We start from the raw sequence: 61,696 nt of genomic DNA on the forward strand, positions 1-61,696 counted from the left end.
TCACCGGCAACAAGACCTTTCATCACTTGTTCTTCGCTTGCTGCTATCTGCATGGGGCATCAGCAAAATGAGATGTAAATGGATCTGTTGATAAACAGGTTAAATGTCAACACAAAGGGTGATGTGTTGTTTGTTAGGAATAAGGGCATTGCCTACGGTAGAACTGCTTGAAGGGGTGACTGATGAAAGGTAAGCATAGCTCATATCACCGTTATTTACTGTATCGGAACTGGGTTTTTGACTATCCCGCCCTCGTTCAGCAGAACCCTCTGCCTATCCTCTAATTGTTTTCAATCCTCACTCCAAACTTGCATATTACTTTTTGGCATTTTATTACTCCTCTTATAATACTGCATTGCAAGAGGAAGTGTGTCTAGGAAGTTGAGCACAGGACTGGGAGCAGGGAACTCCCTCCAGAGCTCTGAAGCTGGGCTGTAGCTCAACGTATCCATATTGTAGATGGGTAAAATAATAACTACTTCCTTGATGTATTCAGAGGCTGTTTTGAGTTTTAAAGGTGCTTCAGGTGGAAGGCATTATACACTGTGTAACTCTAAGTAATTATTAGATATAATACTCTCTTTGTTTGTCCTGACTTGTTTGCTTTCAGAGGAGGCTGTTTAAACACACCGGCATTTGTATTGTTTTCATTCTATTCTGAATTGTCATCCAGAGTCTTGCGCTAGGTGACATTTAATAAATCCAGTTACCCTCTTGTTTGTTATTCTACTGGAAAGCATCTTGATATTGTGAGAGGGGCTACATAAATAAGCAAACAAAACCAACTAACTTTACGGACATGCAGGATAATATATGTGGCAGCAGCCAGAGTAGATGATCACTACTTGCCTCCGATGTGTTGTAAGGCACCTTAGTGCGATGGGTCTGCTAAGCAACCCCCTCCCACTGCACACACCCCCTTCCCTTGGCAAATAAGGGGAAGGGTCCTGAACCAGGAAGTGGCACTGGCCAGGCTTTGTTGGGAAGCAGTGGTCTCATGGCGAACTGGGAGAAGCTGAATGCATGGACAAACTCTGGGAACTGTACACAGAGCCACATGTGGAACATGCTATGACTGCCAGACGGTACCGCTGGGTGCAGGTCTGGGTGGGGCTTATGGGGGAGCAGCAGCTGAAAGCAAGGGCAGAGGCACTCCAATGAGGTACAATAACTGAACCTGGCCTGAAAACTTACAAGCTCCTATTTGCTTGTAGAGAGACCGGACTGGAGAGGACAACCCAGGCATGCTTAGGCTGAAGAGCACCAACTCTTGGTTGGACTCTCAGGCTGAAGAGCCCCGACTCTTGGTTGGACTGCCCGAGGGACCCAAGCAAGAACCACTATTACTCTCTGAGCTGTAACTCTTCAAACCCATGTACTTAGGGTATTTGCAACTTTTGGCCATGTCTCTATGTACTGTGCTGCAGTGGTGCAGCTGTGCTGATTCGGCTGTGCTGCGGTAGCGCTTCTGGTGAAGACGCTCTATGCCCAGGGGGATAATGAAACCACCTTAGTGAGTGGCTGAGCTCTCCTGCCGACATATTGCTGGGCAAACAAGTGCTTATATCGCTGTAACTTATGTCACTTGGGGAGAGGGGGTTTCATAACCCGAAGTGACCTATGTTATGCCTACACAGGCTGTAGTAACAACGAGAGTTCTGTAGCACTTTAGGCTGTAATGTAGACATAGCATTTGTCTTTCCTGCCAGCACTAGTAAAATACCCTTGCACTTAGCCATGTGGTTATTGGGACCCACCAGGGCTAGCTGAAGCACCCATGGTGCTTGTCCCAAACTTGTGGAACACCTGGCACGCTACTTGCACCGCCTAGGGGTTTAGAGTACTGAACAACCTCAATCATTACTTTAGAAAGGTGCTATATAAATTACAACTTATAAAACAAACTGTTAAGCATGATTATTGTTTGCTCCAAGTGTAGGACACCATCAGGGTAGAAATCTGGCACGTGATCTCTTCTTTATTATTATTATTTATTTGTTTTATGATAGCTTCTAGAGGTCCCAGTAAGGACCACTGGGGCAGGGGTGAGAGGGGTGGGAATGCTGTACAAACCCATTGTTAGAAACAATGAGAAAGAACTTAGCCCTGTTCCAGTCAGGTGTCTGTGAAGAAAGATCAGAACACTGGTGTTTATGTACAATAAACTATCCCTGATTTGAACTGAGAAACTATCCCATAAAAGGGTGCAGCTCTTGGCATGAGCCAAAGGGAAAAATAACTTCTAACAAGAACTGAGCTTTAAAACCACAGGGTTTTCCATTGTAAGACGCTGGATTTATGTCACTTCTTCTCTTGGCTTTTTCCCAAACATGACCGCCAAAGGAAACAAAAACAATGACTTCAACTGAAAATCTTTGTAGGTAATGACAGTATCAAAAATCCCCATGCAGAGCAGCAGGGAAACATCTCCACTAAAGCAGAATGTCAATGAAATCCTTAACCATTTAACTTGTGAGAGGAAGTGTAGTTTGTAAAGAAATGTCAAAACAGTTTGAGACATTCAAAATAGCAATTTTCATGCATATAAGACAAAGCCGTGTACAGTAATATCAATGGAAGTTCTGACACTGCCTGCCATGGGAGCAGAATTAGGTCCCACCCAGGTTAGTGGTCTTCTCAAACACTCTTTAAAGTTAGATTTCAAAAACCTTCTCACCATTTAAGACATTCCAACTTGAGACAGGAAAACCAGGAGAAAGGTGAGGGGGTTCATGAAACCTACAAAATGTTCAAAAATGGTATTGACATTTTGTGAAATGTTGTGATATACAGGAAGGTTTTTTTTCAAGGGAAATGAACTGGAATGTAATATCACTGAAAAGAGGCTCACAGATTAAAGGATGAGGCACTGATGTGGTTAATGAATTTCCAGAGTTATAATAGTTAATATTAAACAAAATAAAACTAGAATTGCTTTGGAAGGGATATGGGCCACAGGGCATAATCCAACATCTAACTGCTGGGGGTTAGGGGGAAATTCTTTCTGAGGTAAGTTGTCCCATAATTGCCTACTGCAGGATTTCTTCCTCTGAAGCAGCTGGTGCTGGCCTCTGTCAGAGAGAGGACATTGGATTAGATTAGGGTCTGATTCAGCATGGTAATTCCTCCATTCATATCAGAAGAAATGATAATCATTTTTAAAAAATCCCAGAGTCAATGAGAGGTGGGTCCTGCTTGGTAGAGACGTGGCTGATCCCTCTGAGATACTGACTGGCTTTCTCTTCAAGGACTATTTCTGCTTCCAGTGCCACAGTCTTTATTAGTTCCTGCCTTATTCCCTTCCTTTTTTCCCCATGTTATTTTCAGGGCCTCTCTATCCTGAGCTATAATTAAAGGGCTTCATTTTCCTCCTGCTAATGCTCTGCCTGTTTCTCCCATATCTTTCCTTGGGGCCTCTTTATCTCTTCCAGATCCTGTCCTCCCTTTGTTGTAACCCCTACTGGCACTTCTCACTTATGGCCTGATCCTCTGCTGTTTACAGTAGCAGGAGTTTTGCCATCAGTATCAGTGGGAATAAGATAGGGCACATATAACTTCAGCATCTTGAGCTCTCTCTCTCTTACCGTGTCTTGACCCTAGGCCTCAGGCTCCCCTTCTCTCTATCCTTCTTTCCTCCATGCTTCTCTCTTTGCTCTAAGTTCTGATGTCCCCTTCTCTGCCTGTCTGTCTTCTGACCCAGAAACCACTTGGTGCCAACTGGCAGAGTGCATAGTGTTACAGGCGTCCCCTGGGTCCACGAAAAGAGATCATGTAAGTACCATCCTGAAAGCTGTTACACTGGTCATCATAATCAAGGTGAAATGTATGTGCAGATAATGTGTAAGGAGTAATGCACATGTACAGAACATTATGTTCTTAATGCCTTGTAATAAAAGGCAGGTCACTCAGTGGTAGTGTGCATTGAGACAGACTTCTCCAGACAGGAAGCAGAAGACACTTATCTCCCTGGTTGACTGTATATTTATATATATTACAATTGAAGTCTAACTGCATATTGAGTCAAATGCTACTGAATAGATTGTGAATGCTGCAAGAAAAAACAAAAAGAGCAGGGATTATCCTGTTTATGAGTAAAGACAATGAACTTTGGGGGGGCACACGTGGGGGTACAGAGGTACACCTGGCATCCTTCAATCTAGGAAGACAAGCTGCCAGCAGACTTGAATTTATGAAAGGAGGATTTCAGCAATCCTGGTTGAAAACAGTGGGAAAAGGATTTAGGATAAGCTATCCCGTAGGAGACAGGGGAATGTCTTGTGTTATGTTTCAGATCTAGAAAGTGTGTTATGATTTCATCTCACGTGTAACCATTTGTTTGCAATATTCTTACTTACTATGATTTGAATCTCTGTTCTTTGATAATAAACTCATTCTTAATTTCACTATAAATATATCTAAGTGCTGTGTGTGAAGTGGAATGGTGATCCTGAGTTAAGTCTTGTAAGCTTATATGTGCTATTCCTTTGGGAGTAGAGAGAGCCAGAAACTACAGTAAGTGAGAGGCTGGGCATGCCAGAGGGATGCTCAGAGGACTCAAGGGTTGGTGTATGGCTATTGCCAACCCATATAGGCAGAGCAAGGCCTGCAGAGATCTGGAAGGCAGTGCTTGTATTGCCAGAGATTGGTGGAGTCAGGGCACTGATCCTCAGCAGGCACAGACAAGACTTCCTTATGCTAAGGGCAGGTGGTAGCAAGGTGCCTTTCAACTCTAGATAGCCCTAGGAAGCATCCAACCTCTTTTCTCTGACTATTCCTTCTGTTCTTGCCCTGAGTTTCTCCATCTTCTGTCAGAACTAAGGCCCAGATCTTCAGAAGTAATTAGGCTCCTAACTTCCACTGATTTCAGTAGTAATTAGGAGCCTAAATACCTTTTGAAGATCTGGGCCCAAGTAACCTCTGGTGTAGGAATCTCTTTTCACATCACTCCCATTTTTCCTGCCCTCCATTTCTGCTCCTATTTTCTGTCTTGTCTTGGGCCCATATCAGCACATATAGCCACTGGCTAAATGCTACCACAACTAGAGCATGCTAATGCTAATCTATATGCCTGACATTAACCATTTCATCCACAAAATCGTAACACACACTTCTTTCTCCATCCCCACCTCTATCTAGTTGGCGGAATAGTGGCTAGTCACTCAAACCCTCTCAGTAGTAACAATAGTAGTTATTTATACCACAGTAGTGCCCAAAGACCCATCTGAGGATCAGGGCACCATTGTGCTGATTGTTGTACAAACACAGAAAAGAGAAAATCCCAACCCTGAAGGATTCATAATCTAAAGATATAAACAGACAAAGGGCAGGGGATGTGGATACAGCAAAGTATTTTAGTGCAGCAAATGTTAGAGGAAGAGTATTAAGTCCTTGGAATATTCCTTTTCCAATTGGGAACTTTGGGAAAATTGCCATAGTCAAATGAGTGTAAAAACCATTTCCCTTTCTGTGCCAGTTGGTATTTCCATAACACCTCATCTAAGGAACTCCAATTCTTTAATGAACATTAATTAATTAAAGCCTCACAGTGCCCTCATGAGGCTAATAAGGATTATATCCATTTTACAGATGGGAAACTTTGCTAGCTCAAGACTCTGGAATGAACTCCCACAGGAACTAGGAACCATCACAAACCTTGAAACCTTCCACACTGTGTGTAAGGTGCCGTCAATTTTGCCTTCTCTAACGTAAACATCTAGCGCCATGTCTGTGTATGGGTGTGTGTGTGTGTGTGCGCACATATATATATATATTTGTTTACAAATTCACAACAAAACACTTCAGTGTACATACTTTTCCCCGAGAAAAGAGGCGAAAGAACAAATGTGACAGATGTTAGTCACGTTGCTTAAAGACTACAGGAAGGCATTCAGTTACTACAGTGATGAATTCAATTTAAGCAGAAAAGAATAGAAAAGAAGAAAAGCTGAGTTACTTGCCAAAGATCACCCATTGAATCCAAATCAAAGATGGGAAATGAACCCATGGGTTTTCACTCCAATCCCCTGGTCTAACACTAGTCCAATATAAAAAATGAAATTCTGGACTTTAAATTCAACAGTGTAGTTGGTTAGAAAGACAGAACTCAAATTGTAAGTGTCTTTCCTTTCCCTTTTACAGTGGTCACCAGTTTAAAAAAATCAAAATCTATCACAATATTGTCCTATGTTTAGAATGGGAAATAACTGTGTTATTTAGTTACTACTCTTTGGTCAGCAGTGGCTATATGCTAGGTTATTTAATGGTGACCACTGTACCTCAAAGCGACATATACTCAATAGGAAAGTTATAATCCTGTGTCAATGAATGTTATTTGCACTATGTATTCTGCTGTAACATATGTATGAATAATGCCCTCAAATTTGGAGTCATTTATGACAGTTCAAGGTGTTCCAAGTTTCCTTAACATTAAAAAGTAATTAAAAAAATAGCTGCTGTGTAACTAGGAACTTCTGGGAAGAGGTTTGTTCTGGTGGAAACTCAGTTTCCCAATACCACCTGGGCTGATGTAAGGAAAATGTCTATCCTCTAACACAGTTCCATATTGTAAAAGACTGCCTATTCTGGAAGGTATGGATTATCTAATGTTGGCCTGTCTCTGAGGAACTACATGCATTCCTTGCTGAAATGTATTGCAAATTTCATCCATTTTCTTATCTGTGCTTTCCAAAAAGGGAAAGAAACAAGAGAGACATGTTGCACTTTCATATATTCTTCAAGAATTTCTAATTGAGAAACAATATGTGAAATAAAGGTGATCACATCTAGCTGCATAATGCTCTACGTTTTAGTCCTGACACAATAATTGCCTATTGATTACCTACCTATTTTAAACAGTCTACTTTTACACCTGGAAATTCCTACATCTAATCTTCATTTTGAGGAGGTTTTTGTTTTAATTTTAAAACATGCTTTATAAAAATAGCAGAGCTTATATCCCAGTGGTCGTTTATGTGGAACATTCTGTGCATATTTAAGGATCACAACTTTGAATTAAGCCTCTTATTCAACATTGACTGGGTTGTTTATAGGCTGCATATGTCACTAAGATCTCATAAACAGTGTATTAAGTCTTGAAAATGTGATATATTTATCAACCACAGTACAATGAGGTGCTCTCCAGGGACTAGACAAGGAGTGAGCAACACGAGGCTAGGTTGCAGGTGAAGTTACACCATCTGTTTTCAGCGCAAGACACAGAAGAGAGATATGAGAGGAGCTGAAAGGAGGCATTCATAAAAAGCTGATTCATCACTACTCTACTCACACCCAAACATGGAAAACAATAATGTTTTTATTAAAGTGCCATCAATCCAAAACGGCATTTGAGTTGAGCAAAGAGTGCATATGACTTGCAATTAAATGTGGTTGGTTGACTTAATTTCCTCTTTCATTATATTTTGAAACTGTACTTCTTGTTGTTTGTAGTAGGTAGAGAGAAAAGAGGTTTAGATTCAGGACAATGTCAGAGAGACTCCATGACTTATACTTTTATAACTTGTTTAAAATAAGGCAGCATTTCTGTACAGCACCCAGCACCCTTCACACTCAAAAATAATGAGAACATAATAAGGACAAAATTTGAAAGGCCATTCTTGAACATTTGCATCAAAATAAAGACGTGATGCATTCATCCTTCTCTGCACTGGAGACTCTTCCTTCAAGTCTAATAAGATAATCATCTGTCTGTTTCTCTTACAAGCAGCCACAGAAGATCTTCCTTGTACTGGCACCTGTTAGTAAAGTGGGAGCTGGGAAAATAGTCTATAATAACTTCATATAGAAGAAACCCTTCACAAGCAATTCATGGCACATTCATTATTCAGTAGATATACTCTGGCTTCCTGGATGTACTTGAAAAGGGCTGGTAAAGGAAGGGCACACAGGATACTGTCGCCAGTCCTTAAAACAGAGGCTAAAATACTTCCAGAGTTTCATTTCTGGCAGGATTGTAGCTGACATTTTAATAATACATTCTAAGGCCCTGATTCAACAATTCACTTAAGCATGTTGTTAGCAAAACTTAAACATTCACTTAAGTGCTTTACTAAATCAAGGCCTAAGTTGTAAGGTGAAAAGGGTCCAAGAAAGCTACCCCATTACAGCCCTTCCTTTTGGGTTTCTAATAGCTGCAGAAAGGGACTTCTCCTGCAGAAAAGACTGTGCCACTCTATTTTTTTAATATTTATAAATACGAATCAGCAACCCACACTGGCCTTCTACCTAATCACAAGACAGTATATGTATCCTATACACAGCATGTAGAGAGAGGAGAAAAATAAAGGAGGGTAGAGAATAAAATGTAGGGAGAAGGGCAAAAGAGAACGAGAGATAAGGAGGTGAAGAAAACAATAACACAACTCAGGAAAAGATTCACCATGGTCTATTAAAAGGAAAAGGCAGAAGGGAAAGAAGGTAGAACAGAAGCAAGGGAGATGTAGTATACAGAGTTTGTTGAATGATATTCAGTGAATCTCTTACATGATGAAGTTCACCAGTTTTCATCATATAGTATTATTCAGTCAATATGGGTGACATTCATCAAATAAGATATTTTCTCTTGTTTAACCAACCACAGTAAGCTACACTTTAAAAAAATATGTGACTGGAATAACATGTTGACTGGCAACATGTTATAACTACAATACCCAATAAACAGGGCACAGATGTGTTTTATTCCTTTCAATTGCAGGAAGCTTAGTATGATGTGGGAGTTGCTGTATGGTTTTTAACTGCTAAGCATAATTAATTTTAAGCAGCTAAATTCCTACGTAGCACACTGAAAACATACCCCGCCATGTCATGTTTCAACCCTAGAGAATTTTTATAACCTTGATATAAATCCTTGAAAAATGGAATTTGTAATAAAAATGCTGAAACTCAAGAATACCACAAGGCGGTAAGTAAAGAATGTTTCCAAATGGTACTCCTTTGTATATTCTGTGTTCCCCTTTGCCATTCATCTCTTAGCCAGGCTACTTTAACAGACTATGGGGTATTATGGGATAACAAAAACTTATTGATGGTGGTAATGCCAGCATATAAAGCAGATGTAAAATATTTTACTTATTTATCCCCTTCCACTACAAATCTTCTTGAAGCAGGTCTGGTAATTTACCAGCAGCAGGTACAATTTTATTGCCCACAATTAGATTTGGTTCACTGGTATTTCAATACCAGCAACATACAGTATTGCAGCACAAAAGACAATTCAGAAAGGGTACGTTAGCATCTCAAATGACATCCAGATGAGCTCCGGCCTCTGTAATCTTCTGTGAAGTGAAGGCTCATTACAAATATTCTATGGCAGCAAAACACCCCCCATCCCAGCGTTTTGTTGTGGTGATGGTAGTGACTCCACTGTGTTCTTCTGAACAGTTGCACAGAGTGTACTGGCTTAGCTGAATGCTTTTCTTATAGTTGTATCTCAGACATATTTCTACTGTACATTTCACTACTGCAGAAGCTGTAAAACTGAGGTAACTTCATAAACTTTGACTTCATTAGTACAGTAATCTGAATGCTGCATCTGGATAATTATTATCATTAAAAAGTTTTTAAACCCTTTGCACCTTTTTGCTTCTTTTTCAAGAACTGTTCTGAGTAGGTTTGTAAACTCCTAAGGAACCTGTCAAAAATGTAAAAATATTTTCATCCAAGGACCTCCTAGAACTAGTTTGTAACAAGCCTATGTTAATGAAGCTGCATAACCTCATTATGAGTTCGGTAAGTATTTTTATGGATAAAATGAGCAGCAAAGGTTAATGCCCATATTTTCAAAAGTAGCCTCTAATTTTGGGTGTCTCAGGTCTTGGGTGCCCAGCTTCAGACACCAAACACTGAAGCACAAAAAATGTGAGAGGCCATTCTTGAACACTTCCCCCTAAGTAACTTTCCCAGGGTCACATGGAAAGGGAGTGATAGCCCTGGGAATACAATCCAAGAGTCATGCTCTGACCAGTAGACAATTTTTCTCCCCTGCCATTAGTGAAAGTCACAGTGCTTTTAGCTAACATACACCCGCCACTTTGTTCCACAGCCTGCATGAAAACAAGGGCCAATTATCACAGTGCAGTCATGTAATTTCAAAGCTTTTTGGGTCATGCTCAAGCTGTTTGTGTGGCATCTGGAAGGCAAATTCTGTTGGGCTAGTTTGGAACATACACAAAGATTGTCTAAATAATCTGCCTCCGTGTCTGGCCATTACGTTATTTAATCCTCTTTGATTTTAAGCTCTTTGGGGCAAAGACCTTGCCTACCTCTGAATCTGTTCAGCTCCTAGTACACTAGATCCTGATCAAGGTTTCTAGGCATGACTATACAAATATATACTGAATAATAATTTGGGGCTAACCCCCCATCCTTTCTCAAGAGCACCAGGTGGGCTAGAGCCCACAGCACTTCCCAGGGAATGCCACGTAAGAAGGCCTCTGACTTTTTGGGGAGACTCCAAAGCAGTAATGACTGGCAGGAGTTATAGGGGCCAGCTCCTCTACCGCCTCAGGAACCCCAATCATGTCATGTGTGATGCAGAAATCCAGCCTGGAGATTATGAATGTGGATCGCCAGGGCCACGTCCTTATCTAATAGCCTGGGGCAGAGCAGGGGTTGTGGACATTTTGCTCCTCCAGGTATCCTGTACCATGGCAGCATGAATGGGCAGAAGCCAAGATTGAATCAAGCCTCTTTACTCTACAGATCTGCTTTGTGTTTCTTTAGAGAAAACCTGGTTTTCCTGCTGTTAGCTATTCTATGTGTTTATGCTGTGTATAGCACCAGGGTGTCCAATGTGAACTGGAGTTCATCGTAAAACAATAATTGTCAGAAAGCACCAATTGCAGATTCCTCCAGATGGTGGAGGTGAAGCAACAGCAGATCTTTCTTTTCAGAGTTAGCAGTAAGAAAAAAACCTATATATTAAGCAAACTTGATATGGACGTCACTGAGTAAAACTACACTGGGAACCCCACAATGCAATGCAATTTTTCTGACGATCCAACTGCACTTTAAGGAGGGAAGAATGTTCTCTCAGGACTGCTCAGAAGATCTGGGTGCTGATGTTCTTCTCCCTACTTGCCTCAACTCCCCAAAGTAAAGGCATCAAACTGCCAAGTTTAAATATTCTGTTGCTTGTGTGAAATCAATATCTAATCAAAGCCCAACAATGTGAAATGTGTTTCTTGTTTTTGCAATAAATTTTGTGTTTCTTGTTGCTGGTCCAAGTTCACTGCATTTTGTTTTCAAAGCAAACCTCTTGTTTTCATTCCACCAGAGAGCTGCCATAAAGCCAATCATTATTACTATAGGGCAATTTTTTTTTAATCTAACCACTTACAGCAAATGGTTTTCTTCACGTAGAAAGTCATTGTGTACCTGCATTACAAGGATAAGTCCTGAACACAAAAACCACTTAATGATTATTAATTAAATGAAGTGAGACAGAACACTAAAGGAGGGACTCAGAGATTAACTTTCAGAGGAAGTTTCTCTGATGACTAATAGTGACTACAAATGAGATGGGATATTACAATACAATTCTATTGCTGACAAAAATATTAACAGTAAATGACGACAGAGCTTTCATCTGGGACTAAAACAACATCTGGAGAGCATTAAGATTCTAAAATTTCCCTTTAAGTACTGATTGCCAAAGTTGAAACCAGCCACCCAGAAACTATGGCACTCAGAGTAACTCAATATTTTTTTTCATTAAAAATTACTTAAAGAGATTTACATCTTTCCTTAGTTGACATTGCATTGTTCCCATTGCAAGGTTTCGAGCTCTGATAATAGGTACATTATGAAAGGGGATGAAAAAAACACTGTGCATATGTTAGTCCTAGAGAGCAATCCTAGTTCCAGGAGTCCCCTTAATACTATCAGACACAAGCTTTCTGTGAAATCAGTGCATTTTTTCCATATATCTGTAGTTTATTATCACCATATGTGATGTTGATGTATTACATATTTAGAGAAGCAAGACAAGCCCCAGATATCAATAGGGATAAACAGAAGGAAACTGGGACACAAGAACTTTGAGACAATAATTCAAAGAAAACTGAAAAGCACTTTTTAAAAATAAGGCTCTATCACTTTTATTTTAGGTTTGCTCAACAAATTACAAGCTCAGTGTGTTTTGGGGAGAAGAGAACTAATACTTTGCTCATGTGTTAGCCCTTCAAATGGTCTAATTCCCAAAGATTCCCAAAGAGTGGTTTGAGCTGGCTAGTTATATGGTGCTAGCTACTCCTCCTTGTTTCCAGATGCTAAATTACATTAACCGAAGTTGAAAGTACATTATTTTTGGTGTTATTTCACTATGTCAGACCTTGCTATAGTTGCCCCAGGAATATTCTGCAGTCACTGGTGGGAGAGAGGTAACCCACAGAACTATGAATAAGGGGGAGATGTCCACAAAATAATCTGTCTGTTAAGACATGGCTCACATGATGAAAAGGTTTGAGAACTCTGATCTTAGTGATACACATTCAAAATCAGTACCAACATCTGCATCGTTTAATCCTGCAGCCAACTCTTGCTCACCTTCGTAATGCAAGGGGCCCAGTTGGATTCAATGGAGCTAGTCCTGTAAGTCAAGGAGGATTTAACCTTTGGTTAAATTTAATTTAACCTTTGGTGTACAAAGCTGATCTTCAAAATGTTCAGGTTTTCCTTAATGATTTGGCTGCCCATCTGTAATTTTGTCAGATTAGGGTTGGATTTTCAAAAGAGCTCAGGGCAAACCAACTAAGAAGTCCACTGAGATCCTTATGGCCAGATTTTCCAAAGAGTTCGTGTGTGTGTTTGTGAGTATATTTAAATGGGAGTTTGTGCTCTTTAAAAAATCTGGCTATAGTGTTTGTACAGATAAATCTGCTCTAAATGTCAGAGCTAATTCTTCTACATCAGGAAAACCTAACTATAAGTCCTCACCCTCCAGCATATCCTGGAAAAAATAACTGTACATAAAAATGGCTGCTCTGCAAGATGGACGATTTGGACATTTTCCCTAGATGTGCTGCTTTGCGTACCAGTTGCCAGCTCCCCATCCGCTGCTCCCTAGCCCCATATCTAGGCCAGGTAGTAAGTGGGTGGCATGTGTGTAGAGATTTTCTCTGCAGATGAGACAAAGTGGGTGTGCCAGAGTAGGCTGTTAACATCCTGAAATTTTCCTTCCTATCAGTTAGTAACTCATTATTGCTAAAGGCAATAAAGGAAACCTGCCAAATATAACAGCTAAAACCAACACCCTTGAAAACCATAATATTTAGGGGGAAAAAATCTCTGCTGCAGAGCCAGCTAACATAAGCTGCCAAATCTGCAGCCACAAGGGATCTTGGGTCACAGGGAGGTCCTCCGCAAGGAGAGGGCTGGTTCGTGTTTGAAGCTCCAAGAAGTCCCCGGTCTCCTTGTGCCTGCAGTTCTGGCACTCCTGAAGAGGCATCAGTTTGATGACCTTTTGCAGCTGCTGATGTTTGGGTATAAGATCCTGCCCGGGATCACAGACCCGCCTTCTCCATACAAATTACTCACCCTCTGAAAATAGAAAGGCAATGGGTGTGACTTTTATGCAAACTGACATCCTCTATCCAAGCTACCTGCCTCTGTAATAACATATTGTGTCTGCCACCCTTCTACGGGGAACCGCTATCCTAGACTGCTATAATACTACAGTCTACAGAGAAATCTGAGATTGTAGGCCAGGAATTTCCAAAGTGCCTAGGGATTTTGGGTGCCCAGCTTGCAATTCTTTTGAAAAGGTTTGGATTTCAGACAGTGCTGAACACCTGCTCTCTAAAATCAAGCCCATTTCTGATGTCCCAGTTGAGTACCCAAAAGCTGAGATATCCCAAAATCACTAGTCATTTATGAATTTCTTGTTGTGTTGGGACGTCCATCCCACACGGGACTGACAGGGGTTAAGGTGGCCAAGTAGGCCAATTAACTCCACAGGCTCCACCTGGAGGAGAAGCCAGGGAGCAAGGAACTAATTGAAAGCAGGCTCAGTTGGGTAGGAACAGGCAGGGCCTATAAAGCCAGGTAGCTGGCCACAGCAGGGGGTTGCTACTGGGAAAGGGCAGTGACTCCCCGGGAAGAGGGAGAAGTGTTCAGAGGCATGCAGGCTGCAGTTGGTCCCTGGGACAAGGGAGGAAGGTTTGGAGTTGGTATGCCCAGAGAAAGGAGGTGAACAAGAAGTATAGAAAGCACTCCAGGGAAGGAAGAGTGAGGGCAGAGAAGAAAAATCCCAGAACTGCTTGGTTGAGGGTCCCTGGATTGGAACCTGGAGTAGCATGTGGGCCTATCAGCCACCGAGGGCATGGCATGGCATGGCATAGACCAGCAGGGCAGCGACTAGGAGGACTACCTGACACTGCCAGTGCGGAGAAAGACTTTGTTACCTCAGAAGGGGGAAATGCTAAGTGAACTAGCTGGAGGGCTGAGTCAAGAGGGAGAGGCTGCAGGTCCTGTGCCAGAGAGGCACTGCAGAGCAGAGAGAGGTGGAGCGACAGTGTGCAAACTGCAGAAAGGGGAGCCAACCTCAAGAGCTAATCCCCACAGTGACCAGGAGGAGGTGCCGGTGCAGTGGTGAGTGGAGTGTCATGTGTCACTTGACCATACGTTTTGTCTGAGTCCTGCAATGTTTGCTATCCCTTCATCTGCAATGTGCTTGCCATACGTAATCTCTTAAGCTACTTGGCTACTTCTCCTGTTGGTAGTGGGGTGGCGTTCCTGTAACTAGAAGCTCTGGCTCTCTTGAGCAAGAGTTAGCTCAATGCCTTTGGACAACTCCTTTGATTCATATAGGGCTCTACAAAAACCTTTTGCAGAATATACAGGTAGCTCTTAAGAGTTCCCATTAACTTCTCAGTAACCCAAGTCCTCTCTAAGTAATAAGTCCAGATATTATCACTAGATTCTTCAGAGCCACTGCAAAAGTAATCTTTTCTGCCCTACCTATGTGCTGGCAATCTTTATTCTACACCCTCCCTCATTTCCCTTCTATTCCCATGTTCATTTTTATCTGCCTGCCAGACTTGAGCTCCAGCTGGTTGTTAGAATATTTCCTCATATGGCTGTGCTTAAAAAGCAAAGAGCTTGTATTTGTTGGTGCCGATTTGTGGCATGTGAGGCTGTATGAAGGAAAACAAATGTTTGAGATGTTTGTGAAGGTGCTGTCATGAGACAAAGCAGGAAGCTGGGGCCCAATATTAATACGTTCACTTGTACTTGGATATACAGGAATCTGTTCAATCTCTCTGTAATGACTTTCCTTCGTGAAGTTTCCATCCCATTCTCACTTTCTGGATTTGTCTCTTGGGTTATGCTGCTCTTTGGATGAACAGGATTGTAGCAGGAAAGGGGCTTTCTTCTTAAAACTACAGTATTATTTCCAATCATCTCCTTCATTTAAAGCAAATATTACTCAATCTATGCAATGTGGCACCTAGTTAATAGAACTGGCACGTGGTGCAAACCCCTTCCCTCCCTTGGGACCCTCACAGGACCCTGTGCACAGCAGAGCCAGGGAGATTGTGCTGTGTGGGAACAGAAAAGGGTTTGGGAACCCCATTCAGAATATTGTATCCTCTGTGTAATACAAAGGAAAGGTCGGAGGGAGGGGCTCACCTCAAAGAGTTTGGAGGATTAGCAGATGTATGGCCAGTAAATCTGTGGCTACCTAAATCCCATGCTGGGACTGATGTCTGGAAAGGATGGAGATGGGTATCACAGATGCCAATACAGCCTTTAGGGTTGTAATAGCTGCCATAATGTTGTGCTTAACATAACAGAAAGGAGCTAACCCTATGTTTACGAGGTGCCCTGAGAATCTATATACCCAGACTTGGTGCAAGGGTTAGGTTTTCTTCCTTCTCCATGGATAAAATTCTTCCTGTGTGGAGGCCAAGGTAACACCTACTTAAACCCTACAGATTTAAATAGGAGCGGGGCAAAAAATTTTTGCTGAAACTTTTATTCAGTGAAAAATGCAGCTTCAGCAATGCTGAAATATTTTGTGACTTTACATTGTTTTTGCCAAATTAGTTAATCTTGAAAACAATCTGAAAAAGTCAGAACACTTCATTTAGGCATTTTCTAAATGAAAGGACTCTATTTTTCAGTTTGAAACACCTTTTTCGTTTCCAAATGTCCTTTGATTGTATTTTTAAAATTCAAAAACATTAAAATCACTAAAATTCACAACACATTTCATTTTAAAAAGTTTCATTTGACGTGAAATGAATTTTCATTGACTTTTGAATTGCCAAAAATTTCCAAAACCAGATTGGTTTTGATTAAACCCCAAACCCTAATTTTCTGACTTTGAAATTGCCAGGTAACCGAAAAATCCATTAATCTCTCAGATCTCACTGAAATGCTGCATGGAACTTGTGCTGGCTCTACCTGAATACAAATATTCACCCCTTATGACAAAAGAGATGAATGCACCATTTGCTCTGTTCAGAACAAAGCTGCATACATTAAAGGCCTCAGTCTTGGCTTCCAATCTTTCTTTACAAAAAATAATATTATTTGTATATATGAGAGCAGCCCAACACACACATCATGTCACACTGTGCAGCACTGAACTTCCTAGGGACAGCGATTGCCAGACAGGCTCTTTTTTTCCCTTTATCTGGGCTTTTATTAACACATTGCTAGATCCTTCTGTCTGAGTGCACCTGCTGCACGATGAATGACATGCCACCCTGGGGAAATTACAGGGATAGTACAGGCAGAGGAATAAGGAGCAATGAATTAGCCAGTGTAAGTGTAGATGCTTCATATTGCTAGCTACTTATCCAGCTCTGTTTGAATGCATAAATTGAAACCTGTTCCTGAAAACAAGGGATATTTGTTATAGTTACAGAAGTCAACACTAAGTTATATTAAGCTACAAGGCATAACAGTAACACAGTATTTCATTTAAAGCGCCTTAGCAAACTTCAACCAGCCAGTCCCAGCTGGGCTGAGCACTTTTTTCTTTTTCTTTTTTTTTTTCCCCCTCTAACACTGGCTGTGAACACCTTTTAAAAATCAAAGAACTAGAAGAAAAAGGAATCACTTTAATTAACGATATTGGGGGCAAAACTTATTTAAAATCCCCAAATGTAAGGCCTCTTTCTGTGCATACACAACCTACAGTTGCACAACCAAATATTTCTGTAAGTACAAGACAGCTGAACACTTGGTCCTCAGGAATACATTTTCAAAGGTGAGCATAATGTGTGCTTCCAGATAAGGACATTTGTTTGCATAAACTGGGTAACTATCCATCTAATAGTTACCCAGTTTCATAGCCAGTTACCTACTTTGTACTTGCAAATGCAGATTTTTGTGTATATATTTGCATGGGATCAGCCATTGTGCTCATCTTTGAAAATTTGGCTTTCAAAAAAAAAAGCAAATCTATTCGATTCCAAAATTCTAGGGAGCAGTACAACTGGTATTTATTGCCTTTCACTTCTTTACTTCCTCTGCAACCACTCAGATAATTTTCCCCCTTGAAATATGACAAACAAAGGAAAATAACTTGAAGAAGGATCACTTTTTGCACTTGGAAGTGAGGCCCTAAGAGGTGAAGTGACCTGCCCAAGGTCATTCAAAGTCCTTGGCAGAGCTGGGAAATTAACCCAGATCACCTGAGTCCCATTCCAAATGCACTAATCACAAGTTTATTGAAAATATTGGATACTTTAAGGTTCATGCTGTGATGAGCACAAAGACTGAAGCTGTACCTGGTTCTTGTTCAGGGGAACCCAGTAACAGAAGCTCCTTGTGCTTTTCCATCCACTTTGTGCCCCTATACAGGGGACAAACACCTCCTGATCCTTAATGACTCAACATCCACATAGCGTTTATCTGTTTGCTATCATGATTTCACTTTGACTTACTGTTCTTGCCTTGACTTTACACTGGTGTAAATGAGACCAGAATCTGACCTAGTGATTACTGGGCATGCGCATACTGTGTATACATTTTTCCTAATTTTTGAACATTACTATTAACATTACACACCTAAGAACTTTGGTTAAATATTCATTCATTCATTAGGATTTTTATTGTTCATCAGCACATCTAACCTTAGGTGCTCAGCTATGACAGAGATGAGCACCAGGACAAAATCCTAAAATACATCTGTTGTTTGAGATTATTTCTATGCAAATTGATTTGAAAGCAGGGATTTGTCACCTCTGTAAATAAATTCTATTATAGAGTGTGTGTGTTTTTATTGGACATGCAATTCTATTTATCAGGGCAGGTAGATCTTTTTCAGAAATGTGGAAGGGGTCTTCAGCTGTGAGTCTCCTGTTTAAATCAGTTGCACAATAAACCCACGCAATTTTGAAATATAGCACTGAATTGACTACAAGAAACTTTACTGTGTTTGCCAAATGGTGGCCAGACACGCACATGATAGCCTGCTAGCAGGGTGCTCCTGCCCTGTGTGTGAACTACATGCTACCAAAGAGGAGTTAAACAATACTCTTGTTGCAGATAGCATTTTATGGTATGGCTACACTAGAATATTTCTCTTGTGTTAATTAGCTACCCAATAAACTCAAGGTAGCTAACATGTTTATGAAGGCTAGTTTGGACACTCCCTAGATTGTTCCAGGGTATTTGTGGTTTACAGCCTAGGGTAACTGTCTGTAGGATTAGTCCTAGGATAAACCACAAGCATTTGTATCATGGACCAAATATTTGAGGAGTGTCCAGACAGGCCTTTGCAAATACTGTCATTATTAATCATGTTTATTACAAGATCAGGGTCCCATTGTGCCAGGCACTGAATTAATACCGAATAGCAGACAGTCCCTGACTCAAAGAATTTACAATCATTGGATAGGTCTATGCTGCAGTTAGACACCCATGGCTGACTGGCGCAGAACCTCAAGGGCCTCAGGCTAAGTGGCCGTTTAGTTGCTGTGTAGACATTCAGGCTTGGGCTGCAGCCCAAGATCTGGGACCCTCCCACCTCACAGGATCCTGGAGCCCGGACTCCAGCCAGAGCCCAAATGTCTCCAGCACAATTAAACAGCCCCGTGAGCCCAAGTCAGCTGTGAGTTTTTAATTGCAATATAGACATGCTCTAAATAGCCAAGACAAACTTAAGGTGGAGAAATGGGATGTGATGACACACAAGCAAAGTGAATAATGAGGGGTGGGAAATGTAATGTTAGTGCCCTGATTTTTGGGGAAGGGTTTAGTGAGGAGAAGATTAACTAAAGATAAGACCAGAGAAGGGAGAGGGGACACTAAAGGCAAGGGGAGGAGGGAGGAGAAGCAGAGGTGGAGTGCGGTTGAGGTGCAGAGACTGAGGGAATACGTAGGTTGGAACAAACAGCCAATTACCAGAGGGGAAAGACTTCTAGAGTTTTCACTCTGCATAAATACTGACCTTATCAGCACCTGTGAATCCCTGCTTCAACTGCTTCTGCAGCTGGCTTCAAGGAGACGGCGTTATGCATGGTCCACCCTGTCAATCTCCTGGACACTCTGTGGGCATTCGGCTTTGGGCCCCAGTTTGTGGTCTTTCTCCAAACGCCTCCATACAGTATTTGGTCAAGCTCAACTAGATCCTGGATGAACGTGTCCACTCCAGGCGAGGGGTGCATCAAGGGGCTGTCTGCTGTCAGGCTAGCTATGCACTCTGGCTATCGAGCCCTTCCTCCTCTGTAGGAGGTTGATGGGGTTGGTGCCCCACAAGCCTCAGTTGTGGGTGGTCCTGTCAGTGTACCCTGATGTCGTGCTCCTTGTGGTCCAGGACCCAGGCCACCTGGCATGTGTGGAGGCCTACCAAGCTATCTGCTCAATGGCCTCCTCCACCTGGATCAAATGCCTCTGGCCTGATGTTCAGGGATGGGTGGCAGGCAAGCTCCATCCCCGCATCAGGCCATTCAGTGGAGTCTGCTGCTCTATCTGGGCGTGTACCTTTCTTCCACCCATCCTTCTGTGCCGGAGGGCTGGCAAGATTTGGGGGGCTGAGTGGCTGAGCGGCTGCGAAGGTGGACAGACTGCTCCAGTGCCTTTCCCTGTGAGGGAGCACGCTGGTGCTCAATCAGTGCTTCTCTCCATGCTCTGGCACTGGCTCAGCATCCTGAGCCTGGCCCTGGGTAACCTGCCCCATCTCCAAAGGTTAGCTCTAGAGTTACTGCACTGGGTCTCTGCAGGGGTTCTGAATCTTCCCCTAGAGGAGGGAGGCTGGGGCCTGCTCTGTCTTCACAATCAGGTCCATGTCTTCCACCTCAAGGCCCTGCAGAGACTCTGTTCTGGTGCAGGTAGTCTGGCATGGGTCATCTTGGTGCACACCTTCCTCTGCCGCCTCCAGGGGCTCCAGTAAGACTAGCAGCTCTTTTATCTCCATGTGAGGGATCTTCCATGAGATTCCTCTGCGCTGCTGGTCTTCTAACTGGACCTCCTCCAGACCTGGAAGCTGGTTTTGGTGACCAGATGTGTGGCAGCCACTGAGCAGGCAGATCTCCTCCATGGAGCCCCTGCTATGCAACCCCTAGCTTGGTGTGCAGGTGGCAGAGTCCCATCAGTGCACCACAGGTTAGTTGTGGCAGGAACCATCAGAATTGGAGACCTCCTGGACTAAGACCAGGAGGTGACTGGGTGGATTCCCCAGTGCTTGGCTGCCGCATGAGGCAACACACAGTACTCCAGGAGGTGAGGGCAGTCTTATTGCCCACCTCTCAGGCCTTCCTTGAGTGGGTCCTGCAGGAGGGTGCTTCCCACCTGGCCCTCACTTCTGGCCATCTGTACCTTTTCATCAGGCCCCCCTGTGCTGCAGGCCCTCCTGGCCTTCCTTTCTGCACACCCCAAGCCAGCTGCATAACTTGTAGCTGCTTCATTTTAGAACTGCACTGACATCAACTGTACACACTTGTGCTCCACACATTCTATTTCCTCTCTGGCACCAAGTGGAGGGATTTTTTACCACCTCTGGCGGGTGGGGAACCTGGTGGACCAATCAGTACTCCACCTTGGTCCCATGGCCTGCTGAGGATATTAGTTGGTGGCTCCTTCACAGAGCCAGGAGCATAGGCATGTACTGGTGCACTTCACCCCCATTCCCAACACCTGCCCCTTCTGTGGCATGAGGGAGATCCTGGCACTCATCTATCTTGAGTGCGCCAGGTTGAAGTCCCTTTTCTGGCTCCCCCAGAACCTTCCCTGAGGTTCTGGCTGCACTTCTCCCCTCACCTTCAAATATATGCATCTCATTCGTGGGCCCATGGAGTCGCAAGACCCCCTCGTTGACTTCCTCCTGCCACTGGCCACGGTGGTCAGTTATAAAACCAGAAGGAGGATGCTGGATGGGGAGGTGCTCTGCAACTGAGACCTATTTCCATTCCTCCATTCAATCACGTATCCAGGCAGAGTTCCTCTGGGTTGCGTCCACTGGCTCCCTTTGACACCTTTGAGGAGCAGTGGGCTGCCCAGGGTTCTCTGCTTGGTGTCCCCTTCTGGTTCCCTAATGTGGAACCTATAACCTCACTCCTGTCCCGCATTATTATGTGAGGGATCAGTAGCTCCTCCCCTTAGGCTGGGGAGGGGCCTTGCAGCCGCCCACTTCCTAGAACTTAATAGATTCTCAGGCTGGCTTCAGTCTGACTGTCCCTGCCCTGCCCTTCATTCCACAATACTACATGACTGGCCGGGGGACAGCCATGTGGGTCCAAGTGCCCACAGAGAGATGGTTGCTCTGCATAGCTCCAGGTCCAGAGGGGAGCATGTGGGTCCAGCTGTGCCTCACTTTAACCCCTCCTATCCAGGGCAACACTCCATGGGTAAGCTTGAACTCCACTAGCTTGTGTTAATTGGCAACCATTTAACTCAGGTAGCAACTCTTGTGTAGACAAGCCTTAGGTGAATGAAGGAGAAGCCCCTACTTTGACAAAAGGGCCCTGCTAAGCTTTTTTTCTAGCTGGACATTGCTCCTACACAGTGGGCAAGGACAGTCTTGTATCTAGAACACAGGATTGTGAGTCAGAAGTTATGGGTTTTATTCCTGGATTTGTCTCAAACTTCCTGTATGACCTTGGACAAATCACTTATTTAACTGCTCTGTATCCTGTCTCCCCTCTGTAAAATGGGGATCAGAATATTGACCTACCTCATCTGTGTGCTGAGGCTTAATGAACTATAGCTCATGGATAGCACTTCCCACCTCAGTGAATTTCTAAGTACAAGCCTTCCAAGGGGAGCAGTGGGGGCAAAAAACCTAGCTGGCTTCGAAACTGGGCTTGATAAATTTATGGAGGGGATAGTATGATGGGACAACCTAGTTTGGCAATTGACTGATCTTTGATCCCTGGTGGTAGATATGCCAATGGTCTGTGAAGGGATGTTAGATGGAGTCGGTTCTGAGTTATTATAGAGAATTCTTTCTGGGTGTCTGGCTGATGAGTCTTGCCCACATGCTCAGGGTTTAACTGATTGCCATATTTGGGGTCAGGAAGGAATTTTCCCCCAGGGCAGATTGACAAAGGCTTGGGAGTTTTTCGCCTTCCTCTGTAGCATGGGACACGACTCATTTGCTGGTGGATTCTCTGTATCTTGAAGTCTTTAAACCATGATTTGAGGACTTTAATAACTCAGTCATAGTCTAGAGGTTTATTACAGGAGTAGGTGGGTGAGGTTCTGTGGCCTGCATTGTGCAAAAGGTCAGACTAGATGATCATATTGGTCCCTTCTGACCTTAGAGTCTGAGTCTACAAAGAGTGCCAGATCCCATGATACTGGGTGCTTTACAAGTGCTGGTAAAAGTAATAACATAGTAGTACTCAGAAATGTCTTCTAAAATTCCAAACACCACTGCAGCCATGACCCATATGCAGAATTAGCCAACCTTTCTGGGGATTTTCAGTTATGCTAATTATTCACTTCCCTTTCATAGATTCATCAGGGGCTCTAAACTGGATTGATTTCTCACCTGCACATTCATTTTAAAAAAAAATTACCCCATACATGGATGGATGTAAAAACTGAAATGGGGTACATCAGACATTTCTGAAGGTTCCTTTTTGTATACTGTTTACCTACTGAAGAGAGATGACTCTCTTTTAAAATACAATAGCAGCTGTAAGACATGAGCATTTCCAACAGTGCAACAAACAGAAAACTAGATTCCCCCTTATTGTGTCAGAAGCCAAACTCTCAGCCAGCTGTAGAGGAAATAAGGCGTTTACTTTATTTGCAATGTCAGTAAGGGCTGATGTGCAAATTTCCTGTCTAGCTCCCCCAAAGATTAGCAAAACTTGAGCAAAGGCTGTGTATATTTGTTTTTAATTTTGTTTTATTTAATTTTACTGTTTTGGTGACATGGTGCTGAAAAAGAAATGCATTCCCAGGAGGGAGGTGAGGAAAACTGCAACTGAAATGTACCATGGGAAACTGATCATGCATTTGACAAAGAAAGAAAAGCTCAGATGCTGGGCCAACCCTGATGTGATGCTTGTAATTCTAGTCCATGTAAAGCCATGTTTTGCAGCCTCATGCCACCATTTTCATTCTCTCAGGTAATTGATCAGTTGAGCTGAGGTCCACTGTAAGCCCATGTCTCCAGTCTATCCCCTGAGCATACCCTGTTCCCATTCAGAAAGTGATCCTCTCCTAACATTTATTTTACTTGAAAATATGTATCTTTATTAAAAGAATAATATGTGAATTTCCCTCTGGAATAAGATAGGCAGTTTTTGTTCCTCCTGAGGTTTATATGACTGGTCTGTAAGCAGGCAAAAAGAATGGTATGTTCTGGAGCTCTTGCGATATCTCTTGGCTCCACTAGAGGATTTAGTAATGCTGTCGGCAGAAATGGACTTCCTGGGCCTAAGAGCTTGAGAAGCATTCTTTGCCCTGGCTGACCACTGAAATCTGGATTGTTTTCCCAGCTGCTTCTGGGCCTCCTGTAATTGACAGCATTGGAAAGTGAAAGAGAGCTATGGGAACCAAATTGCAAGGGAACAGATGAGCAGATTCAGACCAATGTAGAATGAAAGATGCACTTAAGTCATTGTGGTGTTCAAAACAGTACAGGCCACTGTAAAGCTTTGTGGTTTACAAGGAGCATGGGAGAAGCCAGGGTTCCTAACTCATTAGCAATGAAGGTCTCTTCAGCATTGGGACTGTGCCATTGAAACAGAAATTGGGAGCGATGAGCTTTATCTGCCTTGTTGTAACTGGCTTCCTGTTTGTAACTAGAAACAAGTAGTTAGAAAAAGACCCATGTCTGCTTTAGGAATGGCTAGAAATTTCCCCAGATTTGGCATCTCTGAGGTTGATGAAATTCTGGTGTGGAGTCTGCTCATTTGTTTAGCTTCCTAGGAAATGGAAAAAGCAGAGTGAAATTTCACAGCACTCGGATTCTCTGAATTTTTTAAAGTGTTCTTTATTAATATGAATCATTTTGGCAGCTTCAGATACCTCATAACCCCTATTTAATCAGTCAGTCTAAGAGCTGACCCTGCCTGGCCACAACCTGTATGACCTGAGCACAAATGAGATGGAAGAGGAACCACTGGGCCCCAAGCTCCTGGTAGGGTAAACAGCTGGCTTGCTTCAAAATTGATACTGATCGCCTGATTTCTGTTAGGAAGAATTTCATAATAAATGCCCTTATATGGATGTGGAATAAGAAAAACCTTAATTCTTATTCTGTGGTGTCGTGGTCTGTCTTTAGGATGCATAGGATAAAAGGACCCAGACTGCATGGTACTGGAGACTGTCGCTTACCACTGTAGTTAAAGCTGGAAAGCCAGGCTACCAATACTACATATGTCAGCAGAAGTTGTTAAAATTTTACAGGTCAGAGTTATAAGACTGGGAATTGGCCCAATTTGAGATTCTCCGTCTCCCTCGCCTCTTTAGTTGTCTATTTCTGCAGTGTTCATTTAGCCAATAGAAGACTGATCACTGAACTCAACAATAGAGTGGTGACTTAAAAAAAAAAAAAAAAAAAAAAAAAAAGCCATCTTCTTCCTTTCGTCCATTTATGACACAGGCCTGTTCCAATCAGATATGGTGCTGTCTGGTATATCCAGCTCCAAGTCACCTTTCCTGTGTTTCACTGAGACTCCTGCCCCCGATTGCTTCACAAAAGTACACAGAAAAAGGAAACTTCCTCAGCCTTTACAGAGAGGTCTTCATCTCCTGACTGGGCAATGTGCTTCTTTCTCTTCTGGATCCTTCCTTGCCTGTGACAGGGAAGTTGAACTTTTTTCTTTTTGAACAGTGATTGCTGGGCATATCGGTAAAGAATTGCTCTTAGTCTCCAATAAGGACATATGCTTTGGGGTCCCTCTTCCCACAATCATGGAATAATTTCTACCAATTTGAATGCGGGTCCATATTTTTACCTCTAAATTTCTTCCCATTTCCCATGAATGCATGGTGCTTACATAAATATGAAACACATTTCTCTCTAAATTGAACAGAAATTATTACCCAAGGGAACCTTACATATTCTGCTGACACACTATTTATTCTGTGGCTATCAGAAGGTTAATGGTCATGTGTGCCGTTAAAGTTATTGCAGTGATGATCTCTTTGGTTTTCAGATTAGATTTGGAGTTGTTCCACACAGATGTGTAGAGTAGAATCTTCATAGCTAAATTATATATTATTGGCACTGACTTTTCTCTTAGGAATCTCAAGCTGCTGGGGTAGACTGTCTATTTTCTAATTCAATAACTGCACAGGAGTAAAATATTCCTCAGCTTGTTTGTGGCTATCTGTTACCTTGTAAAATTTTAAAACATTGCAGATCATTTTGCTCTTTTCTCATTTCACTATTAAGGTGAACATAGCCTTATGCTGCATCATTACTTTTTAAAATGCTAATCAGTCAGTGATGGAGTGAAGAATATTGAGTTTGCTATTTTGATATAGTCATCCTCCTTTATGAAAGGTATTGGTATCCTGAAAACCAAGAAACGCAAAAAGAATTAGCGGTAAGACTTAAACAATTCAGTCTGTTCTTACAGCTTCCACTGTATGGATGATGCATTGTCTTGTTTAAAAAATGAGCAACATTTTGAGTACTTACCTAGGTGACTTTCAAGTTGTGCAGTGTTCCTTTCTATCCAAAGTGGTATTTAAATTAATCACTACTTAGTGATTCACCAATCCTCATAAGATTTGAAACATCAACTTTGATAACAAATCAAAAGTTGCTGGATGCTTCCACTAATCTCATAGTCAAAGGCCATCCCCTTAACACTTGGTGTAAAAACCTATAGGGCTAGAACTTGGGATCATCAGGTTTAGAGCTGCTGATATCACTGCCTCACCACTAAAGGCTTAGACTGGGTAACTGTGGAAGGACTCTGCCTAACGCTCTTTGCTCAACAGGAAGTATGGTCTGAGTAGCAGCCCCTCAGCCTGCTGATTGGCTAATACCAGTATATAAACCAGGAAGCCATGATAGGGAGCTGTCTGACTAATAGACTTCTTGCCTGCTCCTGCTAGTGATAGACCCTAGACAATCGCTTCAGATGCTGGTTTGTCCTCAACCTCTCTACTTGATTGACTTCTGTAACCTGGCACCCAACTCCAATCTTCTGGTAACCTGCCCTTGCCTGCCTCCCGATTCCTGACTCTTGGTTTGCCCTTGGCTTTTCTCAGATTCTGATCTCCTAGCATCTGATGCCTGACTCTTGCTCTGACCACTAGCTCAGATTGCCTGCATCCTGGCTGATACTTTAAGTTAAATGGATTGAGCTCCTTGAGTCTCACTATATGGCATGTTTTCTAATCTTTTAATCATTCTCATTGGTCTTCTCGGAACCCTCTACAATTTGTCAACATTCTACTTGATCTGTTGGCAGTAGATAGCACCAGTGCCAAATACAGAGGTAAAATAACCTCTCTACTTCTACTCAAGATTCTCCTGTTTATGCATCCCAGGATCACATTAGCTCTTTTGACCATAACATCACACTGGGAGCTACCATGATCCCCAAATCTTTTTGAGTCACCGCTTCCCCGGTTAGAGTCCCTCCCCCCCACCACCATTCTGTAAGTGTGGCCTACATTCCTTGTTCCTACATGTATACATAGCTGTAATAAAATGCATGTTATTTACCAGTTTACCAAGCGATCCAGATTGCTCTGAATCAGCAACCTGTGCTCTTGATTATTTACCACTCCCCCAATAGTGTAGGGCAAAGAAAACATCCATTTGTTGACTATTCCTCATTTACAATTACAGTTAAAGACCTATTTGTTAGATAGCTGTTAATACATTTTATATCATTCTACTTTTTAAATCAAAATGTGCAGTATCAAGTCAAACGCCTTACAGAAGTTGAAGTATACTACGTCAACACTATCTGTATCAACCAAACTTGTAATTTCATTTTAAAAAAATCAAGTTAGTTTGACAGGAACTATTGTCCATAAACCCACGTTGATTCACATTAATTACATTACCCTCCTTTAGTTCTTTATTAATTGAATCCTGGATCAACTTCCCCTTTATGTTGCCCAGGATCAATGTCAGACTGACAGATCTATAGTTACCTGGGTCATCCTGTTTACCTGTTTTAAAATTTGGCACAACATTAGCTTTCTTCCAGTGCTCCAAGACCTGCTAAAAATCAATATTAACAGTCCAGAGAGCTCCTCGGCCACCTTTTTAAAAAATTCTTAGATGCAAGTCATCAGCTCAAATGGAGAGTGCTTGGTACTGACTTTCACACACAACTTCCAGTATTTGCTGGCTTCATTTGTGTAGGACCATTAAGACTAGCCTTTTTTAGAGTTTCCATGTTTCTGCTTCTAACCGGATGAAAACTGAGATTTGTGAAAGAGAATTGAACACAAATAACTTTCATACCTCAGAATGGGTTGGACTCCATTATGGCCATGTCTACTCTAGCAAGCTTACAGAGGCACAGCTGTACTGATGCAGCTGCACCGCTGTAAGATCACTTGTGTAGCCATTCTATGCTGACAGGAGAGAGCTCTCCCAGTGATTAACAAAACCACCTCAATGAGCAGGGGTAGCTATGTTGGCAGGAGAAGCTCTCCCACCAGCCTAACACTGTGCACACTACCACTTATGTCTGCAAAACTGTCACTGGGAGCTGTGGTATTGTTCACACCCGAGTGACAAGTTTTGCCAGCATAAGTGTTAGTGTAGACATGGCCTAAGTCTCTTAAGAATAAACCCTGTATAAAGCTTGCAATAAGAGATCCATAATTTATTACATTTAAATGCATCCACAAGAAACAAATACTTGGGGTGAGATCCTGCTTTCCTTTAAAGCAAGCCAACAGTATTACTTTTTTTTTTTTAAAGAGTACTTAGAATCATAGAGTTGGAAGGGACCTCAGGAGGTCATCTAGTCCAACCCCCTGCTCAAAGCAGGACTAACCTCAGCTATATCATCCCAACCAGGGCTTTGTCAAGCCTCAGCTTAAAAACCTCTAAAGATGGAGATTCCACCACCTCCCTAGGTAACCCATTCCAGTGCTTCACCACCCTCCTAGTGAAAAACTTTTTCCTAATGTCCAACCTAGACCTCCCCCCCTGCAACTTGAGACCATTGCTCCTTGTTCTGTCTGCCACCACTGAAAACAGCCTAGCTCCATCCTCCCTGGAACCCCCTTTCAGGTAGTTAAAGGCTGCTATCAAATCCCCCCTCATTCTTCTCCGCATGAGTCAGGGTATCAGAAGGGGATATCCTAATACACTTGAGACCTATTTTGAAATGCTAGAAATAGATGGCAAAAATCAATTAAATGCTTAGCAAAACTGAACTGTAAAGAGCTGGACAGAAATTTTCCAGTGGAATATTTTTCTCTTTGGCAAATGCCAATTTCTTAAAAGAAAAATATTTTGTGGAAATGTGTTGCCTTAGGCAAACATTCGTTTCAAAAGAAAAATTGAAAAAAAGTATCTAAGCGGAATTGAATGATTTTTTTTTTTCCATTTCAAAATCGCTTTGTTTCAATGTTTTGTTTTATTTTTTAAAAAACCATCAGTATTTTTTAAAAGTTAAAGTTGGAATTAAATATTTTGATTTCATTTGACCCCAAATGTTTTTCTGAATGATGGTTCCTGGGAAATTTCTAAGCTGTTGCTGTCTTCAGTGCATTCTGGAACTGAAGAAATTTTAAAATAGTGAAACTCCCCCCTGAAGCAAAAAAATTCAGTTCATATACAGCTCTATTGAATTGTTTTTCTGCAGCGATGTTATGTACACTACTGACCTATCCCATTATCTGTAACTAAACTTCTTAGCTACTTGGAAGGACAGGACATCTCTGGACTAGGACACTCTTCTCACAATTCATAGTGCGTCTCTATAGGCACTGTGAGTAAATAGTCCTTTATTGACATGCAGCATGTTCCTAAATACAACTATTATTCAAAACATGACATGGACATGGTGAACCTGCCAATAAGGCCTGAAAGATTACATTGTTCTGGTGTGTTCAGATTTATGTTTAGTTTTATTTTATCTGCCCATCCTTAGGACTAAGTTTAGGTAATATTTCTGGGTCTATGCATGAAACCACTGATGAAGACAAATACAAAGTTTACATTTTTATTCTTGCTCTCTTCCCTCATTTAATTTCAGTCCAGAGTAATGAGCAAATTATGCTTTGGGGGTGTGCATACAATTCCCACTGACTGAGGCACAGAAAGACTTAGTACTATGTCCAAGTTCATACAGAAAGTCATGGTCATGCTGGGAATTGAATCCAGTTATTTGAGTCCCAAGCCACTGTTTTAGCTACAAGACCATCCTGTTAATCCAAAGACAAGCCCTGCTGTGCTGTGTACCATTGTGGTATATGGCTTGTCTAAATTCAGCAATTGCCACTTTCTGAACACAGCCCTCTGTCTCTCAAGGTTAGTAGTTTGTAAGGAGTACAGCATTGGCAACCTTAATATCTAAAGAGGAATCACTTAATTCCAGCAAATATTCATGAGATTCAGGCAGGCCAAGGGATGCAGAGTTCAGAGCTCAGCATCACGGACTCGTTAAGCCTGATAGACGTCTAGAACTTTCCCACGTCTAGAACTCCACGGCCATGCTCCCTTTATATTATATTTGCATGGATTTAATTCTCTCTGCACTCTGGAAAACATAGTCCATTTTAACAGTGTCCACAACTTCGCTATAAGATACTTACATCTATTGTTTGTCCTTCTGGTCTGTTGACTTATATCTACTTTGGCAAACTACCATTTATGACATCAAACTGCATCTGATCTGAACCTGAGCCGGATGAAATATAATCTGTGGGTTGCAAAGCGCAGCCAGCCAGCAGCTCTACCAAAGCAAGCAAAAACAGAACTCCGGAGGTACTGTTCTGTGTACATGAACAGCACACAGGACCAAGAGCCAAAAGGCCAAATCTTTAAGTTCTTGTTCAGGTTCCACCGTGATCCTTACTCAGACAAAACTCTCAGTGATTTAAAAACTGACTGATGCCTTCAGGACTTGGACCTTAGGTTTTATAAAAAGATACATCTGACCAGGAGAGCTTCTTTAACAGAAGTCCATCTCTCTATTCTATCTTTCTACAAAAGAGCCATTATTAACTGACACTGCAATGGAGATTTGCTGGAAAACCAGCTGTTCTAACTGCACAGCTCTCCCCAGTTGCCTATGGGCTCTTCTGCAGCAGATGAGAATTTCAAAAGCTGCAGGCATGCCCACCTTCAGCTCGCTCTCTATTCTGGAGTGTGTGAAATGACTGCATGTCAAAGCCTTTGGCAGCCACAGACCTATGTGTGATGGGTATACAAGCCCTACGCTGAGCCAATGGGGTTAAAAGGCAATGTGGGGCCTAGGTAGCCCAGCCTCTACAGGCTTGCCGAGCATGCTCCAGCTGGAGGATTAAGTTAGGAGCGCAGAAGCCCAGGCTGCAGGAAAGAAGAATCCTCCTCCCAAAAGCCCAGACAGAATGTGGAGTCTGAGAAGGGGCCACCTACTGGGCAAGGCTCCTGATAGCACCTTCTGCAACCACCACCCACTTCATACATGGACTATAGCAGGAGCTGCTTCAATTTAGGAGAGCAAGAGAGATGGACCCAGTATTCCGGTGGATCTTTATAAGAGCTGCCGTAGCCATAGCCATGGTTCTCTTTGCCCCTGCCTTTTATAAATTCATTGGAACTGTGCACAGCTCTCTCTGGCTGCAGGTTACTTTATATACACCAGATAGCAAATGTGAAAAACTGGGATGGGGTAGGGGGTAATAGGTGCTTATATAAGAAATCCTTATTTTATAGGGACAGTCCTGATATTTGGGGCTATATGATCACCCTAATCCCCGGGCACCAATTCTCCTTGAGGCCTAGTAACGGCAAAAAACTAGCCTTCCTAGGCCAGAGGAGTCAAACATGTGGTTCCTGGGCTGTGACTAACCAGCATGAAGCTATCCTGACATTCAGTAACTTTATGATGGGGGGTGGGGGTGGGAAGGAGGGCGGGAAAATATGGAATCCTGCTCATACTTGGTAGCTCAATACCGCACAACCTTCCAAGTGAGACTGGATGTACTGTGGTTTGGAGCCTTTTTCCCCCTCAGGGCCTCCCTGACCCACCAGAGTGTTCTGGTGGCAGTCACCATTGTGGAGAGTCCCTGGCAAGATGTCTTCACTGCAGCTGGACTGCCTTGAGCTGGCGGGAGGTGCTCTGGCTGCTGGTGAAGAGGTAAGGGATCTGAACAGGTGGCCTGCTCCAGATCCCTAGGTATCCAGATCTGGACTCATCAGATCTGAGCCCTCTGACAGAACAATCATGAACTCCATGAGGGAATTCTCATGAAGACTTCTTCTCTGAGTCCCTTTCCATGAGTCTTGTGTCAGAAGATGGCACTCTGGGCCTAAAGATTTAGTTTGACAAATGGAAAGACCATCCTGTTCTTTTTTAAAAAATTGTTTCAATTTTGCAGTTTGAAACTAAATTTATTTTTTTGAAAATTTAGTTTTGAATTTTCTACCCCCTTTTTCTCTCCCCATTCCCCGTTCTTTCTTTTTTGCCTGCAAGTGCAATAACATTAATGATGGTTAGAATCTGGAGAAGTTCCTTTTTTTTTTTTTTTTTTTTTTTTTATTTTCCCCTCCATTTTTCCTTTTGCTACTCTGGAACTTTTCAAAATTTCTCTAATGTTTAGGAAGATTTAAATATTATAAAATGGAACAAGAAACTTGATTTTTTTTTAAAAAAGGAACCAAGGGACAACCTTGGAGTCAGGGGGAGAAAAGGGAGAGGGAGGGAAAGAAAGGGGAGATGAAAAGAAAAATTTGAAATTTTCAGTTTTGACAAAAAACCCAGAAAAGTTCAAAATAAATACAGAAGCTTATTGTGAAAGCTTTCAGATTTGAAAAGAAGGGTATTTTCATCAGAAACTATTTAAATGAACCATTTGGACCCATTCTAATCTAATTATTACATACAAGCTTTATTCTACCCTAGATTTTTGTGCAAAACCCCTACTGAGTTTCACTGGGTGATCTGCTGTTCAAGGGTTGCATATGGTTCTAACTTTGGACTATAATAGCTCATGGACCACAGTTTAAAAATGTATTTAGCTCCTTTTTACAGAATGAATGTGACACCTCTTGCCTGGACCAAGCGTTTTAAGATCTATGTTGGCAGAACCCCATTCATCGATGGAATTCAGTATCTCACAACTGGCCATATAACAAAGTTTGTATCAGCCTTAACTGCGACATCACCACTTTGGGTGTATAATAACAGCTTTGTCACAGAAGCAAAACAGCCATATTGTTTTTGTTGTTGTGTAAAGAGCAAGACATAGCAATGTGAGGAAACCACATGGGCACGCAACTGGTGGTAATACCGAGCTGTTAGAAATCAAAGCACTTTATGAAGGAGGTCAGCATCATTCTATCCATTTTACAGATGGGGAAACTGAGGCACAGGGAGGGGATGTGACTTGCCCAAGGTCACCCAGCAGGCTAGTGGCTGAGCTGGGAATTGAAAACTAATCTCCTGAGTTCCATTCCAGTGCTCTATGCCCTAGGCTATGTTTACTAAATAGCCACAAATATGTCTGGCCTGGTTTCTGATGGCTTTCAAAGCACAGAACATGGTGTGTGGCGCTGGAGGGCTCAAACTATTTAAATGGCTACAACCCTATTACACATAAAGGAAGCATAAAGGTAGTTTAATTAACAATACTGCATGCAGTTCAAGGGTTGGACTCAAGGCTCAGATCCTGAGTTTAAGGGATTTTTCAGTACATATGTTGGGGGTGAGGTTAAAATGCAAAGTGGCACTAATTACTGGATTACGTTTTTATAACATTTTAGCTTTCCTCAGTACACTGGCTGATAGAATTCCTTGTTTTCAGAAACAAAAGCTTGTCAATTACTTTACAATAAAAAAGGAAAGCTAGTCATTCCTATGTCACTGTAACTTGAGGCAAGACAGATTTGGCAAATTCCAGGAGAAGGCAAAGATGAAAGACATGACAAAGTCAGCATTTCTGAGCCTCTGCCTCTTACCAAATGAATATAAACCAGCAGTAGTGATGGGGAATAAAATAATGAAAGAAAATCCACAGGGCAACATCTGTTTCAGTGTCAGAATTCATTAATAGGAAGAGGAGGGAACAGCAGATACACTGGAGGAATTAGGAAAATCTGTGATTAGAAGCAAATGTATCACTCGGGTCCATTTTCTGTTGCTTGCAACTACACCCAACACATCAAAAGAATTTGAAGCCAGCCAAAAAGTGTGTATGAAGCTTAAGTGTATTATGCTACTCATTATCCTGTATGCAACCCTCTCTAAAGAGTTTGTTCTCTGGCCCTATATTGGATGACAAATGCAATAAAAGTGGGAAATGCTGAGTTAAAACAACAGTCTGGTAAGGTGATATCATCTATACAGTAAACAAATGTTAATGCACAGTTATAAATCTTTTTATAGTAATCTTGAACTGATCTGATACCAGATGTAACCATGCTTCATGAAAATCTCTTTGCTTTGAAGAAAGGGGAGAATAACCCACGCTATAAAGTTAGATATATTTATATAGGTGCTTCTCGTGTGTAATGTACATTTTAAAAAAAATCTCATTGCCTCTGTAAATAAGTGTCTTGGGGCCTGCTCCAAGTCTTTCAAAGCCAAAGGGAGTCTTTCTCTGGACTTCAACTGGTTTTTGATCAGGTCCTTAATCTGCAATCAATCAGTCTTTCATAGTGTGACCTTTTTTTTGACCAAGCAGTTAACCAAAATTCAGGATGCAGTGGGTTGTTTTGGTTAGAAGAAGAAGGTGCTGATGGAGTCAGGTATTTCTTTGGTGCAATCCTATTCATTTTCAAAGAATGTACAAAGTCCTGTTTCCTGAACAGCAAACAGCTTATTTGCAATCAGTTCCAAGCTCTCTTCCAGCCAGCACTTAGCCCAAAAGCCCCCTCTCTAGGTTTTTCTCAGGGTTCCTTTCCCAGTGCTTGTTCTGGCAGTTCTCTGGTTTTCTGCTGCTTCTCTCCATTTCTTTGGTGTTTGTCCTGCTTCTCTCTCTCTCTCTCTCTCTCTCTCTCTCTCTCTCTCTCTCTCTCTCTCTCTCTCTCTCTCACATACACCCTTTTACTAAGCAATACCCAACAAAACCCCTCTGCCCACATGGCTGTATTTTTATGGTACTGGATGTGTCCTTCCTTTGGGTAGTGCCCTCTGCCTGTGTTTGGGTGCAGGCTTCTATTTCAGCTACCCGGTTCCATAAAGGATGCTAATGGCCTACAACTATCTTAAATGAAGGGTAGTTGTATCCATGTCAGTCCCAGAATATTAGAGAGACAAGGTAGGTGAAGTTATATCTTTTAATATCTCAAAAACTTGTGTCTCAACAGAAGTTGGTCCAATAAAAGATATTACCTCACCCACCTTGCTCTCTTAAATGAAGAGTGACAGTTAAGCCCATAAACTTAATATGATAGCGCCTGACCAGTGACAATATTATTTTTTGCCCTTTTTTTATTTTTATTTTTATTTTTTTTTATTTTTTGCCCTTTTTGCCTTATTGTGGTGTTTAAAAAAAATTCTGAGGGTGTTAGAACTATCTTATCATTGCTAGAGGTTATCAGAGTCAGAATGATCTAGTTTTTTTTCCAGTTAACCTCAGTCAGCAGTCACCCTGCAATGCAAAGTTTTGCCATTTCACCATTGGTTGATTCAGAAGTTGTTGTATTGGTTCTCGTTCTCCATTATACTATACCAGTCGTATTACGCTGTACATGACTGTGGCTTATAAGAATGATCATATTAGGTCAGACCAATGGTCTGTCTACCCCAGTATCCTGTCTTCTGACAGTAGCCAATGCCAGTTGCTTCAGAAGGAATGACTGGAACAGGGCAACTACCAAGTGATCCATCCCCTGTTGTCCACTCCCAGCTTCTGGTAGTCTGGCTTGGGAGGCCTTGTCCTGGAAGTTATGGGCATTTAGCACTTCACATCTGGCTGCAATGGGAACGCAGCACTTCACAGGATCAGGCACTTCTTGTATGTTTGATCTCTTTGCAGTAGGCTATCTCAGCATAACTTGTGTGAATAAACATAAGTTACACCAACATACGCGCCTGTGTGGACAATGCTATGTCGGTGGGAGAAGCTCTCCTGCCAGCATAGTTACTGCCGCTCACGGGAGTAGTTGAGCTGATGGGAGAACTCTTTGCCATTGGTTTAGAGCATCTACCTTTAGCAAGGATACAGCAGCACAACCACATCAGTGAATCTGTGCTGCTGTAAATTCTTTAGTGTAGCCATGCCCTAGCAGATGGTATTTACTAACGGTGTTATAAGTTCCATGATATTATGAGAAATCATTAGAAATGAGACACAAACCCTAATCTTCTTTGGCTTCACTCAGTGGTGTATTAGGTTTAACTCTTTTTCCATTCCATCATCAATGGCTACCAGCTGTGAGTGGAATTTTCTTGCTTCACATGGTGATTCCATTTAGAGTCTGTAATGACTTGGGGGACCTGTCTGTGTACAATTTATGAATTCAGTTTCATAATATGAATGGTCTTTATGGAGTTCTTGCATCATACTACTTATGTTAGGGAGAGGGGGACTGTCGCCTGGGTCTGCCTCTGAATGGGATGGTCATTAATGTCCTCCATCAACTACTCAGTAAGCCTGGCCCTAGCAGAACAAAGGTGTGCCTGCAATCTAGATAAAACTAGTTCTCTCTAGCTGGTCTGCAGTGGACTGGAGAGTGTTAAAAATGGAAAGGAGAAACAAAAAACCAAAATGTTAGCACTGGCGTTTGAAAACATGGAGACTGGGAGGATCAGAACACTAGGGGAGCTTAGGGCAGGAGTAAGAGGAGACTCCATGATCTGGAAAAGAAGCATGAGCCGGAGGAGCAAAGGCCAGGAGAAAGGATCTGGAATCCTGAAAGGACACTATTCAAGCATTTTTAAGGATTTGGCTGGTGAGGAAACTAAGGCAGGGAATTGCATACAGGTGCTTCATATTGTCCCTGGATCTGTATATCTTTTGACCTGTGTAAGACTAAAAAGTGATAGGTTTAGAAATGCATATGCAAACTCTGTGTTTTATGTATTTCAACTGTTGTGTGCCTGAAGGGTTAAACTATGACCCAGACTACCCATGAGGGCCAAGCTCCGGGGAGAGTGTGCTTAAATTATGGAGGTGTCTGTGAGGGAGCAGACAGACTGGCTTTGGGGTCTACGGCAGCTGGTCCAGTGGCTCCCACTTCTGGAAGGGGTACCAGAGAGTCTGTGCCAGGGAGTGAGCCCTAGAGGAGAGACCGTGCCTGGAGCCTACCCAGACTGAGGGGGGCTTAAAAAGGATCCAGCCTGTGGGTCAAAACACAGCAGTTTGGTGAGTGGAATGTGAGTAAAATCTACCATCTGACATAGGGATGCAGGGCTCTTCTGTTGATCTATGCTGTTGGCAGATGGTGGAACCTTACTTAAAGTTGCTGAGTAAGTGCTGCTGAATCATTGTGTACCCTGTTAATGCCACCAGGTTATCAGAGAGGCATGTGACATCCTATAGTCAGAGGGTACTGGGGCAGAGGCAGGAAAATTCTATAGGAACCAGAGGAACAGCCAGACTTGGAGAGGAAGCTTAGGCTATTCCATTGTTCCATTATTATTTGAGCTTATATATATGTGATATGCTCAAAACATCATGCTGCAAGTTCCTTTTTGCCAACAACCTGACACTGACACAGGCTGCAACATTCAAGAAAGCGGAAGGCACACTCAATGCTGATCTGAAGGGGATGGAAAACTACTCTTGACAGGGAAGCCAAGCCCAAGCCATCAAAACCACTGTTGTCCGCCTTCCATCTCGGCAATTCTGAAGCTAAGAGTGTTGGATATAAATTTCTGTGGCCTGCCAATTGCCCAAAATCCTAACCCCTACTGCCTAGGCACGGCTGTGATCGAGCATGACTCCTATCAACATCTGAAGCAGGTGAGCCATAAAACAGTCACATCAATATCATGGAAAAGCTGCCAGGGTCTAGCTGAGGCTGTGATGCTTGAATGCTACGAATGGCAATGATGGCTTTAGTTCATTCCATAGCCAAGTACTGCACACCTGTTTGGGGAAGAATCTTCCACACAGGCCTCATTGATATCCAGCTAAATGTGACTGTGAAACTTGTAACTGGCCCTGCAGGCTGGGGAAGCTAATGATCCAACCAATGGACCAAATTTGGCGATGAAGCCTGGTCATGTGCCATCTGACTGCAACCCCACTGTATCACCATCCTTCAACTTTTCGAGCCATTGGACTGGCGTGCCGAATTCTTCAGCATAATGTTGAGGGCCTGTCAGCAGCCAAACGCAGGCTCATTAGGGCCTTAATCACTCATCACAGTATCAACATAATCTGTTTGCAAGAAACTCATGTTGCAATTAGCAAAGCAGGACATTATGGTATTAATGGCTTTGACCTCATTTCACACGCTGCAGATGTGGTCATGCTGCAGGCCAAGATCTGTGAGAATAGCAACCTGCCTTCATACGCAGACCTCTTCAACCACCCACCAGCTCACCTGTCTTCTGGACACCCTCTATGGTAATTTAAGCCACCACAGGACATGATGGTGGAATCTGCTCGGCGCAACAAGTGGTCAGCAACGATAGTCGTTAATTACTCTCCCGTCACTGACCCAAACATCTGGCCACCAAGTTTGGATCTGCCAAGGCACCTGTGGTCATCGCTGAACTGGTTTCAAACAGGACAGGGCAACTGTGCAGCCAATTTTTAAATTGGGGTTTTCTAGTGACCTGCAATGCAGCTGCAGTCAACTTCAGACTGTCACACATCCTTGATGAGTGCCCACTGACTTATTTTGGTGGATTACCAACACTCCACCTGGCTGATGATGATGCCATCAAATGGCCAGGCACATCGCACATACGCTGATATACTGGCACTCCAAAGTCCACTCTGCTGCCTTGGCTTCCAGTCCTCACACACATCCTACCTCCAACCTTCTGGCAAGGTTGCACAAGTACAAGAAAGGTCTCACGAACCAAAAGCTCCCTCTCAATGACAACCTTGTTCACAAGCTTCATGCTCACCTTAAGTCTTGCTGACCATTCTGGAGAAGCTCTTCTGACACTTCTGTTGGATGCAATGGGCAGGCTCTGACATAAACAAGAGGCATCTCATAGAGGGTCCCACCATTGAACTACCTGGTTTCTTCCTCCACCAAAGACAGTGGATGATCATCAACCATATTAGGAAGTAACATCGAAGATGCACACACCTGATGCACAAATGGAGAATCAAAGTGGAAATGCAGAGAACTCCATTTACAACACATTGTGAACAAGTGCCCCATTTTTTCATTTGCAGAAGATATAGTGAAGGTGTATTCTGTATCTCCAGAAGTTCTCAAAGGGATTTCAAAACTTTCTATTAACTTGTAAACATTGCTATTTATATGCTAAAGAAGAAGATTTGAGCTACCAAACAAGGCAAGCCTTCCAGTGGATGCAGAAGAGTTGATCTGGATATAGGCAGGGTTCCTATGATGGGGAGTAGTGATGCCTAAGGAGAGGAACAGAAATGGAGCCTTCCTCTGCTTTCTTCTTCTTCCACCAATCCCAGCAGTTCCACTGGTTTGCCTATCTCTACAGAGTCCCCACACTCTTCTGTGCAATGGCCATAGCACAGGTTGCACGCCCTCTTTCTTCTGCAGAAAGGCAAACCACTCCCTCTCCCAAGGGGATGATGAATAGGAATCTTTTCAAGCCGGAATTCAGTTTCCAGGCCCTACTACACAAGTCCCCTGCAGAGGGCGTGGTCTAGCCTCATTTCTCTCTTCCAGTGTGTTCTACTGAAACATCCAACTAACTCTTTCTAAAAGAGGTGTTCTTCGGATGGCAGGTGCCATAAGGATCCCAGTCCCACCCTGCCTAAAGTGCAGAAAGTGAATCACTGATACCAATATTATATGGAAGAGAGTTCCAGCCACTCAGAGCTAAATGTGAGCTCTGTATACTCTACAGGGCAATGACTTAAATTCTACACTACCCTAACTTCTCTGCACGACTAAAGGCTACATACTACTAATCTACAGAAAATTGGTGAACCCATAAATTAAAGTCATTCATAACTTCTGGAAGGCTGCAGAGAAGGCGCCAAGTCAAAACTAATACATGATGAATAATTCACTGAGCAGCCTCAGGATTTTGTATTAGTCACATTCATTGTGTACTTTCCACATTAATTCAACAATACAAGCTCTATTTACACACACTATTAGCACATATGATAGTGTTTTGGTTAATAAACTAGATGAAGGCATCTTAATATACTAAACTATACTATATAATTATATCCTGTCTCAACACCACAACCTGGCAGCACATTTCTGGGTTGTCTTTGCATGTTCCAGGATACAGAATGCCTTTGCATTATAAATCACATGAGATTGATATTCCTACCCTGTCCCAAACAGTGAGCCTGTTCCAGCAAATCCTCTGCACTTGGAACCCCTGTTGACTTCAGTGAGTTGAGGCTCGCAGGATCAGGCCTACACCCTCAAAGTTTTTTATGAACTGGAATTTACAGAGGGAAACTAAGGCAATAAGAGCTGTCTCCAATGGCCATTGCTGATGGGGACATGATCTGACTCCATACCCATACCTGTGCCATACTCCATACCATTCTTGCAATTTTATTATGAGTCTTATGATATTTGGTGGTGTCTTTAGAACCTCAGCTCTTGGAGTCAGTCTCAGCTTTCACTTAAAACAAAGTAATTTTCTAGCCCGCAGGGTTGCAGAGAAAAGCTGGAAAATGGGAATTAGGTGCAACTTACTGGCTCAAAAACCAGAAGGCAAAGAAAAAGTACCCACAATTCATTATTACAAAAATCTTGTCTCAAATTGATCTCTTGATTTTTGAAGTGTAACTAACCCTTTATGAGCTCTTGGGCTTTGTGGTACTGCAATCAGGAATTCTGGTTTTTGTCCAGCATTCTAAAGCCATTTAAAATATTAGGTGAATGGATCTTCCCACGCCTGCACTTAGGACTTTCCTGAAACTTTTCAGTGACTCTTGTAACTAACACCGCTACCAATTAAAAACGTGCTGAATTTGTCGAGGGAAATTCAGTTGGCTCTAGCCTGCACCTAAAGCGTTTTGAGGAGCAGACGTTACACATGTGGACCACTATTTATATCAGGGAAAGATAACTACAGAAACTGCACTTCAGTTATCTCCTAGATTTAGGTATTCCAAACCCATTTAAAAACTTTACATCAAGATTTTATAAGTGGCTAGCGATTTGGGGTTATTCTACTTGGGTACCAAACTTGAGTCACCTTAAAGGGGCTCAATTTTCAGAAATTGCTGCGCACCCACCCTCTGAAAATCAGACCATTTTAGGTGTCTCAGAATGGTAGCCAGAAACTGAAGCCCCTAAAATCACCAGTCACTTCTCAAAAATCTTGATCTTAAAGAAGGAGGAAAGTGTTAGTCACCCTGGCTAGTGTAGAGGGGTGCAAATTGTTTCCATTGCCACCCTCTCTTGGGGCTCCTGCCAGGTGAGAACAGCTTTTGCTTTCACTAATAGCTACATAAGACCCCACTGAAGAAAGCTGTAGTAGAAGTGCCCTGAATCAGAACATCTCCTAGTTATGTGGTCACAATTTCACTTCAGCCACAGTCTGCTTTTGAGGTTGTACTGGCCGCTAGCAGGGTCCCAATGGAAGGGAAGTTGTGACCACATTCCACCATCACCTTCACTTCCCAGCTGATGCTTTTCCTACCGCCAGACAGCCTGTTTTATGCCAATAGAATCTGGAGGGACTTGAGGAGGAATTTAGCCTAAACTTTTCCTCCTGCCATCTTTTTACAAAAGTCAGATTAATTACAAAACCAAGTTAAAAGTAGTTTTGGGAGCTATGCCTGCCTCTGAATACACCTTCCAATGTTTGTGGCCTTGCAATCATATTTTTCTGTATTTACTTAAATGATTTTTCTCTTCCCCACTGCTGTGTGAAAGACCCCCACAAAAAATCATGTAAATACTCTACAGTGCAATGAGTAAAACTGACTATTGTCACGCACACACTGAAAAAAAGAGAACATAATTTTGTCTAATCTCTCACCTATAGCAAACTTTGCTATTACTTCTAAGTGCAGCAGCTTAACAAAAATGAGTTTAAGTTAACATTGGCCCTTTCAGACCATACTTTGCTTCTGTGATAACATATGGATTATCAAGTTAAAACCTGTTAGCTGAAAGTAATGTCATGTTAAAGTACAATGCGCCTTGTCCAGGTAGAAGACCTATGCCTTCATGGGTATCTTTGCGTCTGTTAACACTAAAAAACATATCTATTTCTATCGCATGAATATTAATATAAGTATGTGGAGATGGGAAAGGTATAAGCATGAGACATACTTGCCTACAATAGGAAATTGAAGTGCCTTAGATTTTCCTTTTGTCTGAGCACCCAGTTTCTCTCCAATTTTGTAGAATACAGGAATTAGGTGGTATTATTCTCTATCGTTACCACTGCTCTGACCTTGATCTCTTGATTCAATCAAGTAGGGACAAAGCGCATGCGTATTGTGATTGGTTACATTCGTCCTCTGGTGGATTTTTTCCTGTAACTCCAGTAGCACTCCAGATGACCGACTGACTTGTCTTGGAGCACACCTTTACTTTATGGAGGAGCCCAAAAGCAAACAGTAAATCAGTTGTGCTGTCTCCACTGTATCTTGTTTTAAATGCTTGGGGCAGGATTTCATCATTCACTCTTTAATGTTAATTCATGATGATAACCTGATTAAAGACAAAAAGATTTGTTGTCATATTTTTGGGGGGATGGCAGGAGTTTCCCCAGACATAATGGGCAGACACATAAAATGTTGTATGCAGTGTAGATGTAGCTGTGTTGGTCCCAGGATATTAGAGAGACAAAGTGGGTGAGGAAATCTTTTATTGCGCCAACTTCTGTTGGTGATAGAGACGTTACATCATCCACCATGTCTCATTAACATTCAAGTGGGGGGTCGGGAAATTTCTTCTGTAGTGAGCATCTCAGATGCTAAATTGTCTGGTCTTCACCTGTTCAAGGAGACAGTCCTGATTTTATTCTCAAAAGTGGCACGTGGACAATGCAGTGGGACAAATAGCCCAGCATCTGCATGAGAAGGGGGCTTGGATGACTGCTAGTTGACTGAGGCTCAGTGCAGACAAAGCTGAGGTAATATGGGTAGGTTGAGAGAAGAAAAGTTGGCAAGGATTCTAGCGGGGAGTGTGTCTGCTGTTTGTCACATAGGTTCCCAGTTTGGGGGGTTGTTAGATTCATGGCTGGTCCTGCTCAGGTGTCCTCTGTGACCAAGTATACCTTCTCTGGCTAATTTTTTCCACCTGTGCCTGGCAAGAAGCATGACTGTCTTTTGATGTGGACATTGCAATCAGTATCCAGGAGATGAGGCTACAATAATGCCCTCTATATGAGGGTTGCAACTCGAGACTATTAAGAAGGTGAAGTGCGTGCAGGATTTTGTTGCCCACTTATTAAATGGCACTTCACATAGTGAGCATGTGACACCAGGGCTGCCTATTAGTTTCCAGGCTTTGGTTTTGATCTATAAAGCTCTACCTGGTTTAGGCTGAAAGACCGCCTTCCTCCCTGTCTCATACCACTGTAGATAACAGCCTCCTAGCTTTAAAGGGAGCAGGGCTTCCTTTCAGTGGTTAAATCAAGCTGTAACACATAAGGGAGCTCTATCATAGGTACTTACATGGCCTCCATTACTGAGCCCATCCCAGTCTTTAATGGATTTATCCTCACAACACCCCATGAAGTGAGGAAGTGCTATCACCCCATTTTACAGGTGGGGAACTGAAGCACAGAGAGGGTAAGTGACTTATCTACTGTCATACCAGAAGTCTATGTTGGAGCACTGTGTCTCTTGAACGCCCGGCTAGTACCACAGGCTCTTTCTTTTTTTCATCCTTTCTCTTGCTGCCCCACCTATGGAGGAGGGGGGAGGGCTGCTAATCCAAGCCAGGGAGGGCATGTGGATCTCTCCCTCTGTCTTTTCCTTTGAATGACAGAGCCTACATTTTAACCTTGGGCAAGCTGCCGTTCACCTTTCCACCCAACTCTTTGATAAGAGGGCAAGATGAAGACTGTGGAGGTTGTTATTTTTCTGGGCAAATATTATTCGAGTCTGGATGGTTTTGGTGGGCAGTGCTTTTGTATTTTTGTTCCTGTATTGTATATTCTAACAAGGGTAAAAGCAGCTGGAGTCATGGGCTAGGTACTTCAACAAATCAAAATATATAACTGTATCATAAAAATTCCTATGGAAGGTCCATATCTCACAGTGCTGCCCTCCTGCAGTCTTCAAACACGTACATACTCTTCACTGATCATAAATGAACTGATGCATTCTAATAACTTCCAGCTATTCAACACAGATCCCTGGGGCGGGAGGAGGAGGGGGGGGAGGGGAAATGTCTTGCGAAAGTGCAGATTGGAAAGTAGGGCTAGTGTTGAAAACCTGTTACATTTCTGCAGCTTTCATAATAGGAGGCAACTTTCTGACCTGCACCTAATATTCTTTAGACTTTCTTGATTTAGTGTCTATAGGCACTATGCTTCACAAAGGATTGTTCTAAACTCTGCAGATGTATCAGCACACCCCAAATGCAGCTATCAGGGAAACAACAGGCCTGAATTTTTCACCTTGCCCAAATATATGGGCAGTAATAGATGTAAAATTACACCACTGAGGCTATAACTCAGGGCTATTTTAATACCAATTATATATATGTTTACAACACTGGGGCTTTTGCCTGAAGACGTCTTGCATGAGACAAATATTTTGTAAACATTCATTCAAAAAAAGTTATACAATTATGAGTCTCACCAATTTGAGCTTAAATCTTTCTCCTCATCCCCACCTGCCCCCACCCCACTAGGATAAAACAGTTCTGGGTAACACTATATTGCTGGCAAAGTCTTGCAGAGTTAGCTGACAAACACTTGAAAATAAATATACATAAATCCTAACCATGTATGGTCTCGAGTCAGGAAAATTACATACAAAACCCAGAATGGTGACCATCCATCTAAAAATGCTGGACACTATTATTCCAATGGCAGAGACCCAAAAAAACTACACAATGTACCACACAGTTTACAAAAGAGGAGTCTGCTAGTTTAATAATATTGCTTGACAGACAGAACAGCTTGGAGTCTAGAGCACATATTTAGAATGGATTCCTGCCCTGGAGTCAGCTAGTAGTTATTACCAAAAGGAAATGTTTAACCTGCAGTATGTGATTCAGTTGATGGCAACTAAAAAGCCAAGTAGGAAGGTAGAATTCTACCAGCATTTGAATCCTCTGAAAAGTACCATGCCTGGATTCTATTCACTTCTAACCATGATCTTTTATTTTTATGTTTAAGTTCAAAAGTAATCAGTTAAATGTATGGGTCCAGTATGTCTTCTGTTGGGGACTACCATATGCCCTACCCTTGTTGAGGGATAGACTTAAATATCTCATACAGAAGACCCTTTGGATCTTTTAACTACTGTTGTCCTTCCTAAAGGTGATTGTGTTGTCTCTTTGTATTTCAAGAGGTCTAATGTTTCTCTAACTGCCAGTCTCTCTTTATAATTTTCAAAACTGTAAGTTACTAGAAAGCTGATTTGAACCTACAATTTCTTTGTAAACTGCTAAAGATATGGGCCCAAATTTTGTCCTCCATTGTGCCTTGGAAGCCATATAGAAGTTAGTTGGATTTCAGGGCTGTATATGAGGCCAAATCTAGCCTTTGTTTTGCACTGTGCACAGTCTGCTTGGTTGTGTCTGTCAGAGCTGGGGTGCTCCATGTGCAATTACTCCTATTTGTCATCTTGTTTTTAGTGGATTTTTATTTAATCAAATATGTGGCTCTCAACCTTTCCGGATTACTGTATCCCTTTCAAGAGTTTGATTTGTCTTGTGTACCCCCCACGTTTCACCTCACTTAAACTACTTGCTTACAAAATCAGACATAAAAATACAAAAGTGTCACAGCATGTTATTACTGAAAAATTGCTTACTTTCTCATTTTTACCATATAATTATAAAATAAATCAATTGGAATATAAATTTTCTTAAATTTCAGTGTATAGAATATAGAGCAGTATAAACAAGTCATTGTCTATATGAAATTTTAGTTTATATTGACTTCAGAAGTGCTTTTTGTGTAGACTGTTGTAAAACTAGGCAAATATCCAGCTGAACTGATGTACCACCTGGAAGATGTCTGTGTAACCCTGGTTGAGAACCATTGGTGACTTAAGGCTCTGCCCCCCTCTGTGTCCCTGAGCTCCAGCTAGGCTTGTATCTCCCAACTCCTTTAGTCCCACCCTCTCAGTTCTCTCAATCCTATGTGTGTGGCTCATCAAAAGCCATTTCTTTTGTTTGTTTTGGAAGGTTGAAGCTATGTGTTTGAACAGGGGCATGTATTGTATGATCCACTCCCATTGTATAAATAAACACACACACACTTTATCTTTCATTGCCAACCAATGGAAACACTGAACTCGAACACAGAACCATGTTATTAAATAGCTGAAATGTATCAAATGCATATGAAAGCACAATTTTGTGGCACAGATTTTTATAAGAAACCTTTTCATGCTTACAGTTATGCTTCTGGTAGACAGAGGCACTTCATAGTTTTCTTTTGCTGACACCATATTTCTAAATCTATGGAAGCTGTTTCTTTCCTTACAAGCTATTTGAATAACATTTCCAGCAATTTAAATGTGCTTGCACTGCAAATTCTAAACCTTTTAAAATTTGCACTGCAAAGTAGAAAGAAAAGTTGGCCAAGTTTGAGGCTCAAACAGATGTATCTGTGCACAGAAACAAGTACTTTTCAGGTTCAAGGGTAACCCCTTTTGGGAGAGACCTGCAAAGCCCAAAGCTTCTGCCTCTCTAAACATGGGAGACAATGTATACTTGTGAGCATACATGATCTATCTGCACATAGTATCAAAAACATTATATTCCTGAGAGTTAAGTTCTGTTGGCACCTTTTTAAAATTAAGGTGCCTTTTTTTAGGGGGACGTATGTGAATGAGAATTCCTGATAAGGCCTCACATATCTACCCTAGTCTGACATGCCCTATCTTTCCGGCCTTGAGCCATCTTTCTCTTTTCTCTATTCACTCTAAAGCCCTGCTTGAATAGCAACCTCATTCCACGCAAGGATAATTGGATTCCTCCAGAACTCGTCAGAGCTGTTCCTTGCATACTAGGATTCAGTGCTGAGCAATATCTGGCACCTCTCCTCCTCACCCCATCCCATACCCAAGGATTGAACATGGAATTCTATTTTTGATTAAATTTAAAATGCATCACCAAGGATACCCACCCAATGCTGTCTGAGCTCTTGATATAAATTCAATACATGGTGCCAAAATAGATTCAGTGCAAAAACCAACCAAAAAAGCAGCGCTAGTATTCCTTCATGGATCACTGATACTAACGGGTAAGATCATCTATGGTGCTCACACAACACCCCAGGGGCATAGCTAGATGTGATTTTTTTGGCAGGGCCTGTGGCTGACGCGGGTGGGCTGGCTCAAAAACAAGTGCTTCCAGAACTTCCTGCTTCGGGTCATCTGACCGGAAGCAGGAAGTTTGGGAAGCCACTGGCTGAGAACTCCAGTTGCAAAGGTCGCTTAAGCAGAGCTTGGATGGACCTACTTTCAAAGTGGGTAGGCCATAGTCCACCTTGGCCCACTCTTAGCTACACCCCTGAAACACCTCCTCCTTTAATAAGTGAGAGTGTTCCACTATGGAAATCTCTTCCTGACTTGGTTCAACCATAGCCTAAATCCATTGACCTCCAGGTCAAATTTCAAGGCCCATTTGTTCTTCTAGACTTTTTATGGTAGAGGTAGCAGGAGAGCTGGTGGGTTCTTTGATCTTTGGAGGGTTATTGTTCTTTGGACTCTGTTTGTTTGAAGGGTTGTTTCAATTATACGATATTTGTATGTGCCCCCAGAAAATGGGAGGGGCACATATTTCAAACCTAAACAAATAAAATAAGTATAATGGTTCAATGGGTATAAGGCAGTCAGCAAATAGTGAGTCTAGTGATATGCTGTATGAAAGCCTGTGACTAATTGGTTTATAAAACTGGTCAGGTAGGATGTTGGATAGAAAACTGGCTTCAGAGAAGGAGACAAAAGGATTGTTATAAATGGAAACTTTACAACTTGTAAATGGCTTGCAATGGGTCTGCTTTAGTTGTTCATAATACCTGCATACACCAGAAAGGCTAGATTCTACAAATGCATCTGCACAGATGCACTCCTGCAGGCTGCCCATGCACTCATTTGAATCCATTTGAAGGATCAAGTCGTGAATAATTAGATGAAGGGTATTTGACTAGAAGAGCTACAAGTCTGCAAAGGATGCTGAAATTGGAAGCAGCACAAATTATGAGGAAAAATGCACTCCATTTCGAAAGAATTTGGATTGTTCAAGTGATTGGCCCAGCAGATGGTAAGTACAGGACTGTAGTACATTAATGCAGTTCATTGCAGAAAAATGTACCATAATTTAATATGAGAGCAAGGAACCAATCACCTAGCCCACTAAGCAGAGAAGGGATTGAGGGTATTATGGAAAAATCATTGAAATCATCAGTCCAGTGCACAGCTGCAGTAATAAAGTCTGTCATAAAGTGGAAAGGAATACAAAACAAGGGGCGAAACTATATAAAGTATTTGTTAGGCCCCCATCTGTTCTGATTGCCAAACCCTAGGAAGGATATTAATGTCTTAAGAAGGGTGCAGCATGGGCCAACAAGAGGCTACCACAGTTATTAGTAGGAAAGGATTAGAAAGCGAGACTTATTGTCATTTGTAAAGAGAGGAGGTGACCTAAATAGAAGTTTTCAGAACTATGAAAGCGATATTGATAGTCACAGATCCTTTGTTACACTGAGGAAGCAGGGGGGATGCTCCAGGGTCTGAAAGTCACATTCTAAGTACTTATACAGGCAAAACTCCTCAAAGCTTCAATGGGATTTTATTTTTTCCTGAGTAAGGACAAAGTAAGTATTTCAGCCATAGAAGCAAATGGCTTAATGCTGCATGCCATACCAGGATAGAGTTTTCCTGGGGCGTATAGTAAAAAACAACATGAGTTTTAAAGTTACAAGAAATTCTGAAACTTCACCTCAAGTTCACACTTTAAAACAGCTTTGTGATGTATTATGGCTCATCAGCTCCATAATGGAAATTGTGGCGTGTTAACCGGGGTTCATTAAAGCAGGTTGTTAAAATGGAGCCACGTGAATGCTAAGGAACAAGCCCTGCAGGGAAAAGATGTGTCTGCCAGCTAGGAAGCAGGAAAATGGAATAATAGGAATTCCTAGCTCTTGGAGAGAGCTTTTCATCAGTAACTCTCAAAGTGTTTTACAATTATCCCCATTTTGCAGGTAGGAGACCAGACTGGACCTCTAGATGTTCATTTTCAGACATTTATTGTTTGAGTTTTCTAAATGATGTAGGATTTTGGTAAAAGTTTTGTTGTTAACTACACTCCATTGAAATACTTTCAATGTTAACTCATTAATTAAGATTTTTGTTTGCAAATAAGTTCAAAAGACTCCTAGATTTTTCATCTTCAGAAACAGAGTGGATGGGGTACAGTGAAAAATCAAGTTGGAGTTAAGACATTTCAGAAAGGCAAGCTAGCTAGCTTTTTCCTGTTAATTTCTTATGTAGCTATACTTTAGAACTATAATCACATTTCAGGTATTCAGGAACAATGGAGTGTGGTTCTAACCCATAATCCACCAGGTGACTGTGTGTGTGTGTGTGGGGGGGGGGGGGGGGAAGGAGGAAAAAAAAAAAAAAACTTTTGAGGTTCTGTATTTAGCATGTGTCCATGATTTTCATTTTATGAAATTCCCTCCCAGGGCATAAGCCCTGTATTTACCTCCTTTTTCAAAAATAAAACTCACATGGTTGCGTTAATGCTAGCATTTAGTACAGGACACTGTTCAGGAGGATCCAAGCAATGCAACCAGTTAGAGCAAAGGTCACAGACAGAAATCTGGATTGTGGCAAACCAGAAGTAGTTTATTTAATGCATTGTTGGGCTAAGACCACTTTTGCCCATGTGCCCAGAGATGATAGTCTAAAATTGGAGAGGCTCAGATTACTGCAGCATCAAGAATCATGAGAGGTGCCAAGCAGTCTTAGTACCAACAAATGAGAACAGCACCACTGCCTTGTAGTACTATTTTGCTGCATTGCATGTAGGTGCACGAGAGTAGCACAGTGTTAGGAAGAGGACTCAGCAGCCAGGTTCAAGACTCATTAATGCTGCTGATCACTGCTGTGAAGGTGTTAGAGCAGACTAGTGTCACAATTGCAGAAATATTTTGGTGATTTCTAATTTTGTTATCTCAAAGACTAATTAATCCTGTTTGCTGTTCTTGCTGTGTCTGTCTCTTGATACTGCTGGTTTTAGCATTCTCTCCATTTACCCTATAACTTCCCTTCCTCCTCTGTGCATTGAAAGCACTGCATTGGGAGAGGAGTGGAGGATGGTGTCAGGATTGCTTTCTCCTCTTGAACTGGGAGAAATCCTTGGGTGCAGCCTCTAATTCCAGCTATAGTTACCAATGGCAACAGGAGTGGTCATGCGGTGAACAGTTGAAAGCAACTGAGCACTGCTTTGGCTTCTGCCTCTGACACATCATGCTGTGATGACAGATATCTAGCAACAATGTGGAGCTCGTAAATGAGAGGACTGTAAAGTTGGCAGCTCTTAAGGGTTTTTTATTAGTATACTTCGGGATAATTATCCTAAACAACTTTAAATGACCCTCACCCTGTATTTTAGCTGCAGCCCTCCGCTGATTTGATCCCTCACTTAAAAATACAGTATCCATGTGCGCTGATAAAAGCTGATCCTGTGTTTTTTATGCTTTCCCTATAAAGTACAGAGAGAAATAAATAAGACCAGAGTTCATTCTGGGCCAAATCAAAAAAGTATCTGTTCTAAAAGTTTGTTTGTTTTGTAACATCTGTGTAGTCCTAGTCTAGATCAAAGTCTGACTGTTTGAAACTTTTCCTAGAACTATAAAAGTAAGATTACAATGACTGCATATATAACAGGGCAGGTGGTCAGATACCAATAGGTCACATTTTTGGAGCTAATCATGATGGCTGCTGGGAGGAATTTCACACATGATCTTGAGCAAGTGAAACTCTCAGGAAACCTCCTGGCCCTTACCTGACTGCTGCTGTGGTCTAACATTTATGGCATAGTTGGTGAACGTAGCACCCACTGCATCACTATGCTGGGCCCAGCAACAGATGTGTAGGTGCTTATTCTAGTGGTAAACCTGGCTGCAAAACTAATCCTATAGGGCTCGATCTTGCAAAAGAGCTTCATCAAGCAGCTCTCAAGTGCGTTGAACACAATGCATATCTGGCCCTTTGGGCTTCAGAACTGCAGATCTGCAAGCTATAACAGTGGTGCTCTGAGAACATCTTAAATCACTTTTTGTCAGTGAAATGTGTCCCCTCAAGCTAACATTGTCATTAATGAGAAAGATACTGCTTCTTTTTAATGGAATTTCTCACTGGTGGAAAGCTTCCTCCAAAAGAACATTCCATTTTTAAAAAAAAGTTTAGTAGTGGATTGTGAAAGCTTTTTCTTTTGGGTAGAAATCTCCAATGTCACCATCTTACATTTTAAGAAAAGATATATACTCTAGCTTTCCCCTCTGCAATAGTTCAGAGCATCAAAGAGATCTAAAGTAATGGCACTCTTGCAGCAAAACATTGTTTTTGTTTTAGGTTTTGCAATTAAGGATTAATTGCATTCATTTAAAATATGTTTTTTCTAGTTTCTTTTTTTGGTATGTCTACCTCACCGGGAACTAGGTTCAGCCACCCATACTCACGATGAGTAGTACATTACACTACAATGGGATAACTCAAGGAATAAGGTACTTTCAGGGCCAGTTTCCTTCAACTTTACTTACACTGAGTACTATTACCAGCAATCTGAGCAGACACACGCCACCTACAATGGATACTGTGAAGACAAATGCAATCTATTTATTTTACGTAGTTGATACCAAGAGACTTGTAATTATTGCACTGAAATTGTAACCATTGTCTATAGGATCTGGTGCTGCACAAAAGTTCTGTTTCCTTAGAAAAGAAAGCATTATATTTTCCTTATGAATCCTTTCTGTTTTCTTCTGGTCATGATGGGGACTTTCAGAGACTGCTATATTGTAGAGAGAGTGGCGAAAAAGGAAAAAGAAGATGTAATTCTGAGAATAACTTTGATTGCACCACAAAGCTGCATTGAGCATTAGCTTGTGATGATGAATTGTGCAACATGACACATGGTAATGCAGAAAATGACAATACGCTGTTTTCTTTGTTACATGCCTGATTTTTCCTATAAAAGTTCGGCCGGGGCTCAATTTTCAAATGTGAATACCTGAAACTAAGTGTCTGAAACTGTCTCTGGACACATAACTAGGCAAAGTATGGGAGGTATTGAAATACTAAGTTTTAGATGCAGTTTTAGGTGCTCATGTTCAAATCAGGACTGTGAACTGCATTCTTTAATTCAGACAGAAACATGAAGAAAATTGGTGCAGTGTATGTAAACAAAAGAAACCCTAAATAATTAATACTGTCAAATAACAAAATGCCACGTTGCAAAGAAAGGAGGAAAGCTCTTTTTGGCCCACAGCCAATTAAACTCATCCTGAAGCTATTTCAAGATAGTGGCTTGTTCATTAATTATTGTTGCTAAAACATCTCAAGCCAGCCTGCAGCCTGATCTGCGCGGGGGAGAAAGAAGCCCATCCATCCTTGCTCTGGAAGTAGGGCTTGGTAGTACAGAGCGGTGGCTCTATTACCTGCTCTGTATTGTGCTAGTCGATAGCAAATTACTATCCCCATGGAACAAGGAGAAGCAGTGAGACATGATTCCTCCCTTGCATAGCTCCTGGAGTGGCCAACCTTCATACCAGGCTTATAGTAACACCACAAACCAGTCCTTTGTTTTTAGTCCCCAAAAGAACACAAAATATGTAACATCCAAATACTCTATATTTATAGCAATTTACACTGCCTGTAACTTATTGCTAAGGTTAAGATTTTGTCACTTATTTTTAGTAGAAGTCAGGGACAGATCATGGGCATATCACAAAAAATTGACGGAAGCCATGACCTGTCCCTGACTTTTACTAAAAATAACAAGGAGGCAGCTGGGAGCTGCCCGGGGGGAAGGAGGTGGTGCAGGTGGGAGCTGGAGGAGGGGTCGCAGTCGGTGGGAGCTGGGGAGTCCAGGCTGGGGTTCTGCACTGTGGCTTGGGGTTGCAGGATACCCCCACAATGACAGGGAGCTCCAGGGATCCCTGCCGTCAGCTGCCATGGGTGTTTGGAACCCCGGAGCTCAGAGCTGCCATGGGCAGTAGAGGAACCCCAGTGCTCTGACGTCCCCCGCTGCCTGTGGCTTGGAGCTGTGGGGCCCTGGAGCTCCAGGGTTCACCTGCAGCAGCTGGGGGGGGGAGGGGAGTCCCCTTACGCCTGGGGCAGCAGAGTTCCCCATCACCTGCAGTGATGTGGGAGCTACAGGGTCCCCTGGGATGGCTGAGATCTCCAAGGACTAGCCATCAGTTGCTGCGGGTAGTGGGAACCCCATAGCTCAGAGCTGCCATGGGCAGCAGAAGGACCGCAGAGCTCCAAGATCCCACTGCTGCCCACAGCTTAGAGCTGCAGGGCCCCTTCCTACACCGTCTTGGGGCTTGGGGCTCCGGGGTTCCCCTGTGGTGGCTCGAGGCAGCAGGGTCCCCCCACTGCCCACCCTGATTCTGAGCTGCGGGGTCCCTGCTGCCGATGCCACCTTGGCTCAGAGCCCACCAGCAGCAGTGGCTTGGAGCAATGGAAAGCTGCTGCCCCTGAAAACTCCGCAACCCCCAGAAGCTGACAGGTCATGGGGTGCAAGCTGAAAAGGCTAATTTCACAGAGGTCTGTGGAACTCACGGAATCGTGACCTCCATGATAAAGTTTTATCCCTACTTATTGCTTTGTATTTTTAGATAGAAATTCTTCATACTATGACAATATCCAAGAGGCTTATTTGTAAAACAAATGATTAAAAAAAAAACCAAACACACTTATCGCTGAACTTATAAATAGATGTCTGTCTGATAGCATTGCATTCCCTATGCCAGGGACATGAATTTCATTATGCAGCTTCAGCCTGTGTGGACAGCCTTATTAGGAAAGTGTATTGCCTTGTGCCTATTTATGATTTAGCTGAAGTTGAGGGATGTTTGTCCAAAAAAAAAAAAAGACCGTTTAAAAAAATAAAACACTTTGTGAAAGAAATAGAGGACTAGTAATTAGCCTCCTCCAATGCAATATGACATTGGTGAGTGACACATTTTCTAAGGCAAAAATAACAGCAACAAAAGACTTTGAGAAATGTACAACAATGTACAGTCTGGGCCTGTTCTTGTTCCCATCAAAACTGGTGGTATAGCTCCAGCTGACTGAAGTGGAATTATGCCCTTATATAAAGAAATACTGACTTTCCACCAATCTAAACCTTTTTTGATTTTGGACATTCTGCTTCAGATGTCAGGGAATACATACCTGTTCCCATATTAATGCAACAAAGCAGAGAACAGTTATTATTTTTATTGAATATGTATTATGGTAGCACCTGCAGGCTGTATCAGGATTATGCTGAAAGTTGTACAAACATAAAAGAGGCAATCCCTGCACTGAAGAGCTTCTAAAGATAAACAGATGAAGGGTTGAGGATGAGGATACAATGTACAAGCAACCAAACCTGGTGCAGAATTGGTACTCCTTTTTTAGTTACATAGATTGTATTGGGGGGGGAGGGCAGGAAGGGGGGAAATGAACAAAGCTCAATAACAAGGGAAACTAAGACGGACAAGGTGGGTGAAGTAACAGCATTTATTGGACCAACTGCTGTTGGTGAGATGGACACGCTTTCAAGCTCCACAGACCTAAAGACGACCTCTGTGGGGCTTGAAAATGTGTCCCTCTCACCAACAGAAATTGGTCACATGGCCAGAAGCAGGAAGTTTGGGAAGCGACTGGTGGAGAATCACTAAACTGCTCAGCCCGGTTGCTTCCTGAACCACCTACTTCCAGTCATGTGACTGGAAGCAGGAAGTGGCCCAGGCCCACCAGAGCCAATCACAAGCCCTGCCAGCAAATCACTTCTGGCTACGCACCTGCTGGGCTGGCTTTGTCTTTCTTAATGTCTCCCTTCAGGCCAAATTTGCAATGATCAGTGCCTAAAGATAGCTGGCTATTAAATCCCCATTTAGGGGCTTAAATAAATGTCTTGATTCTTCAGAAGTGCTGAGTACTGCCATTTCCCCATAGGAGGGTTTCTTGTAGAACTCCATGCTCAGTGCTGCTAAAAAAACAAGCCACTTATTTTGGTGCCTAACATGGATTTAAGGTGCCTAACTTTAAGCACATATATTTAACATTTTGTGTGGCTTTTTAAGTGCAAGAACTACTTGTCCTCAGTATAGAGATGTCCTCATTTAAGTTCTACCTTTTTTCATAGCGGGATACTTCCACAGCAGGAGTAAAAGGACAAGTAGCCTTACATTAGTGTATTCTGGGTGAAGCAAGTCTGTGAGATTGGTTAGGGTTCACTGAGCAATCCAGTACTACACATTATGAACCAACATTTCTATAAAAGATACTTGTTGAAGCTACAGTGAATCTGGAAATCTTTCCATCCCCTAGCAAAGGGCTCCTAGGCAGCTGAAAAAATGTAAATACTGAGTAAGAAAAATGAATGGATAGATCCTTTGTATAAAACGTTAAAAATTAGTGCAGCAGACCTGCTAACTTCTGTAACTCCGTGGTCCTTCTGAAAGCCACACAGGGAGCTGAGGATTCTCCTAGCACTCCCCTACTTTCTACACAGGAGGCAGGTGGGGATGGGGGAGGAAGCAGGATCAAGAGGGAGCATGCCAGAGATCCTGGGCCAGCAGAATGGTTCCTAGTGGGCATAATATTACAGTGTTGTTCTAACTTAAGCTGGGGTTGGTTTAGTGCCCAGAATCAAAGGAGACAAACAGGCAACTGAGAGCCTCTTGCCTTCAGCTGTGCTGAGTGTGTACTCGGCCCAGCCGGGCTGTGTGTGGCTCTGCACTAGCTCATGGAGGAAAAGATGTTAGCCAAATGTGTCTTTGAAAGCACATTTCAGTATGGATATCTTGGTGGGGTTGCTCTTTAAGTCAGATAAAAAGAGAGGACAAAACCCTACACACAGTCCCTGCTGTAAGCTCCCTTCCTAAACACCACCCAGGAAATACCTGGATTTATGGGAAATAGTTAACAATATGGCCCTAACACAGTAAACCCACACTCTGTCCATACAACCTATGTTCTTAAGGCAAAAGCAGAATCTGTACAGTGAGATTCATTAACAAGGATAATCCATATCAATCCCTGTCTGTAAACTGAACTACTGTTATAAAACAGCAGTAAATGCATTCTATGTTCATAGAGTCTTGAAAGACTATCATCCAAAAATGACAGTAGTATGGAAAGGTCACATAGTGCCGTTAGAGTCCTGGGATACTATAGGAAGGACATAGAGGAACTGAGACATGAAAATAGGCCATGATTTTCTTTCCATTTTCTTCAGTAAAATATTCACTGAAAGAATTAAGTAAGAAGAGAAAACACACATGACTAATGTTGATTTGTAGATTGTAACTATGGCTGAACAAATAAAATTGTTTGGATAAAAAAAGAACCTTTAAAACCAAATCCAGCCTGACTTTTCAGCTGACGGTTTTTCTTTATCCAAGATTTCACTATCAACGGTAGAAGACCCATCATGGGGGAAACCCGAGTCAACCACTGGATTCTGGTACCAGGGGTAAGTAACTCAGACAACTGTTTGGTTGTTGGAGGCAGAGGAGGTATTTCAGCAGAGAATTTTGCATGTATCGCCAACTGAGGAAGAATTTTTGAGGAAGCACCTGGTTAAAATTTTGGCAGCACATCATTACTTGAAAAGTTCTCATAAGTAGTGTTCTGTTTTGTGTTATATTTCCAGCTGGAAGCTGAAGTAGAAGAGCTGAAGTATCACAAGACAGGCTGATTTTGCAGTATTTCTGGTCAGGACCAGAAGTGGAAGAGCTGGAAAGTTTGAGGGAGCCTATTCCACAGAGATTTCCAGTCCTCTTCTTTTGACTGATGAGTTTATATGTGCTCTCAATAAGCATCTAAGTTTTAGAGACGTGCGTGATCTGAACCCGGACTTTGAAAAATCTGAGATTCACCAAGCCCTGCTTCTGAGCTATCCTGCTGTAGTGGAAAAACAAACAGAACTGCAGTGAGGTCAGACCAATGAGAGCTCTGCCTCACCCCCAGGTGCTCCTCACCCCCTCATTTCCCTCCTCTCTCTGATGCTGATTCCCCAGCCATGTAAATCCTATCTGTGGCCCAGAGTGAGGTCTGTGGGCTGATCTTTTGAGCACGAGACTAGGAACCAAACCTTCCTGCTTTCTAATTTTGGCCTTGAGACTGATTTACAATATAGTAAATCTTGGGTAGACCTCTTGGAGCGAGATGCTACTGTCAGTTACTCTGATGAGAAACTAGACTATTTTAATTAAAGTAAAGGCAGTTACTCCACATTTCCACTGCTGCAATTGAAATCAGAATCTGGCTCTTAACTTCCCTGTGAATGAGCTCCCTGCTTAGCCCCCCCTCCTCCACACCCTGCTTCCTCCAAGGCCCCTGCTACTTGCACCTCCAAGCCAAGCTTGTTTATTATGTGCCATGCAGGTTCCCAGGCAGCTGAGGAGGTGGTGTCTGCAGCTCAGCTTCCTGGGTTCATCAGTAATCTCCCTGGGGAGTCCAAGAGACCCGGGAAGCTGAGTAGCAGATATCGCTGCCTCAGCCACCCGGGAACCTGCATGGCGCATAATAAATCAGCAAAAACTTCTGGTGGAAGCCCACTCCCAGCATGGAGGGGAAGAGGGTGGGACCACCACGGCCCAGGCGTCTAGTGGTGGGGTGGCATCAGTGCACGAGGGGAGGCTTAACCTCCCCAGGCCTATTATAACCACTGCTCATGATCCCCAGTCATCTTAGCTATTGACTTTGGGGCCTCCTGCTGCACTGAGACACCTTGACAAACACAACCTTGATGCTGGAAGCCAAGTAGAGCTGGTGATGATGGGTGTTTGCCAAATTTTAAACTGCTCCCCCATTATCACACGAAAAGGGACCTGCCACCCAGTTCTCACCATGCTGTGATGTATCCATGGATAGAAATCGCAGACATGCTGCAGACAAAGGTAAATGTTAACAGTATATCTTAGTCTGCAAGGTGCAGACTGGAGATAACTGGCTAACAGAGCAATAACCATGCACTAATCAATAACAGAGCCTGACATAAGGAGTGGTTCTCTGCCTAAAACCCCAGCCCAGACTCGAACGGCCTTTGAGGCTAGGCTTTCATAATCAGCAAAAATTCCATTCGGGTCTGCTGCAAAAGAAGAGCCTTCTTTAATAAAAAAAACTACAAACCTTTTTATAACCTTTGGCAGAAATAACAGACAGCACGTTACCACGGCTCTTCCAGCTCGCACCTCATCCATGGTCTTCAGGCATGCTCTGTGCCTCATGCAACCGCAGCCAGAACACAGCCACGGCTATCAGTTGTTGTTGTTGTTAATGTTACAGCAGGTGCCCAAAGGCTGCAATCAGGAGCCAGCTCCACACTGAGATAGGTGCAGTACAAACACAGAGGAAGACGCAGTTTCTGTCCCAAAGAGCTTGCAAGTGAAAAGGGCAAACAGAGGTAAAGTGTGGGAGAAAGGGGGTTAACATAAGCTATGAGCAAAGTGATCAGGAACTGTTTGAATAAGAGGGCATGTGGGGAGGGAGAAATAGGGAAGGGGAGAAGAGAAGGCTAAAAACCATAATGAACTGGTTGGATGAGGCTGAGGGTGGGAGACCAACAACCAATAGTAAAGAGCAGCAAACGGCTGGTCTTTAAGGGCTCAATTCTTTCTTCTGCTAAGGACCCTTTACACTGCTCTGGAGATATAAAGGGGCCCTCTGTCAGGCTGAAACAGCTCCAGGGGATTATTCTTGAAGTAAAGGGGTTCTCTAGCCAGCGTGGAGCTCCCAGAACAGACCTAGGCTGGCGTTCCTCCTGGCCCTGGGTGGGGAGGAAGGAGGCCTGGCCCAGCACTCTGTGACCTGGCTACTCTCAGCTGCCAGTGGCCCTTAGGGAGCCACAGGCAGTCTGAGCATAAATTTAGCCTCGAAGAAGCACTGATTGATCCGGGATACAGACACGCCTCAGTCAACCCAAGAATGCAGGGAACACAAATGTGTCTCAAAGCTCCTCTTGCGCCTGGGTCAGCAAAGAAGGAAATGAGAATTTGGGCCAGATTTCAGAGACGAGTGAAGGAAGCTACAAAGGATCCTCCCAGCTGCAAGGAGTGGCGCAGGTGATCCCCAAAACTGGTGGTTATTCTAATAATCAGAACCACCAAACCAGCAACCAAACAGCTTCTATATACCTTACTGGTTATCCAGAAACCAAAACACAGCTCCCTTAAAACAATCCAGTCGAGGGCTCCCACCCAGACAGCCAAGTCCAATATGATGAGGATTACTGAAAATCTTGTTCATCATACATAAAGTTCTACCAATCCCATAGGATCAGACACACTACCCACCAGATGAATGAATATTTCAGATCTTACCCAAATATAGGCTTGCAGCTCATTCTTATGAACTAACCTAAGTCTTATTAAAAAATTAAAAAGAGAGCATTGGTTAAAAGATCATTATACAGCCAGACACGATAAAGACCTTAGGTCAGTTTCATAGTAAGTGAGTGAGCAGCTGAGTTGCAAAAAATTCTTTCCAGAATCAGTTCACAGGTTATAATCTACATAGGCAGTTCATGTGTAGGGTCAATATAATTTCTTACTTGAGAAATAGCAGGGCAATCCAGACTGGAGCTGAAGACCTTGATCTTGTGACTCAAGCTTTCCTGTCAAAGCTTAAGCAAATCTAAAATACAGGATGATGGCCTTTTATAGACCTCTGGCAGGCTTATCGATGTCTTCTTGAGTGATTAATTGAAGTAAAACCGCCTATTTCCTGGGCACAGCTGTAACTAGCTTCATTGATTAGCATAAGGCAATTACCCATCTCCAGCCATTCACAGCTAGTTTATTACAAACTCCAAAGATAAATAAAAACAACATTACTACATTCAAGTTTCATCTAAGTGTTAATATCCCTTTTTGATCTCTGAATCAACAGAATACAGAGACAGAAAGGAACCATTTGGTTACATTGTTAACCTCTAACAATATATATGGAAACACAGTGATTGTATTTGTCTATCTTCTTCCAATTTTCTAACAATACAAGTCTACCTTTTAAAGCTGTAGTCTCCCTAACATGGCTTTGTTAGCTATTTTTGAGGAATGGACCTATTCATCATCTATATATTCTTCTATGATATCTATAGAGGTTGAATTTGGGTCATTTTAGCCTTCAAGTGGCTTAATCCCTTCTGGGTCAGTGTCACAGACACTACTGCATGTTGTCATGATCAGGCCTGGTGCTCCCTTCCAGCCTCCCACTGGATTGCTGTAAGGGAAAGTCAAGGCTCTGAGTCCCTGAATCTCCAGGTGGTTTTTATTTCCATCCAAAGCTTGAACTGAATCCAGTCGCTGCCCCAATCTTGGGATACTAAGGCATCCTCTCAGGGCTCAGATCTTCTATCTGGCACCCCGCTCTGAGACCTGGAATCAGCTGTCCAGTTGTTGTGCCTCTCTGGATACAATGGTAACTCTTCAGGCACCCTTGTACTAAAACACGCTCTCCCAGAACTCCACCCCAAAGTGACGCTTCTGGTTTACCATTTCTCTCTCTCCAGAGGCACACAGTAGTTGTGCAGCATTTAACGCAAAGAGAGACACTTTGCCCAGAGTCTAATGAATTTGCTCTTTTATACCTAATCATATAAAGCAAAAGAAAGGACAGATCATACGTAACAAACATCTTAACCGCAATGCCCCTCGCTAGCTAGCCCTTCTCTTGGGCATCTGTGGGGACCCTCGCTGTCCAGGAAGGCAGGAGCTCCATGCAGGCTGTTATGTGCTGGATTGCTTCTGCCTCATGGAGAAATTGGCCCTGAAGCAGAACTGATTCTGCCCTTTTGACAACCTTCATCCCCCTGTCAAGTGACTCCTGGTTCAACCTCCTGCCAGGTCACTGGGCTCAGCTATGGGACTTCCTTTCCAGGGAAGCCTCCCCACTACTAAACCAGTTCTTCTGGCTAGGGACCTGTCTTTTGTCTAGAGTGAATGAATTTCCAGTAGTTGGGTACCTAAAGTCAACTATCATTTATTGTCAGCCCTGTATCTCTACAGCTTGGGGCTTCAGCCAAATATGGAAGCAAAGGACAACAGATAAGGTTGGCAAGAAGGACCTTCAAAATGGAGTTTGCAGCTGGGTAAAGATATGTACATAACGTTTGCTTGATGTTGGGCCATATTCTGTTCTCTGTTACCATGAAGTCATGCTGAAGTCAGTGTTAGTTGTAATAGCAGTACTTGGCTCCTAACGGGTTTTTCTCGTTGCCCTACTTATTTTCTCTCCTTTTAACTATGACTGTCAGCTAATTTCAAACTTGGTGTAAATGAGTGCTGCTTCTATTGAAATCAATGGCAATGGCAACCACTCATGCGCAGTTTGGCATTAATCATGTTACTCCTCTTTCTTTTAAAATAGTTTATTCTGAGGTGAAGTCGTCGTTTGACATTGTCATAATGTCTTGTGCTTCAGTCTTTTGGAAATATTCATAGGTAAACTGAAGGGATATTGGCCTAGCTTTCACTGACGTAAATAGCAATAGTCCCCTTGACAATGCAAGCAGGACTGGAGACAAAGAATTATTTCCTGGCTAAATGTTAATTCAGGATTCTTTTTAAACTCTCTGCTGAAATAAATTGGTGCAGCTCCATGAAAGTCAGAGACTTGGCCCTTTGTTTCAATTGTTCTTTCCCTGCTCTACATTAAATGTTAGCAATGTCATTAG

At 42.5% G+C, this 61,696-nt stretch overlaps 1 long non-coding RNA gene across 1 annotated transcript; it reads left to right on the forward strand.

Annotated features, from left to right (window-relative positions):
* Window positions 1–14,098: 14,098 nt before the first annotated feature.
* LOC137149206 (uncharacterized) lies at window positions 14,099–57,204 on the forward strand. Its single transcript, XR_010918699.1, has 2 exons — window positions 14,099–14,604; window positions 56,672–57,204. It is a non-coding gene; the product is annotated as an uncharacterized lncRNA (long non-coding RNA).
* The last annotated feature ends 4,492 nt before the right edge of the window (window positions 57,205–61,696 follow it).

This window comes from Emydura macquarii, unplaced genomic scaffold (genome assembly GCF_026122565.2).
Source record: "Emydura macquarii macquarii isolate MOO-44397 ecotype Brisbane River unplaced genomic scaffold, CSIRO-AGI_Emac_v2 contig_719, whole genome shotgun sequence".
Lineage (NCBI taxonomy): Eukaryota > Metazoa > Chordata > Testudines > Chelidae > Emydura > Emydura macquarii.